General features: G+C 46.2%; 2 protein-coding genes across 2 annotated transcripts in view; both read left to right on the top strand.

Annotated features, from left to right (window-relative positions):
* The window catches only part of LOC130031087 (sodium/glucose cotransporter 4-like), an 18590-nt gene extending 6974 nt beyond the window's left edge, over positions 1-11616 (top strand). Inside the window, exons 10-14 of the mRNA XM_056122336.1 lie at positions 1071-1221; positions 3336-3504; positions 5299-5514; positions 7430-7589; positions 11411-11616. Of these exons, the coding sequence (XP_055978311.1) occupies positions 1071-1221; positions 3336-3504; positions 5299-5514; positions 7430-7589; positions 11411-11616 (902 nt within the window). The remainder of the gene's footprint in view (positions 1-1070; positions 1222-3335; positions 3505-5298; positions 5515-7429; positions 7590-11410) is intronic.
* A 40584-nt stretch (positions 11617-52200) lies between these two features.
* On the top strand, positions 52201-70796 carry LOC130031085 (sodium/glucose cotransporter 4-like). Its single transcript, XM_056122334.1, has 14 exons — positions 52201-52362; positions 53719-53790; positions 54858-54962; positions 55227-55391; positions 56380-56485; positions 57099-57179; positions 57714-57919; positions 58048-58183; positions 58636-58743; positions 59910-60060; positions 62598-62766; positions 64762-64977; positions 66857-67016; positions 70591-70796. Exons 1-14 carry the CDS (start codon positions 52201-52203, stop codon positions 70794-70796), a joined length of 2043 nt encoding a protein of 680 aa, XP_055978309.1.
* The last annotated feature ends 1123 nt before the right edge of the window (positions 70797-71919 follow it).

Below are 71919 nucleotides of genomic sequence, written 5' to 3'. Positions count from 1 at the left end.
AAGTTTTCAGTTTCCCACCACACACACACACACACACACACACACACACACACACACACCTAAGAATGAAGGCACACACACACAAACACACACACACATGCACACACACACTCAGCACAAGTGTCTGCTAGAGCCACTCTGTGCCCTGCTCTGTCCTGGACGTTCAGGGAACCACAACAGCTCCCACCCCACCCCTGCACTCAGCTCTATGCAGCCCAGGGCTCCCCAACAGGGGGCTCAATGATGGAGCATGGGATGAGTGACTGGGGGAGCCCTCAGAAGTTCTTGACCCAGCCAGGGGAGGGTCAGGACTTCTCAAAAGGAAAGGGAGGCATCTTGAGCTTATAAGAGGAGGGTCAGTCATGGGAAGTAGCACTCTGGGGGAGCTGAGCCATGTACAAAGTCCTGGGCTATACATCATGTATGCAGGATCTTTTTATTTTTCAACTGGAAGTTTGTGGAAACTAACTCCCTTTACCCATTCCCCCATGCCAGTACTGCACCCCCAAAGCAGGTGGCCATAAGTCTTCCCTCTAGACTCTACCTATGAACCCGGTTTCTGTGCTTTTGGTTTAGATTTCAAAGGTAAATGTGCTAATAGGGACACACACACACACACACACACACAACTTTGTCTACCTTATGTCCTATAACACAATGCCCTAGAGGTCCATGCATGGTGCAGATAGCAACACGGGCTTATTTTAGAGGCAAATTCATTTTCCACAGCGTCTCTAGGCGTCTTACTTCCTTTGTCCACTCGCAGATCATCTCTGACATTTCTTTCTGACCTGAGTGAGCTTTTGTGAATCAAGTTCTCCCGAATGTCGGGAATGTAGGTATCCAAAGGTGGACAGACATCATTCGTTCTTGAAAACCGCTTCCCCTCCCCTCCAGGGTCCCACGAACCGGGGGACTCCAAGCTTCGACACTCAGACCGAGGTGTCAAGGCTGCAGAGTGCCCGACAGACCGCCTTGCCGCAAGGCCCTGCCCGGTGGGCTTCTCTCTCCACGCCACGCCCTCCCGTGGCCCCTGGGAGCGGCCCCCGCAGCACCTCCTTTCTCCCCAGGTCTGCGGGGCCTGATGATCGCCGTCATCGTGGCTGCCCTCATGAGCTCGCTCACGTCCATCTTCAATAGCAGCAGCACCTTGTTCATCATCGACGTGTGGCAGCGCTTCCTCAAGAAGGCGACAGAGCGGGAGCTCATGGTGGTGGGCAGGTGCGCGGGTCCATCCTTCCTCCAACCTTTGAAGATAGTGGCCCCTGCCCTGGGTCCCTGCAGGCCAGTAGAGCCCCAGGGACCAAGGTCAGCAGTACACAGCTAAGCCCCTCCTCTGCTGAGTCCCTACTGCTCAGGTCCACTGCTCCCCAGGCGGGAAATGCCTCCCTTCCTGGCCAGGTGAACCTGCAGAGAAACTGAGGAGCTGACTTTCTTTTATTAAAACTGACTGTGAGGGGCCTGGAGAAAGGGAGGCTTTAAAAAAAGAAAGGCGGGAAGTCCAAGTGGGCCTGGCCATGCCAGGAAAAGCCCATTGGAACCACTTGGGTCACGCCCCTCTAGGAGCCCACAGACCAGGAGAGCTGGAAGGCTCCTTATTTTCTCCAGCACACCCTGAACACCCATCATACATGTGACCTTGGCGCCAGGACCAGGGACACCTGTTATGGTCCTTCCTGAGGATGCACGTAGTTTGAGATAGGCAGAGAAACGTGGATCTATTGGTGAGATCTGCCTCACTGAAACTCTTTCCAGCAAGAAGAATTGTTTGCAAAAGATGCAGAGCCTTGAACACGGAGCTAAAGGATTTGAACTTTATATCCTGGGCTTGTTTTATGCTTTTCTAAGTATTACTTGATGATTCTGGGAGATACCTGGTGTGACAGAACACCCGACTAGTGTGTACAGGATCTGAATTTGATTTCCAATGCCACATACCACTGCACCCCACACCCAACTCCAGCACCTCCAGGAAAAACATCTATTTCTTTTGTTTTGTTTTGTTTTAATTACAGCTTGGTCTGTAATTTTTGTTTTATTTTGGGGGAGCCACACCTGGCGGTAGTCAGGGCTTACTCCTAGCTCTGCACTCAATAATCAATCCTTGCAGTGCTCAGGGCTATCAGGCATCAAACCCAGGTTGACCACACGCAAGGGATGAACCCTACCCGCTGTAGGTATCTCTCCAGTCGTGGTCAGTGATTTGGCTTTTTCTACAGAGGCTGTGCATTTTGGAGTTTGGGTTAAGGTCCCTTTCCGGAATCTTCGCTTCATAATTCCAACTCTATTTTTCAGGCTTCTGGACCAGCATGTTTAGCCTCCTTTCCTCTGCCCCTGCACTCACTCTGCCTTCCACCAATGTGGGTGCATTCTTCCTGGGGCTGCTAACTGGATTCCTGCTGCCTGCTCATCAGTGCCGGCCTTAGGGCAGGGACTGACTGAAAAGGGAAGGAATGAGTGGCAGAGAAGCTCCATTGGGTAACTGCAGCTCCAGTGGGGGCTGAGAGATAAAATAGGACAGAGCACAGAAGAGAACAGGTTGTGCAGAGATACTTGATGGAAACTTCCTTTTAACTATTTATACACTTAACTGGCAAATTTTACTGCCCCTGATTTCATTAATTAGTGGTGTTTGGGTACTATCACCTGGTCATCAGTATTATTGCACCTAACACACCCAGGAAAAATTTTTTTCAATTGTGCATGACATCTGACAATGAAGAAAAGGAGCGACACACACACAGAGAAAGAGAGAAAGAGAGAGAGAGAGGAGAGAGAGAGAGAGAGAGAGAGAGAGAGAGAGAGAGAGAGAGAGAGAGAGAGATTCAGTGTGGATCTGGGGATCTGAGTATTTGTCCCTGATACAGGATCAGTTAAGGACTGTCAGGAACTTTGCCCTGCTCTGTGGAAATTCAGGAGAAAGGAGAAAGGGTTGAAGCTGGAACAACATATAAGGGAGAAGTTCCTAGAGGTTGGAGTTCAACTGGATAAGTGACTTCCTGCGCAGGCCAAGCTCAGACCAGAGGCCATATCCTGAGGAGGGTGGTGTGGGAAGAGGAACGGAATTTTCCCTGACAGCAGGTCTGTTCAGGCTACATGACCTGAAAGGCAAAAAGTCAAAAACCAAGTTTCTGAAATTCTAATTAGATTCTAGTATCTATTTAGGATCTAGTAGTTCTAATATTGAAACTTTAAGAGTCTGCATTTCTGGACCCTTAGCCTTTGAGGTCCTAGCCACTAGCATTCTCTCACTCAGCAACCATGCATTCCCACCTTTCGTCTCTTCCTGGTTCCTTTCCCCTGGCCCCTCACAGTGCCCTGTGCTCTCTTGGCAGAGTGTTTGTGGTCTTCCTCATGGTCATCAGCATCCTTTGGATCCCCATCATCCAGAGCTCCAACAGCGGCCAGCTCTTTGACTACATCCAGTCAATCACCAGCTACTTGGCCCCACCCATCACTGCCCTCTTCCTGCTGGCCATATTCTGCAAGAGAGTCACGGAGCCTGTGAGTAGAGCCTCACCGCTGCCTCCTCCTTGCCCCTGCATCCTCCACACACCAGAGGGGCAAGCCCATGACCGATTTCTGTGACCTTGGGAAAATCTGCCACCAACTCAGGTCCCCATCTGTAGCACCTGGACTAGATTCCTATGTTTTATGCCCTCATTGCTGATTCCCACCAGAGTGGCTATGAGCATGCTGTTTGAATTCCATGGTCTGCATGCCAGGGTTTACATGCTTCACTGTAATTAGCCACCCATAAATTAGTGGGGGTTGGGGAGGAGAGATGATTCAATATCAATCAGGGTGACATCTATTAGCAATTAGGGTAACAGCTGCACTGAGTAAGGACCAGGAGCACTTTTCCCTGAGGCAGCTGGGAGAAAATCAGGGCAGCTTTCCTGGACAAAAGAATATCTGAGCTGAGTCCAAAGCATCAGTGAGTATGAGATGAGCTTTCTCAGCAGGAGGAACAGGATGTGAAAACATAGGTGGCAATGAGAATTTCCTGGGGTCTGTCCATCTCTCACACTCTAAGTGGGCAGCAGTGATGAAAGTGAAACCAAGGGTGAACATTGAGGTCACCTACTCAGGGCTTACTCCTCACACTGCACTCCAGAATCACTCCTGGCAGTGTTCAATGGACCCTTATGAGCTACCAGGTACAGCACCGAAATCTGACGCCAGCCTGAGAAGACCCAGGGGACAGGAGTAGCAACCTGGTGCTTCCCAGAAAGCCAAGAAAAGACAAGTCCACATTGCTGGTTCTTGGTTGGGGAGGTAAGGGACAAACACTTCAGTGCAGGCTCCACAGGAGCCATGAAAATGTTATGGGCACAGCGGAGAAATCACTACAACCAATCCTGGGGGAGATAAACTGGGCAGAGGGTGGGGAATCAGTTCCCCACCCAGAACAGGATACTCAGCAGAACTAAATGCCAGATATTCCTACTTATGTCAGAAATTTTAACATCAAGGGCAGTCTATTTCCCCTCATGTTTTAAAAGAAAATTTGGTTTTTGAGCCCCACCCAGCAGTTGCTTGGGGGTTTCTCCTGGCTTGGTGCTTTGGGGACGATGCAGTCCTGGCAATCATAACTGGGCTCCAGCTGCAAAGCCTGAGCTCTAGCTTTTGTTTCACCTTCTCTCTCCTCTCTCTCTCTCTCTCTCTCTCTCTCTCTCTCTCTCTCTCTCTCTCATCTCTCTAGTTCCCCCTACTACTACCACCCCCACCAGCAGCTCATTTTCAAAAACTCAAGTCATCTACCCCTTATAGACTGGAAGGAAGAGACTAGAGTCAAATGATGCTCTGAAGAAGTGCTGGGGCGGAAGAGCTATTTTTTTGTTCCAAAGACAAAGAAAGATAGTGGAAGGTCAGGGATGGGGAAGAGAAGCAAAAGAGAAGCAACAGACAGTAAATGAGTGCTGTGATTTCTGACTTCACAGAAGACCGGGAGGGGGGACCAGAGTCCCCTGCTTCCTACACAAGCTCCTTCTGTTCTAGCGGAAGTGCCACGGGCATGCTCAGGGTCTCAACATCTCCACATTTCTCTGTTCCCTGTGAGGATACTCCAAGTCCATAAACTGAGTCTCTGCTCCTTCTTTCTGGAATGGGGTCCAGATCCCAGCCTAGTCCATGCTGTCTTGCAGTGAACCTCATCACTGCATCCTGCATTGCAGCTGCAGAGGGCACAGCCGCAGGCTCTGACCCTGGGAAGAACAGCCACTTCTGGCGGGGAGAGGGGTTGGAGGGAGTCTCACACCTGGTACCCAGCCCTGCATGTGTCCCCTCTCTCCACAGGGTGCCTTCTGGGGCCTCATCTTCGGTCTGGCCGTGGGGCTGGTGCGCCTCATCCTGGAGTTTGCATACCAGGTTCCCGCCTGCGGAGAGGCTGATGGGCGGCCAGTGCTGCTCAGGGACATCCACTACCTCTACTTCGAGTTGCTCCTCTGTGGGCTAATGGCTGCCGTCATAATGGCTGTCAGCTTCTGCACGCCCCCAATCCCCGAGGAAAAGGTAAGTGTCACATGGGAACTCAGTCCCACCCTACTGCAGGGTCCCCTGCCCCTTCCAGCTCTGAGTTCTCTCAGTGAGCGAGGGGCTCCTCTGGCCATCCAGATTGGTACAAATACCGGAGTCTTCAGTGACTCATTTGGCTGGAAAGGGACTCTGCAAAGAACTCTGCGTGACAGACTGTGGAGGTCGCAGGATGCTCGGGCCCCTAGAACTGAGGCAGAACCCAGCACATGGTGCCTGCACCCAGCGAAAGCAAAGAGAGTGAAGAGGGGGGAAAACCCAGAGGAGACAGTCGCTCCTAGGGAGCCAGGCAGCGCCACTGCAGGGTCCCTCTGGGCCCAACCTGGGAGGATAATGGTGTCCAGATGCATGGATCTAGCTCCAGCCCCAGGCCCAGGCCTATCCTTTAGAGTCTGGGGTCCTTGGTTTGAGTTGCCAAGGCCTGGCCAGAGAGATGGCAAGGGGGCTCCGTGACAAAGGCCCACAGACTGGGGGGGGGGCTGAATTACAGAAATGTATTTGCTCATGGCACAGTGGTTGAGAGAGAAGCTCAGGCACCAGTGGGCTTGGTTCTTGAGGCCTTTCTTCTGGGCTTGTGGGGCCCTGTGCTCTGTTTTCATGTGGTTCTACTCCACGCTCTCTGTACAGTCCTACTAGCCTATCTGTTGAGAAATAGGGGTAGTTCCCAAGCTGTGATCAGGGGACCGGGGATGTTGATTCTGGTGATAGATGACAAAACTGTGTAGATCTGAGGTTCAGTGATCTGACCCAGCAGAGCTCAGAGACCAGGTGGTGCCAGAGATCAAACTTGTAGCCTTATGTATGCAAAACCTGTGCTTCGGCTCTCAGAGTGAACTCTCCAGCCCTTGAGTACAGGTGACTCCTCAATTCTCCATCTCCAGCCAAAGTCTCTCTCCCAAAAACAAACCCCCCAAACCCTTAACACCCTGATTTCCCAGACCAGCCGACAGGCTCTGGTAACACAGAATTTACATAATGAAAAAGCAGCATGGTCTCCCCAGAACCATCACGCACCCCACAGAGTAAGGTGCATGGTGGGGGGGTATCCAAGAAGAAGGCCCTGCACTATCTGTATCAAGTGGGGAGGCAGGGTGGGGATCTGGTTTGACCCCTAAAAAGGAGCTCCCTGGAAGGGAAAGAGGGTGGAAGGAACGAGGGTCAGAGCTCAGGCATTACAGTTCCTCCATGTATAGGAACCAAGAACCTACCGTGTTGTTCTCTGTCAAACCATTTAAGGGGAGGTGAGAGGAAGTCATGGGGCTATCGAGGGACACCTACTCATTCCCCTCAACTATAAATCTCCGCTTATAGCCCTATGGACGCTTTAAGCTCCCCAACATGATGTGTGTGGATGACACCCCCTTACACTCCTCATTTTGTCATTTCCCAAACCCATGCCTGCTCCCACCCTTTCTCTACCCTTTACCACCTGATGGTCCAAGGCAGGCTCCTGAGGGTCCCAAGAGCTGCTTTTCTGCCTCAGCCTGACCTACTCCCTGTAGATCCCTGATCCTTTCCTCACCCATTTCCCCCATTTTCTTAGGTGCTTCCTGTGGCATGCCCCAGGCAGACGCCTTCTGGGAGATCTCTCACTCCCAGAACTGACAGCATCTTCCCAGGTTTGAAGTTCGCAGCCACTCTCCAGGGCCTGTAAGTTTTGTGGCATCATCCTAGCAGTGAATCCATGGAACATGGGGCCTGTGTGTGCCCAGCACAGGCCTGGTGTGGAGAAGGGCCCAGGGCCTAGGAGTGCTGGGGCTCCACCACAAACCCCTACCTGTGCTGTGTGTGCCCACACTCCTCTGGGAATGCAGGGTCCTCTTGCCCTAGAGCAACATTTCTCCCCAAAGGCAACGAAGTAGACAGGACAGGACATGATTTTCTTTCCCTCCAGCTTGCTCGCTTAACATGGTGGACCCGGAACTGGCCCTGCTCTGAGGGGGGAATGGAGACTCCAGAGCATAGCCCACAGGCCTCGGAAGTGCAACCTGGGGAGCTCCCTGCAGGGGGCAGAACAGCCAAGAGCTCCAATCAGGACCCTGAGCAACCCCAAGGTAGGCTGGGGGATTATCAGAGAGCTGTGGTAGCAGTAGACAGCCTGCTGTGGGGTCCCACAAACTCCCATGAGGTTACTGAAGTGAGGTCTCTGAAGGACGTATCACCTAGATATCTTCCTTCCTCCCTTCCCACAAGCCGATTAACCTATTGAGAAGGAAGACAAACAGGTAAGATCCGGGACCAAGACACCAGCCTAGGAGAGTGTGGGAGGACAGGCATCTCCATGGGGAGGTGAGTGCATTCATCCTGAACCCCAGGACTTGCACGAGGCAGAGACTATCCAGGTGTCACCTGCATTGGGTATCAGGGTTCTAAGCCAAGCCTGACCCCCTGGGTCTTCCGAGATCCACTAGCATGAAGCCTCTTCACCATGCACATATGTACACACACACACACACACACACACACACACACACACACACACACTATGGTCTCATGGACTAGGTATGGGCAGAAAATCAAATGATGTTCAGAGGCTTTCCTAAGGCTTAGTTCTGCCTCAGCCACACAGGAGCTTAGCCATACTTGGGCCAGCAGCCAGGACTGGCAGTGCCCACTATTCTTCCAGGCTTCCTACCAGCACTGCCCTGGGCTCCAGTGCTGGTTGGAAACATTACAGACACATTCAGTCACCTCAAGATCCACTGTGTCTAAAATTGAAAATTCATTATAGACAAACTGTAGCTTTAACCTTCCTCTGGTGTGACTAAATACATCAAATAATGTTGATATTCATGATATTTTATGAAGACATAAAAATTTCCCAAACTAATAAACTTCTCATGGAAAATTTTAATTCAAACAATTAAAATCTGGGGTTTTTGAGATAGTCCACCTTAAGTCACTTGGGTGCATGGGGTCAGCCCTAGCACCATATATGTTTTCTGAGGATCACCAGGAGTGATCCCTGAGCACAGAGACAGAAATAAGGCTCGAGCATCAACAATTGTTATCCCAAAACATAAACAAAACAATTAAAAGAGGTTTGAAAGTTCAAGTTCAAAATCAATTTAACTCACCCTTATGAGTAGAAATTCAATGGCATTTAAGTCCTACATTTACTGTTATGTCTTAGTGAGAGGGAGAATTAATGCTGGGTGGAGTTGAGAAGGAATGCAGTTGGAGCTAGAAAGAGTGACTTTCTGGCAGTTGCTCCCTGACACTGGACCGCATGCCAGAACTGGATCCAGGACCTCCTGCATCTTCCCTGCAACCTCTGTCTCTGGTGGCACACAATTGCTTGGAATTCCCACAAGAACCCAGTCAAGATTGTGAAAGCATGTCTGCTGGGCCAGCCTGGCTGGCAGCAGGACCTCACATGCTTAGGGCCTGAGAAATCCTTCTTTTGAGGTCCTGAGTTCTGGGAGAGACAGAGAGAGAGAGAGAGAGAGAGAGAGAGAGAGAGAGAGAGAGAGAAAGAGAGAAAGAAAAGAGAGACTTGTCTTGGATTAACATCATATGCTCCCAGACCCCAGGGTCCCAGACATAGTGTTTCTCGCTCCACTGGCAACAATTGAAAGCCAATGCTTGAATACAAGGCACCATCCATGGCGGGTTTTGCAACAGCACAAATTTCCAACATTAAAACTACATGGGCCCACTTCAGAAAGCACTACCAAAGTACCAAGTTCCTTCCATAGCCTCATCTGTGGCCCCAATTCATCACATTGTTTTGTAGTAAGTCTTGTCTCTGCTTCACATGTTGTGGTCCATTCACCCTATGTTAGAAGTCTCATAATTGCTTCTCTCCCTAGTGTATCAAGGACCAGATCAAAACACCTGGGGATACAGAAACAGCAATCTGAGAAAGCACAAGCTTTCTGTAAGTGAGGCAGCTGCTGATAGAGGATAGAACTGGGCAGGAGATCCCAAAGGGGAAGAGGGAAGGCCCAGCTTGTCCCAAGCCAGGGTGGGGCCCAAGATAAAGCCTAGTGACAAGGTGGCTGGCACGCAGCCCTCCCTGGTTGACTGTACATGCTGGGGACAGGGCTTGTCCCTCTAGAAGCAGAATAAAGCCTGCTTCCTGCAGGATTCCTGTTGCCAGAAGTCTAGTTTAATGGATCAACTGGGACCAGAAGCTCAGTGAGGGAAATCCTGCCTCAACTACAGGAGGAAGGGTGGGCAGAGGCAAGGAGAGGCCCAAACTCTTTCCTGCCGAGGGAGTAGGGTCTGTGGAAGAAGTCCCTCTCTCATAGGCCATCTCGGTTGCTTCCAGGTTGAAATGCAAAGTGGCCACACAATTTGAAGCTCTCAATATAGAAAGTTGAATAAATGTAAATAAAGTAAAATAGATACCTCCCCTAAAGTGTATACGGCCATATTCTATTACTCAAAACATGGGTGGATTCAGATTAAGCAATTAATCAGAGTACCATTGGCTTGTCAGGACAATATGGCTTCTCCAGCTTGGGCAAATCACATGCTTTGTATTCAAAAGATCCAGGTTCTATTCATGAAACCACACACTTTCCCCAGGCACCACTGGGTGTGACCTCCAAAACCTGGGAGTAACCCCTGAGTACTGCCTGCTTGGCTCTGGACACCCTACCCCAAAAAACTGCTCACTAGCTTGTTGAATGATCCAAGCAAGTGCAACGCTTAAAAAGCTGAATTACTGGTGTTGGTTTTGGTACAGCTCTGGGGCCTGTGACCAAAAGTCTCCCATCTCATCTCCATATTTGACACTCCATAGTGACATGGAACATACCAACCATTTAAACAGCAAAGCGTTTCCACTCCCAGTTAGAAGGATTTTTAACATTCATTTTATGTTAATATGTTGGGCTGGAGCAATAGCACAGCGGGTAGGGCGTTTGCCTTACAAGCGGCCAACATGGCCGACCCGAGTTCGATTCCTCTGCCCCTCTCGGAGAGCCCGGCAAGCTACCGAGAGTATTCGATATGCCAGACACAGTAACAACAAAGTCTCCAATGGAGACGTTACTGGGCCCGCTCGAGCAAATCGACGATCAACGGGAGGGCCTTTACTTTACTTACTTTACTCTGTTTAAGGGGTGGGGTGAGTCAAAACATCAATTTTTGTTTATATTTCATATTACTTGTCCATACTATCTACCACGGAGCCCCAGAATAGCCACCTTAACCCACTAATAAGCTTGTGCTCAACACAACCCTGGGCAGGGGGTGGGGGTGGGGGCAGAGGCTATACTTATGGCTGTCCCCCAGCTCTGGGTTTACGGATCACTCCTAGTCACATTAAGGGAACCATATGAAGTACCAGAGATCAAATCCTGGCCAGCAACATCCAAGGCAAGCACATACTCACTGTACTATTTCTCTGGCCCACCACTAATAACTTTAATGCTTTGTCAAATCTCTCTTCTCTAGAGAAGAGTTACATGACATTGACCGAGGCAGGTATGACCCATAGCTGGGAGTGGCAGAATGAGAGATTAGCACATGGCCTCAGTCAGATGAGGGAGGAAGGCCTAAGAACAAGGTGTATGCACGAGCTCTGGGCCTTCCCTGTAGGGCACCCTGGTCCATCTTCGCTCCCTCTGTAAAGTGAGTGGGGCAGTGCTCAGAATTGAGATGAGCAGCATTGTGTTTCTGAGCCCCCCAGAGATGCACCTTTAGAGGACAATGCCAGGGTGGGATGCAGGGTCAAGGCTCATGAAGACTGTCTTCACTCAGCATGACAAAAAGGTCATGGTTGCCAAAAAGGTCAGAGTCCTGCATCCCCTCCTATCCCGCATTTCGTTCCTTTCTGGGCCCCTTATGTTTCCCCCTGCTGCTTTCCTCTCACTGCCTTTTCTCCGCTGAGCCTGGGTTCTTCTTTCTACCCATCTGTCTCCAGCCCTGCACAGGTCCTGGACCCAGCGACTCTGGGGCTGGCTCTGTGGATTCTCAGGTGCTGAGCAGGTGCTGAGCCTGGCAGAGAAGGCAGCGCTGCAGCAGAAGCTGACGAGTATTGAGGAATCGCCATTCTGGAGAAGAGTCTGCAATCTGCAAGCTGTCCTCCTACTGGCCATCAATATCTTCCCCTGGGGCTACTTCGCATGACACCCCAACCTGGGAGCCCGCCCACAGGTTCGGTACAGCTCTGGCCTCCAGGGCCGCAGAGACAGACTTGCTCCTTGCTGGCTCTCCCAACTCACAGAGGTAAGACTGTTGGAGACCCCTGAGAAGTCCACACACTGGTCAAACAGGAATGCCATGGCAGAGGGAGAGGACAGCGGCTGCTCTATGCAGCGGGACTCACACTGACGCTCCTGACTCAGGCTGTTCCCTGACCTACAATTCCCCAGCTCTTCCCTTGTGGGTATGTCCAAGTTATGTGTGTGTTGAGGTCAGAAAATATTAGCTGTGGTTTCAAGAAGCAGCACAAAAATGCAAATTAAAGTGAAAGTGCGTCTTTGCTCTTAGCCTGCTACTACACTTCCCTTCGGCTCCATCTCCAAGTCCCAGTCCCATTCAGCAGGGACCCACCAGGAGGGTCTTCCACTTCCACTGGGGTGCCTATCAGAGTACATAGAATGTAACCCTGGTGACAGTATCATTTGGGAAATAGGTACTCTGGGTGAGAAAATGTCATTGGTGCTACTCAAATCCTGCCTCTTCATCCTCGCCCATGTAAACATGTGTGAAATCTTCCCAGTCTCCAAAAACTCAGGGACAAGAGGGAGAGACATGAAAACCAGAGAGGGGTTGCCTGAGCCGGGGCTAGCAGGTAGAGCAGCCGCACGGACAGCCCCAGAACCGCAGCAGCCGGCCCTGTCTCCCTCTTGCTTGGCTTACAAGGCACCAACCTGGCCTGGAAAGCAGAGAGCTGGCTTGGGGGGATCCTCTTCTAGGGAGCTTCACAAGGTGCTTCTCGCAGTCGAGATCTACTCCTAGCCCCCATTCTCTGGAGCTGCTTCTGTGACTTTATTCTAAGCTTTTTCTCCCCAAATAGGTGAATTTCCAGGGAGTAAGACTGAGGATTATGTCCCAAGTGACTCTGTACCCAGAAAGAGAAGGTGGACTCCAGACCTTCTCAAGGGCTCCGAGTTGTGGTTGGCAGGTAGTAAGGGGTAGGGGGCCAGCTGGTGGGAAGCAGCCCCCTAAACACGAAGTCTGCAGGGCAAGAAAGATAGTTCAGGAGTTAAGCTGCTTGTCTTGCATATCACCAACTCTGACTCCATCTCTTGTACCACACATGGTCCCCTGAACTCTTCTAGAAGTGATCTTTGAGCATAGCCACATGTGTTCCCCCCAATCCCGGCCTCCCCCAAAACAAATAATCACAGACCTTCCCACTGCCTAAGACAAAAGTAGAAAAGCCCCTTTGTTCATCTAACTGGAGCTCTCTTCAGTGTTGCTTTTGTCATCGTTTTTCACTGAACAACAAATCATAATTGACTTCAAGTAAATGTTGAGTACTGGGGGCATTGAATAGCTGATTCTGTGAATTATCCCTTTTGTAACTGCCTCCAAAGCTGAGTCCGCTGGTCTCTGACCTCGTGCTCTGCCCCCTCACAACGCTTTGCGCTCCCCATTGTTCCCCACTGACCCACTGACCCTTAGTGAGAACTCAGCTGTTTTCCCATTTTTTCCCAGAACCACTCACATAAGTCATTTTTGTGCAACTAATTATAGGAGGTTTGGCAAGGGCAAGAACTCTAAACCACAGAAGCACAATTTAAATTAATATTAGGGCCAGAGAGACTGCACAGGAATCAGGGGCATATACTTTGCATGTGTGGGGCCCTGGCTCGATCCTCTAGTGCCTCCAGCTGTGGTCCTAGTGGCCCACACACCACTGGACCAGAGCAGCCCTGCATGCCCAGGGCCTTGCACTGAACCATCCTGACTATCACTGGAAGTGGCCGCAGGTCCGCTAGAAACTATTTTGCAGTATCCCCATTCCTCAAAAGTATATATGTAAAATCAATGTATGTAAAAACGTAAAGGAAGATAGTTTTACCAGACAAAACATACCTTAAGCAAAAAATAGTAGGAAAAGAGAAATAAAATTATTATTATTCACAGATAAAAGGCTTAACTCCAATGAAGACATAAAAATTGTGGCTAATAGTACTGAATATCTGAACACATCATATAGTAATCAAGTGCTAACTGATCTAAAAGAAAAAATTGTACAGTCATTTAGTAGTAAAAGACATCATTAACCCACTTTTAGCATCAGATTGATTAGGGCTTCACAATGGAGGCAACACCTTCTTCAGGAGGTGCTGGAATGCTGATGAGTTGGGGGGAAGGAAAAGCTCCAGGTACAACTGGAATGCATTGAACAGAAATAGGAGAGTGGTGAAAGCATAAATAAAGAAAAGAAAAAACTTTTGAGAACTCATTCGTACATATTTGATCTTTTTATAACATAATTAAAGTTACACTGGCTAATTTATTTTTCAAATAAATGCACAAAATTTACTTTATAACCAATGAAGAGTCATGGTTGTGGGTGGGGTTTTGCTGGCAAGAGTTGGAAGAAGAGTCTGCTGTGCATCAGTAAGAAGATGCTCACGTAATGACTTACTTACAACATGGTTCTACAAATATGTGCCGTGCATGTAAATTAACTTAAATGGTCTCTGAATTGTATGACAAGAAGTTAACAATGGTGCAAAATTTTAAGGGGCTTGAGCAATAGTAGTTTGTAGGGCATTTTGCCTTACACAAGGCTGACAGAGTTCAATCCTTGGCATCCCCTATGGTCCCCAGAGCCCACCAGGAGTGATCTCCTGAGTGCAAAGCCAGGAGTAAGCCATGATCATCGCCAAGGTGTGAAAGCTCCCCCAATTTAATCCATATCTGGCACCTTCTACCTTCATGGATTAGATCATATAAAAACCAAATTGAATTATTGTTTTAAAAGAACAGTAATTTACATATGAGTATTTTTAGAATTTTTCTTACATAGATACCATACCGAGAACAGATGACTGGTTAAAGAAACTTTGGTACATTTACACAATGGAGTACTATGTAGCTGTTAGAAAAGATGAAGTCATGAAATTTACATATAAGTGATACTACATGGAAAGTATCATGTTAAGCTAAATGAGTCAGAAAGAGAGGGATAGACATAGAAAGATTGTATTCACCTGGGGAACATAAAATTACAAAATAGGAGACTAACACCCAAGAGTGGCCTAGATTAGTACCAGGAATTTTGCTCCATGGCTTGGAGGCCAGCCACACATGCTAGGGGAAAAGGCAGCTCAGACAGAGAAGGGAGCACCAAATAAAGGGTGTTGGGAGGATCCTCGCAGGATGGGAGAAGCATGCCAAAAGTAGACTATAGACCAAACATGATTGCCACTCAATGCCTCTTTTGCAAACCTCAACACCCAAAAGGAGAGAGAGAACAAAAGGGAATGCCCTGCCACAGAGGCAGGATGGGATGAGGGGATGGGGGGTGGGAGGGATACTGGGACCCGTGGTGGTGGAAAATGGGCACTGGTGGAGGGATGGGTACTTGATCATTGTATAACTGAAACCCAAGCACAAAAATTTGTAAGTCTACTCTTGTACCTCATGGTGTTTTACTAATAAAAATTGAAAAAATAATCACTGTAAATCTAATGGGGCTGGAGCAATAGCACAGCAGTAGGGTGTTTGCCTTGCATGCAGCCAGTCTGGCCAGCAGGGTTTGATTTCTATGCCCCTCTCGGAGAGCCCGGAAAGCTACCGAGAGTATCTCGCCTGCATGGCAAAGCCTGGCAAGCTACTCGTGACGTATTCAATATGCCAAACACAGTAACAACAAGTCTCAAAATGGAAACATTACTGGGCCCACTCGAGCAAATCGATGAACAACGAGAGGACAGTGTTTGTTTTTGTTTTGTTTGTAAACCTAATATTAAGACTACTATTTTAATAACACAAATACTGCAAGAATATGCCAACAAGTTGGACAATATAGAAAAGTAAATATTTATTCCTAGAAATATGCTACTTCAAAAACTAAATCAGAAAAAAATAGAAAATATTAACAAATCATTAATAGGCAAGAAAATTGGCCCAATTATCAAAAATCTCCCAAAAAAGGAAAGCCCAGGACCAGTTGGTTTTACTGTGAGTTCTACCAAATACTTATGGAATTAATCCTAATCTTTTTTAAACTCTTCCTCCCAAAATTGAAGATGGTAGCCAGGAAGATAGCTGAGTGGTTCGGAATGCATGTGTTGCATTCACAAAGACCCAGTTTTGAAACCCAACACTGCATGGGGAGATGTTAGTCAAAGGGTACAAATATCTAGTTATAAGATGAATAACAATCTGGAAAACTAAAGGACTAGGACATCATTATAAGAAAGATAATAAAATTGTACCACATACTTAAAATTTGTTAAGAGAATAGATCTCAAAATGTTCTCAGCAGAAACTAAATGCCTATTATTTATTGTGTTGAAGTTGTTACCGAGCTCGCAAAGCAGTGCAGAGATGCGATCAAGGAAGACCTCAAAGAGAGAAGAACAGAAGTACTGGTAGATGCGGCAGAAGCCAGGAAAAGTATTCGTAACGCCCGCCTGTCCATCGCCAACTATAAGACCAAGATGACTGCCCTCCGACGTCCTGATGGATCCATCACATCCTCCAGAACGGCAATGGAGAAGATTATCCATGACTTCTACTCAAATCTCTTCAATAGCCACGTCCACTTGCCGACATACCAAATTCCACAGGATGGATATGTCGTTCCCAATGTTCTCCCTTCCGAAATACGACACGCCATTTCGTCGGTAAAGAAACAAACAGCACCCAGCCCAGACAAGGTCAGACCTGAACACCTGAAGAACCTGCCATCAGTACTCATCAATACACTGGCTCGGCTCTTCACTCACTACCTGTCTGAATGCAAGGTTCCGTCCCAATGGAAAACCAGCAGGACCGTACTACTGTTCAAGAAAGGAGACATCCATGACATTGGCAACTATCACCCGATCTGCCTATTGTCTGTCATCTACAAGTTGTTCACTCGAGTCATCCTAAACAGGATTGGCAGAACACTAGATAAAGGACAACCATGCGAGCAAGCAGTGTTCCGCAAAGGATTCAGCACCATCGACCGTATCCACACAATAAACAAGCTCATTGAGGTTTCTTGGGAGTTCAAGATGCTGCTCTGTTTAACGTTCATTGATTTAAAGAAGGCCTTTGATTCTGTTGAGACGGAAGCGGTCATTGAAGCCCTAGCCAATCAGGGCATTCAAGCCCAATACATCAGGATCCTCCGTGAGCTGTATTGCGGATTCACTACCAGGATCTCACCATTCTACAAAGAAGTGATCATTGATGTCAAGAGAGGGGTGCGACAGGGTGATACCATTTCACCAAAACTCTTCAGTGCCACCCTCGAGAACATCATGCAACGACTGGAATGGGAAGGAATGGGAGTGAAGATAGATGGTCGGCAACTACACCACCTCCGCTTTGCTGATGACATTGTTTTAATAACACCAAACATCAGCCAAGAGGCACAAATGCTGGCCGACTTTGACTGTGAGTGTGGAAAGGTAGGACTACAGCTGAATCTTATGAAGACAATGTTTATGAGAAACAGCCTTGTTCCTGACGCCCCATTCGCTCTCAATGGAACGACCATCTCCGAATGCAACAACTATGTGTACCTAGGTCGAGAGGTCAACATGACAAATGACCTGGCACCCGAGCTGCGCAGGAGGAAGAGAGCGGCTTGGAACGCCTTCAAGAACGTCAAAGAAATAGCTAAGAGGACGAAGAACCTCCGGCTCTGGACACATCTCTTTGATTCCACTGTTCTTCCTGCATTAACATATGCCTCAGAGACCTGGGCCCTACGCAAACAAGATGAGAACGCCATTCAAGTCTCCCAAAGAAGAATAGAAAGAGCTATGCTTGGAATATCACGTCTCACTCAAATGAGAGAAAGAATCCGGAGTTCTGACATCTGTCGACGATCAAGAATTAGGGACGCTGTCTCATTTGCCAAGGTGTCGAAAATCAGATGGGCTGGTCACGTAATGAGATTTAAAGACGACCGCTGGACTAGAGCTGTTACCAACTGGATTCCACGGGATGTCAAAAGACCGCGTGGCCGCCCACCTTCCAGATGGTCAGACTTCTTCATCAAGATCATGAATGATTGGTTTGAGGCCCTTCATGTTCCTGGAGCGAACAGATGCCATTGGACTACACTAGCACGCGACGGGGACAAATGGAGACGTTACTGGCGCCCGCTCGAGCAAATCGACGACTAACGGGAAGTTAAGTGATTAAGTGATTAAGTGAAGTTGTTACCTAACTCAGGTGTAGTCATTATATTGCAATATCTAAGTATCATATCAACCATATTTTATACCTTTACCTTATACAATGACATCTGTCAATAATATACCAATAAAAGTAGAGAAAAGCTATCAACTGGATAATAAATAATAAATACAATTATGTTTAAATGTTCAAAAACATAAAAACAGCTCAAACAAAAAATACAAGACTTCACATGGCTTATATTAACTTATCCTCTTATCAGTGGTGTGAACTTTTATGGAATACTTAACTTCATATAATTTTTAACATATGAAAAATGGGTTAGTAATACTATTTATCTCAAACTTTATCATGTAGTTAACTACATTAAAAACTGTAAAGAACTTAGTATAGAATCTGTCATATAACATAAACTTAATAAATGCTAGTATCTTATGATGACCTAATATTTCTTATTATAAAATCAATTCTTCCTCCTTGCAAAGTATACATTCTCAATTACTCAAACACTGTTTAGGTGAAGATGAAAAGAATATTGGAGAATCCAGTGATATCCTTTGAAACTGAGGACAACCATCTCAGCGATGGTTATTCACCTAGAATGATCTTTACAACAATCTCTGAAGAGCTGTCTGGGAAAAGACAATTATTATACATGACCTTGGAACTTTTAACAATTTACAGGATGCACAAAAACAGGTCTGCAGCTAATAAAGGAAATGCATTAAGAATTTTAATGAAGTGATTGAATGATACAATATTTAAGTCATAGAAATTGTATAAAACAACTTTAAAAATTGTGAATTGCCAATAAGCATGTATAACATGAAAGAGAATTTACTTTTGCAACACAGCAATTAGAGATGTATAAGAAGTGGTGAATTTGTGGTGGGTCCTCCTCAAACTCTACATTTACGGGTGAAAAATGGTGCCTGTTAAAAAATCACATCAGATAAGAGTTCAGACCATAAAGAAGGATGGAAATGCTAGGGGAGATCTAGAACATGAGGGACATGTAGGAATTAAACCCAAGTCCTTTGCTGACAATTAATCTATGCTTGTTGAAACAAGGCCCTGGTGCAAAGGGACAGAGAGGCTGCAGAGTAATTCATTTTGAAAGACATGAAACAACAGTAAGGGAAGGGATTTGTGATTTGATGTTCTTGCATCTGAACACTACCCCAAATACACAGATATTTTTTGTGTCTCTATTCTAACTATTCACCATATCCATTTTTCTTAATACAGCATAGTTGAGGATAAATGAAAATATTTTCTTCTAGGAAACTCAAGCTACCTGGTGTCACAACTCTTCCTTCAAATACCGCTTTTCTGTGGCAAACTATTATGCAACCTCTTCTCATCCATTTATTCCTGTGCTGTTAGAGCTTTAATACCTATTTGATATAGTCGTTGAACTCTTAAGAAAGTAATTGTAAATATGTATAAATTGTATCAGTTGTTTATATATTCACGATCACGACGATCACGACCATCCTGTTGTTCGTCGATTGCCTCGAGGAGGCCCCAGTAATGTCTCCTTCGTCCTAGCCCTGAGATTTTTTTAAAAAGTGCTATATTCAAGGCTCTTTCAGGGTTATGAGAATGAGACCCATCATTGTTACTGGTATTTGGCACATTTGGTATGCCACGGGGAGTTCGTCAGACTCTGCTGTGTGGGCAGGTTACATTCGGTAGCCTGCCAGTTTGTCCAAAGTAAGAATGAGATAAAAAGATGTTGCGCGGCTGCAAATGCGGCTGCTTGCTTCCGGGAGCTGGGTTTTATAGTCTCTTGGTCTTGGCCATTGATGGGATTACACGGCACCAGAGGGCCAGTTGGTGGGTGTGACCCCTGCCTAATGGAATATGGAGGATCTGGGTGGAGGATGCTCAGCTCCGATCTGAGCAGGCTTGGAGATCTCAGCCCCGGGACCCGCATGCCTTTGTTCCTCTGCTGGTACCTTTAGAAATCCTTTGTTTGTTGTAAAAACAAATATACAAAAAGAATTTTAATTTTAAGGTAGAAGCAGTTCAGGTCTTCTGTGAGAAACTTACCACAGGGAGGAAGGGATGAGACAATGGTGGAGGAAGTGGACACCTGTGGAGGGTGTGGTGTAGAATAGTTCTTACATGAGACCCTACTAATAACAGTTTAAACCACAGTGCTCTCCCAGAACCCAAGAGAGGGTAAAGGACATATGTCTTGCATATAACCCATGAGATTAAACCTTCCTGAGGAGGATGGGTTTAGGGATGAGGGTCACGTAGCTTTAGCAACCCCACCACACTTTTCATCTCACCCATTAAACATACCTTTCCATGTGCAACCTCCTTCTGTATGGCATGGCTCTATGAAGACCAGTAGAAGAGCCACAATTAAACCCAGCATGAATATCCAAATATCAGACCATGAAGACAGTGCATCTTAATTAGAGAACCAGAGATGATTTATCAAAAATATGTTTCCACTTAGGGGCTGGAGCAATAGCGCAGCGGGTAGGGCGTTTGCTGTGTATGCAGCTGACCCGGGTTCAATTCCCAGCATCCCATATGGTCCCTTGAGCACTGCCGGGAGTAATTCCTTAGTGCAGAGCCAGGACTAACCCCTGTGCATAGCCGGGTGTGACTCAAAAAGCAATATATATATATATATATATATATATATATATATATATGTATATATAGGGCTGGAGCGATAGCACAGCGGTAGGGCGTTTGCCTTGCATGCAGCCAACATGGCCGACCTGAGTTCGATTCCTCTGCCCCTCTCGGAGAGCCCGGCAAGCTACCAAGAGTATCTCGCCCGCACGGCAGAGCCTGGCAAGCTACCCTGATGTATTCAATATGCCAAACACAGTAACAACAAAGTCTCCAATAGAGTCATTACTGGGCCCGCTCGAGCAAATCGATGATCAATGGGAGGGCCTTTACCTTTACCTTTAGGTAAAGAGCTTAGGTGGTATAATGCAGATCTATGAGGCAATTTTTATTGGATTGTGCTGGATCAACTTGAGAGGGGAGCAAAAATGATGAATCAAGACAGGCTCTCCTTTTTTTCCATCTATTTCCCCCTTATATTCTCCAGGAAAATCTTGATTCTCCTCTCAAAATCTCAGTCATAGTTCATGAGCTAAGCTCATTCCTAACTCACCTTTTGATTTTGCATTTAGCGTAAGAGCAGTTCTGGATTCTCCAACAGATTCACTGGGCTTAACACTATTATTAACTACCCTTGGAAACACACATGGGCTTGCAACTTTTCTTTCCTATTCATGTGAACAAGCCTTAGCTTTCTGATTTGTATGAACATGTGTCATTTTGTTTGGGAATCGAATGTTTTTCTATGCAGAGAAAAAGCCTGTCCTCTCTCACTAGAATATGCGGTTCTTATATACAAGGAATGTTTTTAAGAAGCTGCTAGAGAGCTAGTCAAGAGTTCTGTGCTTTTCAATGGCCATTCAAAGCCTCTGGTGCAAACTACAACACCCAAAAGGAAAGAGAGAACAAAAGGGAATGCCCTGCCTCAGAGGCGGGGCGGGGAGGGGGGGGGAGCAGGGCCGGGATGGGGGGGATGGGGGGAGGGATACTGGGATCATTAGTGGTGGAGCATGGGCACTGGTAGAGGTATGGGTACTCAATCATTGTATGACTGAAATGAAAGCACGAAAGTTTGTAAGTCTGTAACTGTACCCCGCAGTGATTCACTAATAAAAAAAATTTTTTTTTTAATGAGTTCCATGCTTTCCAGCCTTCGACTTTGAGTCTGCATTTGCAATTCACAATGGCCAGGATTTGGAAACAACTCAAGTGCTCGAGAACAACTAGATAAAAAAATTATGGTACATCTACATTATAGAATGCCACACAACTGCTGGGGAAAATGAAGTCATGCAATTTTTTTTATACATGAATGAACATGGAGAGTATCCTGCTGAGAGAAAGAGTCAGAGGGAGAGGGACAGACATAGAATTACTACACTCATTCTGTGTAAAAAACTATGCACGCAGAAGGTTGTGTGTTCACAGGCTCTCTGGACAGCTCTATCTCACCGCCCTTGTTCGGTGCCCTAGAGCCGCTGTGTGTGGCCTGGATTGGGATGGCTGTTGGCTAAGGACAGAAGAAGGAAGAGATGAGGGCCATGCCGGTTGATCTTTGTAGCAGTTTATTACGAAGAAGTTTATCCCATAGAAGAAATTTATGTTATGGAGGGCCCAGGTTCTCTCAAGCACAAGTTCTCCTTGCTAGTTTCCGGTGATTCATCTTTCAGCCTCGCTCTCTCATCCTCCAGCTCCCTTCTAGTCTGGTCTGACACTCCACCCAGTCAGGTAGTCGAATCAACATAAGAAAGCCCTTCCTGAGGACCCATCTAAAAGGTAATTCTAAAGCCCTTCCTGACTGCCCAAGGGCAAAATACCTCTTAAGATATTTTTCTTTTTTCCTCAGTCCAATAAACTATCAAATATCAACTATTCCTGAGGTTATGCAGGAAGGACAGAACAGTGTTATCCTACAATTCTGGTATATTTTATTTTTCTGGTTTCTTCCGATTTCATCCAAACTTTATTATTGACTTTTCTACGCTTTAGAGGAATGTACTCTGAATTTGAATTGGGATTACATTGAATCTATATAATAGTTCAGGCACTGTAGCACTGTAGTACTGTCCTCCCATTGTTCATAAATTTGCTTGAATGGGCACCAGTAACGTCTCCATTGTGAGACTTGTTGTTACTGCTTTTGGCATATCAAACACACCACAGGGAGCTTGCCAGGTTCTGCCACGTGGGTGGGATACACTCAGTAGCTTGCCAGGCTCTCTGAGATAGACAGAGGAATCCAACCCAGGTCCGCCACGTGCAAGGCAAATGTCCCACCTGCTGTGCTATTGCTCCAGCCCAATAGCTTAGAAAGCTCTAATTTTAAGAATTAGACTTCCCCTGGGTTCGATTCCCAGTATCCCATATGGTCCCCTGAGCACCGCCAGGAGTAACTCCTGAGTGCAGAGCCAGGAGTAATCCCTGTGCATCGCCGGGTATGACCCAAAAAGCAAAAAAAAAAAAAAAAAGAATTAGACTTCCAACCCATGAGCATTATAGCACAGTGGGTAGAGCATTTGCCTTGCACGAGGCCAACCAGGGTTTGATTCCTCCGCCGACCCTCTCGGAGAACCTGGCAAGCTACCATGGTATATTCAATATGTCAAAAACAGTAACAACAAGTCTCACAATGGAAACATTACTGGGGCCCGATTGAGGAAATCAATGAACAACTGGAGGACAATGCTACAGTGCTTCTTAAGGTCTTCTAACTCTTTCTTTTTTTCTGTATCTTTATTGAGTGATATCTTTTTCTCCTGTGTCTTTAGTTAAGTTGAATCCTGGATATTTGATGTATTTGAATAGCATTTTTTCATTTCGAGTTTTGGATATTTATTATTTTTAACTTTTTTATTGCATCACTGTGAGATATACCATTACAAAGCTGTTCATAATTGGATTTCAGCCATACAGTATACTAACACCCATCCCTCCACCAGTGTATATTTCCCACCACCAGTGTCCCCAGGTTCCCTCTTATCACCTCCCATCCCCCATGCCTTTTGTGGGATATTTTTTTAAAAAGTGTGACAATAATGCCCAAAGACAATAGAAATGAGATCCAGATGGACATGTTCATGCTAAGAAGCTTGCCATAAGTTGTGAAGGTGTGCAGTTAAGATAGAAAAGGGACCACTATGACAATGATAATTGTAAATTATCACTCTGAACAAGAACAGAGTGCTGAAAGGAGGTAAAGTGATATACATGATAACCTTTAAGCAACACTATAGCAAAACCACAAGGCATAAAATGCGAGTGGGAGGAGGGAGAGAAAGAGAGACAGAGATACAGAGAGACAGTGACATAGAGATAGAGACAGAGAGAGAAAGAGAGAAAGTGTCTGCCGGAGACGAAGGTTGGTGGCAGGGGTGAGGAGGACATGGGGGGCATTTTACTCTAAAAAATGAGCAACTATTTTTGGGATTTAAGCAAAAGGTGACCTTGTATATAATATTGGAATTTGGAGAAAATTACCCAGTGGACAGGAATAAAAACAGGTTTTTGGGATGTTATGCTTTGCCAATATTCAGACTTGAGTGATGGTGTCTTGTATTTGGATGGCAGCAATAAGATGTTGAGAAATTATTAGATGAGATTATATTTTAAAGGGTGAACTAACATTATCTCAATAGATATGATATAGCTTGAGAGAAAGGTGGAAGTCAGAGGTTTCAAGGATTTTTTCCCTGAAAATATAAAGTGTAATAATTATGGCAGTGAATTAAGCAAGTCGGAAGGTGATTAGTAGTTTAGTTTTTTATTTATTTTGTTTGTATTCTTAGAATTCAACATTGGAATTTTGAATTTAGAGATGATACTAGGATTGGAAAAGACATTTGTACAGAACTTATTTAATAATCCATTGTCATGTAAATAATAATGAAACGAAATTAGTTCCAAGAGAGAAAAAACTCAAGAAACTCTTATTTGGAGTAGGAAGATTGAAAAAGATAAAAGACCAAAGAGGATAAGGTGGACCATAAGCAACAAAAGGATATTGGTAGAAGGTGGATGGCCCTTAGTGGTGATAACTACATAAAGACTGTAAATGTTAACAGTACTAACCATATTTGTGGGATAACACGGGTTGTCCTTTGTCCCTTGCCACAGTGAACTTCGGTTTATTGGGTTACACCCATCACAGTGCTCCCGAGTCACTGCCATTCGTTTGCTTATCTGTAACCTCTTTCTTTGTGCTCTGCTTCCCCAAGTGATCTGTCACCTTTTTCCCCTAATCAGATTCTGTTAACTTGTAAGGTCAGATTGTTCTAAGGACACTAGACTTGGATTCATAAGTGAAACATTGCCTTTCTCCTTCTCTTATGTCCTTTTGCATAGTTTACTTTAAAGCAATGTCCTTTTTGAATAGACACAAGAAGACAGTTAATATTACGCTTTTGTAACTCGGGGGTTAATTGACTCCAAATAATATTCACTCCTGGGCATCTGCTTTCTTGACTTAAGCTTCAGTTGCCCTTAGTTCCTAGCACCCCAGAAGCAGGGTCTGGACAAAGGACTGGATGGAACCAGGGAAAGTTGTGGCAGGGTGGTGGTAGGAATAGGCTGACTGAGCCCCTGTGGATTTGCAGCAGAGTTATGGGTGTATGAGGTGGGTGGAATATCTGCCATGAATTTTAGAGTGTCCAGGATGGATGGAGAATCTGAAATGGTGCAGGTGTCAAAGTTGTCTCACTCACACAGAGATGGGGAACTGGAAGGACAGGCTATTGGACAGGCTATCTACATTTTTTCTAGGATGTAATATTCAGTGAAGAAAGCAGACACACAGTAGGAGTTTTTTCAAAAATACATATATTAAAGTTTTGGTAAGATTATTAATTAGAGCCAAAACATATGGCTTTCATGTACAAAGCCATTGCACCTCACCACCATCAAAGTGGTTATGACTATCACCATTCCTATGTCACCTCAGTCATCATTCTTCCCCACTACTTCCCCTGGCGTTTTGTAATCAGTATTATAATCCAAGGAAGGGTTTGTTATTTAATATTGTCTTTCCCCTTGTTTTATCTCTAAATTCTACAGATGACTGAGTTAATCCTGTTTGTCTTTCTTCCCCTGACTTATTTGTTTAACAGTTTCATCCACATTACAGTAAAACACTTGATTTTATTAGAGTTGCATAGTATTCAATTGTATTTATATATACTAGAAACTCCTTATCCATGGACATTGTCTCCATTTCCTGGCTGTTGTACTAAGCTTCATGATGAAAACAGGAGTGCATATATCTTTTAAACTAATGTTCTCATAAAGCCACCAGTGTTTATGTGAATGTAGGAAAAAGAGGACTCAGGGTGCATGACATCGAACAATTATGTAACAAATTTGAGAATTTCAGGGCTGATCAAGGAAAAGGTAGATCTAGACATGTCAGTAGCATGCCACTTTTATTTGCAAAACACTCTCAGAATATTCTGTAGACAGAAGTCACCTCATAACATACTCTAGAAGCATAGGAAATCACCATCTATAAGTGGAGTGATCAAGGAAACCTTAGGAGAGAGTAGTGTTACAGAGAAAGCTTGTGATTCTAAATAACATCACAGCGTAGCATGGATTGTTGACGGTTCTGGAGGGTAGCAATGATTCAAGGGTCTTAGCAGCTACACGATAAATCTTTGACTAGCAAATGTTGGGTACCATTCCATCCAATAACAAGCAGATTCATATTCAAGAGCTGAAAAGTGCTTATTTGGAACACTTTTTTAAACAATTGGATGTGTAATAACAATTTATTTTTTATTTTATTTTCATAAAAGGTTTTCACGATAGTTCATTACAGGTAATATTCAAACACCAGTCAAACCACTGAGCACCTTCCCGCCACAATAAGAGGGAAGTGTGTGAAGGTTGTTGTATTTCATTCTGGAGCCATTTAAGCGGAATATAAGAGAATACAAGCAAGTATGTTAAAATTTAACAAATGTGTGCTACTTTTGATGACTAAGTGAGACAGAGTGGAAGAAGTTCACTTCAGTAAAGTCTGAGGCACTCTCTTCCAGGAGCTTTAGTTTATAGTCTATGGGTCTTGGCCATTGATAAAATTACAAGGCACCACGGGCATTTTGTGGGTGTGACTACCAGGCTACTAGATAAGTGAGGAGCTGGGAGGAGGAGGCCCAGTTCCAATTTGAAGGGGCTTGGAGATCTCAGTCACAGGTGTCCACATATCTGGGTTTTTCTGCCTGTCCACTCTTGAGTGAGGTTCATCCTGTCTTGGGTGAGGCTCATCCTCTCTTGGGTGTGACTCATCCGAGCATGTGGAGAGTGGTTTTAAGCATGGTGGCAGTTGGGTTCTGGAGGTTTTCGGCTGCTGGGGTTCTGCTTGGGGCGGGGAGAGAAACTCAACCCACACCCCTCTGAGGTGGCCCCGTGAAGACAGCATGGCATAGGGTTAAGAAATTCTGCTTAGATTGCTTTAAAGAAGGCCATTGAATTTACTTATATAACATTTGTTCAAAACCAAAGAACTATACAATACAAAGAATTAACCCTAAATGAAGCTTGAAATGTATTTAATAATAATCTATCCAATCATAGAGATAGATCATGAAGATACCTCCCCCAAAATGGTTCTTTGTTGTAATAATTCTACCATCCAAATGCAACATATTAATAAGAAATGACCAGTGGACAGGGTAGGAAGAGATAATGAGGTTATATGGAATTCTACATACTTTGTGAATAACTTTTCTTTAAACCTATAACTGTTCTATAAAACAGAGTGAAGTAAAACTTAAAAGTCGATTATGAGGACAAAAATGTAATTAGAGTAATATTTTATTATTTGTGAAAATATATAAAATTAATCTTTAAAACAAAATGAATAGAATATAATAAGCAAGTAAATGGATTTAATTATTATAAATAAGTAAGAATTATGTGAGGTAAGTACAACAGATAAAAATTTAATTCCTGGGAGTATGGTGCCGCCAGCAGGTCAATCTGTACCTGTGAGGTGAGTGAGTGCATCAGCAGCCTGATGGCGCCTTTAGACTTCCAGATACCCCAAAATTGTTGCTGTGCCTTTGGCCAGACCCCAAAAACTTGGGGCAAAGTTTACCAAGAAAGTAAACGGCCAAAAGTTAGGTATGTGGGAGACACACCCACAAACCACCTCCGGCTCAGCTATATAATTGGAGGCATGGTCTCTCTGGTTCCTGATCAACCTGCTTAATGGCCATGATCCCTGAGACTCAGAAGCGAATCTCGGAACCCAAAGGCTTTTGGCAGAAATGTGTCCTGTTCCTGCAGTAGGTTACTGGCTCTGGGCCACTTCAGGTGGGAATAGGTTTTGTGCCTTGGCCTGTTCCCCCTGGCGGCCTGGTGACCACCATCCTCCAGAGGCCACTGGACAGTCAGGTTTGGGCCTGCAGTGACTAGACACACGGGGCCTCACCACATGGGGGTTGGAGTCAACTCTTTCTCCCCATCCCAATGAGACCCCGAGTCACCGCCTACAAACGGCCTCTCTGGCTCCTGATCAAGCTGATTAATGGCCATGATACCGGAGACTCAGAAACAAATCTTGAAACCCAGAGGCTTTTGAGTACTGGTGAAGGTGTTTGATCATTGTATGACTGAGACTTAAACCTGAAAGCTTAGTAACTTTTCCCACAGTGACTCAATATATAAATATAAAAAGAAAAAATATAAAATTAAAAAAATTTAGGTGGAGTTCATGCCCAATTCAATAGCTAATCAGTGGCTAAATAAACAGCAGTACTCCTACAAAAAAAATTTAATTCCTAATATTTAAGTGTTCTTACAAAACAATGAGGGATGAAGCCAGAGCGATAGAACAGATGGTAGGATGTTTGCCTGGCATGAGACCAACTCAGATTCAATCCCCAGCATGCCAGCATTCCAAAAACCATCGTGAGTAATTCCTGAGTGCACAGTCAGGAACTCCCGAGCATCAGTGGATAGGCACCCTACTAAAGAAAACCAAAACAAATAGATTAAAAGCAATGAGGGAAAGACAAACAGTGCAAAGGAGCCATAGACTAAATACAAGCAAACACAGAGGTGGAGGAGCACTGACACTGGAGATGGAGTGGTAAAGTAGCATTGCAAGTATTAAACAATATGGAAGCTGTTCAAAACCTTGTTATCAAAACAATCCAGGCACTTAAAAATCAAAATATCAAAGGGAAGTTGACACTGGTGGCAGGACTGGTGCTGGAACATTGTCTGTCTAAATGAACTTATGAATAACTTTGAAATTCACGGAGATTTACATAGAAAATTTTAAAAATCAAAATATTAAAAGATTTAAAGCATTTAATAAGAAAAATGCACGTTAAAACCTCACTCATTAATAAAAGTTAAGATGTAACAGCAGATTAAATTTCATAATTTGTAACATTTGAAGAGATAACTGTGATACCTGCAAGCCTGTGATAATCAACAAAAATGAATCACCTAACAATCACGTGTACCTTTGGTGGAGGTGTAGACTGGAAACTATCTTCACAAGATATTGTTTTTCAACATTGTCATGAAACAGCACATAACCCTTGGGTTCCACTGGTAGCGGCACTTTCCATTTATGTACTCCTGTTCACATCCTATTGACAAGGATGTTGATGGAGCCTGAGCTAAAGATTGTGTACCACTTGAGATTTCTACTATTTAAGAAATATTTAAGAACCTTTTGCTAGAAATTTTGTAATCTAATGTGCCATTTGTCATCTCTCACTTTTCATTTTTGTTTATAAATAAGCCATATTTATTTATGTTTTCATAGATCCTCTTCTAAGTGCAAATTCTCATCACTTATCTAAACCCCACCCTTCTATTCCATCCTTTTAATCTCATGCCTTCATAAACATAAATTTCAAAAGAAGTCCTGGATTACTTTCTCACCTGATTTATAAATTAAATTATGACTCACTCATATAAATATTGGGATCTCAAGGGGCAAAGAGTATGTCTTTTCTTTATTAGTTACTTTTCCCTTGAGAATAAGAGAAATGTTGGTACATAATAAAAAATTAAAATTTGCTTATTAAAGATAATTAATTTACCATTCTCAATATGTATTCTACATGTGATTTCCCAATCATAAGATATACATTGTATCCTCACTATATGACTGCTTATTAAACCTAGGAGAAAATCATCAGGAAGCTTATTCGTTTTGTTTATCATTCCCTATTTTTTCATCATTGATATTACCATGGAATAAGATAGAGTCATATCTGAACTTGGAAATATCAACTAAAGAATAATCAGGATGTAAAAGAAGATGATGAAAGGTACTTCTCTCATTTTCATTATGCCTGTGATAAGAAGTAAAATAAGTTAGAAAAAAGTGATAACATACTTAAGAAGTTGCAGAAATCACAGTTTCTGCAGTTTCATATATCAGTTATGCAGTTTCATATATCCTTACTGTGTACTGTACTCTGGAATAATTTTACTTTTTTAAAAAATATTTATTAGTGAAACACCATGAGGTACAAGTGTAGACTTACAAATTTTTGTGCTTGGGTTTCAGTTATACAATGATCAAGTACGCATGCCTCCACCAGTGCCCACTTTCCACCACCATGGATCCCAGTATCCCTCCCACCCCCATCCCCCCAACCCACCCTGCCTCTGTGACAGGGCATTCCCTTTTGTTCTCTCTCTCCTTTTAGGTGCTGTGGTCTGCAAAAGAGGCATTGAGTGGCAATCATGTTCGGTCCATAGTCTACTTTCAACATGCATCTCCCATCCTGGGAGGATCTTCCAGACACCCTTTATTTGGTGCTCCCTTCCCTTCTCTATCTGAGCTGCCCTTTCCCCTAGAATGCCCAGCTGGCCTCTTAGCCATGGAGTAATCCTCCTGCTACTGATCTATACTATTCTTGGGTATTAATCTCTTATTTTGTTACTTTATGTCCCCCAGATGAATGCAATCTTTTTATGTCTATCCCTCTCTTTCTGACTCATTTCGTTTAGCATACTTTCCATGTATATAGTACCACTTGTATGTAAATTTTGTGACTTCATCTTTTCTAACGGCTGCATAGTAATCCGTTGTGTAGATGTACCAAAGTTTCTTTAACCAGTCATCTGTTATCGGGCACTCAGGTTTTTTCCAGATTCTGGCTATTGTAAAGAGTGCTGCAATGAACAAACAAGTGCAGATGTCACTTCGACTATACATTTTTGCCTCTCTGGGATATATTCCCAGGAGTTGTATTGCTGGGTCAAATGGGAGCTCAATTTCTAATTTTTGGAGAATCGTCCATATTGTTTTCCAAAAGGGCTGAACCAGTTGGCATTCTCACCAACAGTGAAGGAGTGTCCCTTTCTCACCACATTCATGCCAGCATTGGTTGCTTTTGTTCTTTTGGATGTGGGCCAGTCTCTGAGGTATGAGATGATATCTCATTGTGGTTTTGATCTGCATCTCCCTGATGATTAATGATGTAGAGCATTTTCTCATGTTCCTTTTTGCCATTCAGATATCTTCTTTGAGAAACTTTCTGTTCATTTCATTGCCCCATTTTTTGATGGGGTTGGATGTTTTCTTCTTGTGGAGTTCAACCAGTACTTTATATATCCTTGATATCAATCCCTTGTCAGATGTGTATTCGGCGAATATCCTTTCCCATTCTGAAGACTGTCTTTGTATTTTGCTCACTGTTTCTTTTGAGGTGCAGAAGCTTCTTAGTTTAAGATAGTCCCATTTATCTATCTCTGTTTTCACTTGCTCAGCCATGGCATGACATCTTTGAAGATACCATTAGCTTCAATGACATGGAAGGTTTTGCCAACTTTGTCTTCAATGTACCTTATGGTTTCCAGTCTGATGTTGAGGTCTTTAATCCATTTTGATCTTACTTTTTTACATGGTGTTAGGCAGAGTTCTGAGCCCATTTTTTTGCATGTAGCCATCCAGTTTTGCCAGCACAATTTGTTAATGAGGCTTTCCTTACACCATTTCACATTTCTTGCTTCTTTATCAAAGATTAGATGATCATATGATTGAGGGGAGATGTCAGTATATTCAACCCTGTTCTGTAATAATTTTAAACTATTACCAATTATATTTTAATATAAGAAAAACACAACGGTAGGGCGTTTGCCTTGCACACCACCAACCCAACCGACCTGGGTTCAATTCCTCCACCCTTCTCGGAGAGCCCGGCAAGCTACCAAGAGTATCTCACCCACATGGCAAAGCCTGGCAAGCTACCCGTGACGTATTCGATATGCCAAACACAGTAACAACAGGTTTCACAATGGAGACGTTACTGGGCTCTCTCGAGCAAATTGATGAACAACGGGAGGACAGTGACAGTGATAAGAAAAACAATGGATAATTTTAGCATTCACATTTCCCATGTAACATTTGGAAAACTGTAATATTTACTAGCAAATATGGCAATCTTACTCCACAGACTGACTCATAAAATGTCCAAGAGCCAACATTGAATGATCACTTCCTTCCTAGTTAAACGTCACTTGTGTTCTCGTTTTGAAATGTTATCAGCTGTGCCTTTTCCCTAAGTGCCACTCATGTCATCTAGGGAATAGGTTCCATTCACCAAAGCCCCCAATGTCTACACTCATCCAGTTTGTTACAAAGCAAGGAAGGAAGGAAGGAAGGGAGGGAGGGAGGGAGGGAGGGAGGAAGGAAGGAAGGAAGGAAGGAAGGAAGGAAGGAAGGAAGGAAGGAAGAAAGAAAGAAAGGAAGGAAGGAAGGAAGGAAGGAAGGAGGGAGGGAGGGTATAACAAGTGCTCAAGAAATATTGTAGCACTGTTCTCCAGTTGTTAATCAATTTGCTTGAGCAGGCACCAGTAACATCTCCATTGTGAGACTTGTTGCTACTGTTTTGGCATATCAAATACACCATGGAGAGCTTGCCAGGCTCTGCCCTGCAGGTGGGATACTCTCAGTAGTTTGTCAGGCTCTCAGAGAGGGATGCGGGAATCGAACCTGGATCGGCCGCATGCAAGTCAAACACCCTACCTGCTGTGCTATCGATCCTGCTCCAAGAAATATTATCTCTGGATATTAAAGAGAATTTTAATAGTGTTATGTGTATTTGAAATATGATTCTTCAAATCATGGATGAGATAGAAATATGAAAATCAGTAACAAAAACGTTAGACCAGGCGTGTTCTACTGTGTAAGGACTGAATCATCAGAATAAAAAAAAAGAGTATAGCAATTATACTACTGCAAGGATTCAATGAATGAAGAAAATAAGCGATTCATTGTCTTCCTAGATTTCCATAATGTGTATTATGAAGCTAAATTGTGAAACTAATCACAATGGTAATTGGATTATTTTGCTTGTTTGTTTCATTATGTGGGGGATCAAATCCAGAGCCTTACAAGTGCAATGCAAGGGCTCTCTTGTAGAGTTACCTTTCCAACCAATGCTAAGAATATGAAGAAAGAAATAACTCAATATTGAATAGATGTCATTTCAGGTTTTTATGACTTTTATATATACCCCGAGCCACAGCACAGTGGTAGGGCATTTGCCTTGCGCACAGCCAGCCCAGCTGAGCCGGGTTTGATTCCTTCGCCCCTCTCGGAGAGCCCAGCAAGCCACCAAGAGTATCTTTCCCGCACAGCAAAGCCTGTCAAGCTACCCATGACATATTCAATATGCCAAACACAGTAACAACAAGTCTCAAAATGGAGACATTACTGGGCCCGCTTGAGCAAATCGGTGAACAACACAAGGACAGTGTTGTTTGACAGTGTTATATATACCCCATATTGTTTTAGTCTCCACCAGGATTGACTTTTTTTGTCTTTATGTACAAGAGTATCTTCTCGGGGCTGAAGAGAGTACAGCAGATAAGGCACTTGCCTTGCACACAGCCAATCCAGGTTGAGTCCCTGGCATCCCCAGTGGTTCCCTGAGCACCATCAGGAGTGATTTTTGAGTGCAGAACAAGGAATAACTCCTGATCATTGACAGATGTGCCCTCAACACAAACACACACGTACCACACACACACACACACACACACACACACCACAGGAGAGAGAGAGAGAGAAAGAGAGAGGATATCATATCTTCTTGTTCCATAATATGATATGGAGTCCAGTAGTATCTAACAAGGACTAGATGAATCAGATCTCCATTCTGCTCTGCCCTATTGTGGTTCCCAGGAAGCTGACCTAGAAATACTCCCTTTCTTCTGTCTTATTTTCAGATTTATCAGCATGAATAATAAGCAGGAGAGAGCAGGCACGAAAGAAGCAAGGTTGAACTATTTCTTGTCTCATGTGCTATCTCTCTCTATCATTGTAGTGGGTGTTATGCATGCTTGACCAGAACTATCTATCCTTATATTTCAAGCATTCATTTCTCCACCTCCAGACCTTCAGGTGGTCACAATTCTTTGACTTTTCTTCAGGGACTTCTTTGTACATGTATGTACCATTATGACACATTAATCAATACCTATTTGCTGCTCTTCAAATTTGAGTCTGTTTCTTGTTAGAATCTGGCTACATAGAAACCAGTATTAAAATTAGATGCCAGAATGAAGCCATCAAGTTATGATTCTAAAATTGACTTACTTGGTGATTACTGAAAAGTAACTGAGTAATATTTTGTAATTTCATTTTATTTGGGAAAGGCACACCTGGCAGGTGTGCTCAGGAGTCCCTCCCCTGCTATTCAGAGAACCATAAATGGTACTAGGAATTTGAACCAGGGTGATCGAGATCCAAAGCAAGCAGCCTTCATAATGTGTTTTTGTTTTGGCATGTGGGAGGCAGCAGTGGTGGCTGATTTACAGGCTCTGAACTCAGAGATCACTCCTGATGGTACTGAGTGGCACTGAACCCTGGTTGGGCACATGGAGGAAAACCACCTGCTCTTCTGTATTTCTCGCTGGCCCCTTAAATATTAAATCCTGTGCACTTGTAAGAGGTTTTTGCTTGTTTGCTTTTGTTTGTTTATTTTTGCATCTTATGAAGAATTGACCTATAGTTTTTTTTTGTCTAGTCTTGGAAAGAGGATAATCACGATCACAATCACCCTGTTGTTCGTAGGTTGCCTCGAGCAGGTCCCAGTAATGTCCCCTTTGTCCTAGCCCTGAGATTTTTAAAAGTGCCATATTCAAGGCTCTTTCAGGGTTAGAATGAGACCCATCATTGTTACTGGTAGTTGGCATATTGGGTATGCCATGGGGAGTTTGCCAGACTCTGCCATGTGGGCAGGTAACATTCGGTAACCTGCCAGGTTGTCCAAAGTAAGAATGAGATAATAAGATGTTGTGCAGCCACAAATGCGGCCACGTACTTCTGGGAGCTGGGTTTTATAGTCTCTGGGTCTTGGCCGTTGATGGAATTACACGGCGCTGGGGGTCAGAAGGTGGGTGTGACCCCTGCCTACTGGAAGATGGAGGATCTGGGTGGAGGATGCTCAGCCTGATCCGAGCAGGCTTGGAGATCTCAGTCCCGGGACCCACATGCCTTTGTTCCTCTGCCGGTACCTTCATGCATGTGGAGAGTGGTCTCAGCATGGTGGTGGCTGGTTCTGGAGGTCTTTGGGTGACGGAGCTCTGTTCGGGGCGGGGAAGGAAATTCAACCCGCCCCCCTCCAAGGGGCCCCAGTGAGGACAGCCAGGTGTAGGGGCAAGAAAAAGGATAATACTACCCTCAAAAATTAGTATGCTTCCTTTATTCAGGAAGATATTTTAGATTTTGCATTAATTCATATAAAAGTATTTGATAAAATTCACCCATAAAACTGATATCATATCCTTACTAGTTACAGATATATTCAGAGTTTCTATTCATGATTTTGTAATCCCTGAGCACTGCCAATGTGGCCTAAAACCAAAACAAAAAAAAAATTAAGAATTGAGATTTCATATGATCCACTGATTCCACTTCTTGGCATCTGCCCTGAGGTTCCCAAGACAATATTTCAAAACGATATTTGCACGCTTATATTCACTGCAGTGCCATCCAATTAATTAGTTAAGTTTTGGAAACAACCCAAGTGCCTGAGAACAGGTGAGTGGTTAATAAACTGTGCTTTCTTGTATGATTGAAACTCAGCCTCAACAGCTTTGTAACACTGTATCTCACTGTGATTCAATTAAAAAAAATTTAATCGCGATGTAAAAATGTAAAAACAAACCAAAAAACACTCCAAAGAATATATTCTAATCATTTGAATATAAATATGCATGTATTTTCCCCCCTTGGAAGGTTATACGTGTTTTAAAGGGATAAAATATAATTTAATACATATAAATGATCAACAATAGTCAGAATTTTATAGCTTCTCCATATTTTAAATATAAGTCAAGGGATTTAATATAATTTTCTAGTTAAATATATATTGAAAAATTAATTATAAAGCTTTGTATCTTATATTCTGTTCTTTGGTTTGGTTTCTTAATAGATTTTAATATAGTATTTTTTAAAACTGCAGAAACAAAGAATACAATAAAATAAGCAATGAATAGTCTTCCTGAAATTTCAGCAATACTAAGTTAATTTATCCGTTCTCTTATATTTCTAAATATATATTTGGATACAGATTTGGATATAGATTTGTTTAATTGGATTGAGTAAATAATATAATGTTGGGAAGTCAACCCAAGTTTAATTTGCCATATGATGCAATTAAAAAGTGTCTTCTCCTAAAAATAAAAAAATAAATAAAAATAAATTATGGTTTTATACAATGAAATATTACTCATATATAACATTTGCCTTGCCCGCAGCCGACCCAGCCGACCTGAGTTTGATTCCTCCGCCCCTCTCAGAGAGCCCGGCAAGCTACCGAGAGTATCTCGCCCACACGCCAAAGCCTGGCAAGCTACCCGTGATACATTCCATATGCCAATCTCAGTAACAACAAGTCTCACAATGTTACTGGGCCCACTCAAGCAAATCGATGAACAATGGGAGAACAGTGACAGTGATAACAAAAGATGAAATCATGTAATTTACCACTATAAATATGGAAATTGTTAAAACTTGTTTTGTTGTAATTCCATTTGTTTTGCATCTGTTTTCTCTTTTTTTCCTTATTTTTATTGTTTTTTTTTATTTTTTAATGAATCACTGTGACATAGTCACAGACTTACAAACTTTCGTAGTCATGCAATGATAGAGTACCCATCCCTCCACCATTGCCCATTCTCCACCACCAATATTCCATCAATATTCACCAATATTCTACCAATATTCCACCAATATTTCCAGTATTCCTCCAATCACCCCCCCAACCCTCAATCCCCACCCCGTGCCTCTATGGCAGGCACATTTCCTTTTACTCTCTTCTTTTGGGTGTTATGGTTTGCAATACAGGTACAAAGTGGTCTGTAGTCTACTTTCAGCACACATTTCCCATTCCAAGAGAGCCCTCCAAGCATCATTTATTTGGTCGCCCCTTCTCTATCCCAGCTGCCTTTTCCCCCAGCATGTTGAGGCCAGCTTTCAAGTCATGGAGCAATCCTCCTGGCCCTTATCTCTATTATCCTTGGGTGTTAGTCTTTCATTATGTTACTTTATGTTCCACAAATGAGTGCAGTCACTGAAAATGCCTCTAGGGTTCTGAGGGTATCACGCTGGATGAAATCAATCAGAGAAAGGGGCACAAAATCAGATTGATCTCTCTCATATTGATCTCTCTCATAATGAAAAAAAAACAGTAAAATATTTTAAATAATCAATAGAATATAGAGTGGAAGTCAACCTAGAGAACTGGGTTTGCTAAGAGGGGTGGGTTGAGGTAGTGGATGTTGTAGTGATCCTGCAACTATTGGTACCCCAGATGATTATTCCTTGTGTGTGCGTGTGTGTGTGTGTGTGTGTGTGTGTCAGATCCAGCAATGCACAGGGGTTTCTCCTGGATCATGCACTCAGGAATTACTCCTGGCGGTGCTCAGGGGACTACATGGAATGCTGGGAATCAAACCAGGGTTGGCCACATGCAAAACAAACACCCTACCCACTGTGCTATCACTCCAGCCTCCCAGAAGACGATCCTAGGGCAAGGAATGCTCCAAGATTCGAGGGTACAGCATCACCAGAACAGAGCCATCCATACTCATAGTCATATGACTTTGAGATATTGGTGAACACTGGCATTGTGATGGGGGATGTGGTGTTAAAGCATTTTATGCCTGAAACTCAATTACTAATAATATTGTAAAGCACAGTGTTTACATTTTAATTGTTAAAAACAGTATTGTAAATCATGTCATCTCAATATATAAATGAATTAACTAAAAAAGTAAAAATAAATGCTTTTTTTAAAATCTAATTGCAATCTAACTTGGAGGTAGTTCTGTGTGTGTTTGGGAAGATTGTGTTTTCCTGGTCATTATGGATCGTCTTTGTACAGGGGAAGACATTGATAGATCAGCCTGGATTGAGATTATGGAGACCTCTTAAAACTTTCCAATGAATATGTAGTCTCTGAACTGGTATATATAAATTTCCAATTAAAGGTGTATTCTGACTTCTAGTGTCAGGAAGCTCATGATCTCTGCAACCTCAGTGTTTGTTATATTGTAGCTTCTCTGGAACAACACATCTCCTGACTCTTATGTTATTACTGTTCTCATTGTTTCCAGGTTTCTATAATAAGCCTTACCATTGGCTCAGAAGGGGAGAAACAGAATTTTCAGTCCACTCTCTCCATAAAAGTCTAAACAGTAAATGTGTGTTTCAATCTTCTTCCTTCAATATGTAAGAAGGGACTGTGAATTTTCCTATTGGTATCATGCTGAGGTTGGGTCAGAACTCTGACAACAAATGCATACTCCAAACAGTGTTTTTATTCATATAATTTCCCATATTGAAGTCTTTCTGATAGTTCTCAGATTCACCAAGACAATAAGTAGTCCTTTAGTAGATACAAATTCCACTAATCTGTGATGTATTTGTATTTGAGCTTAATCTCCCTCTCTCCCTCTCTGCCACTGTAAAACCCCACTGCAATAGTCCTATTCTTATCCCAATCCTCTTCAATAAAATCTGCCTTGCCCATCTTTAATGAGTGTTATTGAATTCTTGTGCTCACCTATATTTTTCTTATGTATCCTCAGAAAAGATTTGAGAAACTCTATTCTATCTTACATAGTTATATGGATATTGAAATTTTCATACACATTAAAACAGCTCCAAAAGGTATAATTGAAATCCTTTTAAGTTACATTAAAATAAAGCTTTCTAGAAGTTGTTATATTAATGTCTATAATAAGCTTAAGAATGTTTTGTTGATAATGCTATTGTTGTTTTCTGAAATAAAATTATAAATTAGCTTTATACTTGTCTACGCAAGATTAAATATTCTCTGTCTCTTGTGACCTTCTTCAGTCTGAAATCAATATGATCTGATACCAGAATACCACCCCAGCTTTTTTATTGGAGTTGTTTTCCAGCCTTTGACTCTGAGTCTGTGTTTGCTCTGACTGTTCAGATGTGTTTCTTGCAGGCAGTAAGTAAAATGTTGGGTTCAATTTTCTGATTCATCCTGCCACTCTGTGTCTTTTAATCGGTGCGTTTAGCCCATTGATGTTGAGAGAGATAATTGTTCTGGGGTTTTGTCCCATCTTTCTGCCAAAGTTTGGTATATTTTAGGGACTTGTCTCGTCTTAAAGTAGCCCGTTTAGTTGTTCTTGTAACCATGATTTGGAGTCTATGAAGTCCCTGAGCTTTTGTTTGTCTATGAAACTGTGTGTTGTTCCTTCTGATATGAAGAGTCTAGTTGGGTAAAGTATTTTTGGTGAGACGTTTATTTTGTTGAGTTTTTTCACTATATCCCACACTGTTTTTTGGGCCTGAGGGTTTCATCAGACAAGTTGGCTGTGAATCTTAAGGATGCTTCTTTATAGGCAATTTTTTTCTTTGATCTTGCTGCTTTCAGAATTTTGTCTCTGTCTAAGGTTTTCGTAATTTGGATCAGGATGTGTCTTGGGGTATTGTTATTTAAGTTTCTTCTAGCTGGTACCCTTCAGGCCTCCTAAATGTGGTCTCATGTCTTCTTCAGCTCAAGGAATGTCATAGCAATGATGTCTTTGACAGTTTCTTCTTCATCAGGATTTTCTTCTTGTTTTTCTGGGACTCCAATAAAGAAGATAGTGAAACAAACATGATGACCTCTCAGTGTCTGTATTGCAAACCATAATGCCCAAAAGTAGAGAGAGAGTATGGGGAATATTGTTTGCCATGGATGCAAAGAGAAGGTGGGGAAGGGGGATATACTGGGGAAATTGGTGGTGGGGAATGTGCACTGGTGGAGGGATGGGTGTTTGATCATTGTGTGATTGTAACCCAAACATGAAAGCTTGTAACTTTCTAACGGTGATTAAATAAAATTTTAAAGAAATATTAAATATTCTCCTTTATTTATTTGCCATTATAATCTTATCAGAACATAGTTGATAAACTTTGTGTATAGTATCAATTTTGATAAGTAATGTCAAACATACAGAGCAATATTTAATTATAGAAAAGCATCTTAATACTATGCTCAGACTGTTTTGAAATAGAAATTTATCTTGCAGTAATATTATTTATGAATAGAATGAATCAATTAATCATGAATTAGCAGCATTTCTGTACTTGAGATGGTATTTAGTATAAGCAAAGTTGATTAGGCAATATACCAAGTTGTTTGATCAAACATCATTTTGAATATTGCTATAAAAACATTTTTCAATGTGATAATTACTTACATGTAGTCTTTTAGTAAAGCATAATATACCTCCACTATACGGGTGAATATTACACAATCAGTTGAAGGTAAAAAATGAGAGTGTTTCTGCATCAATCCTATAACATAGAAACCCTGCTTGTGCTTCTTGCCTGTGCTTTTAGTTTACTGATTTGACTAAATATGGTCCCCTGAGCCCCACAAGGAGCAGTCTCTGAGAGCAGAGCAAGAAATAAACCCTGAACACAGCCGGATATAGCCCAAAATCCAAAAAAAAAAAAAGTTAAAAGAATTTAGAGAATATCTCACAATATTAAATCTTACCTGAATCTCTAGTCTGCTGAATAAAATATGTGGTCTGCTCCACATATCTTAAACTTGCCTGTATCCACACAAAAAAGGAGACTGTCACTGTCTTCCAGTTGTCCATCAATTTGCTCGAGCGGGCCCAGTAACATCTCCATTGTGACAATTGTTACTGTGCTTGGCATATCAAATACATCACAGGTAGCTTGTCAGGCTTTGCCATGCCGGTGAGACACTCTCGGTAGCTTGCCAGGCTCTCCGAGAGGGGCGGAGGAATCGAACTCGGGCCGGCCATGTTGGCCGCTTGCAAGGCAAACGCCCTAACTGCTGTGCTATCGCTCCAGCCCTCAAAGAGGAAACAAATTCTTAGATTAAAGACTTAAAGATCACTACTTAAAGAAGGAAAGAAAAGTCAGGGCTGGAACAATAGCACAGCGGGTAGGGCATTTACCTTGCAGGCGGCAGACCCGGATTCCATTCCCAGCATCCCATATGGTCCCCTGAGCACCACCAGGGGTAATTCCTGAGCACAGAGCCAGGAGTAACCCCTGTGCATCGCCAGGTGTGACCCAAAAAGCAAAAAAAAAAAAGTCACAAGGAAATATTCTATTTTATGGATTGGAAGAATCACCATTGTTAAAAATAACCACTATAACCAAAGTATTATACAAATATAACATAATAAAATCCATATCAAAATTTCAATGGCAATTTTCAAGGACATAGAACAAATTATTAAAATTTGTAATGGAATCACAAATACCCTTGAGTTGCCAAAGTAATGCTGAGAGAAAAGAAGATATAAGATATCTTGTTCCCTAACTTTAAACTGTACTTTGAAGCCATAGTAATCAAAACAGTGTTACAGGGCTGGAGAGACAGCACAGAGACTAGGGCACTTTACCTTGCACGGGGCCAACCTGGGTTTAATCCCCAGCATCACATATAGGCTCCTGAGCACAGTCAGGCTTGATCCCTGAGTACAGTCAGGTGTGACCCTCCCCCCAAGCTGAAAAAGTTAATGACATCAAAGTCTTTTAAAGTGTAAATAGAATATAGAGCCCCAAAATGATGCTTCAACTATATCATCACTTAATTTATGATAAAAATCTCAAAGCATAAAAATGGAGAATATAGTATTCAACCATTGGTTAAGAAAATCGGACAATCACAAGCAAAGGGATAAAATTGAACTGCTATCTCATACCAGGCACAAAAGTTAACTCAAAAAAGTTTAAAGGTGGAGATAGAGAGATAGGCACTTAGGGTAGGGTACAAGCCTTGCATGTGGCCAACCCAGACTCAGTCCCCAGCACCCGATGTGGCCCCCAAAGACCCGCTAAGAGTGATCCCTGAGGTCAGAGTCAGGAGTAATACCTGAATACTGCTGAGTGTGGCCCCCAACTTTTAAAAACTTTGTTTATTCATCGACTTATTTTATTTCACTGTAGTTCCAGGAACAGTATTCAGGGCCTCACACATGTGGGAAGCAAATGCTTTGCTACTGAGCCATATCCCAGTTGTATGTACCTTTTTACACTCCATAATACACTGTGAGAATTTTTTATTATTTTTCAAAAACTTAGTCACTAGGAAACATATACTACATAACACCACAGATGTCCTCCATGAGATATGACCCAAACCAAGTGAGAGCCATATTCTTTGTAACGTGAGTTATACCCATGAGAGAAACATATGGCTTTCTTCATCAAAGATAGAAAAAAACAGATTACTGAATATTATATTCCCACATTCATCAGACTATTCCAGAGAACCAAATTTCAGAACTCTTCCTTTGACTCTCCATCGAATACAACTCTAGTACATCTTTGCTCCCAAAGAACTCTTCTTAAACCCACAACCAAATAATAACATAATTTTTATTGCCTAAATTTTAAACTAACTGAGAAATATAACAAAAATTTTATAGATGTATAGAATTAAATGGAATCTTTATAAATCATTGTTATAAGATAAAGTTATATTAAGTATTTCAGTAAATTGACAATTCAATCATGAATTCCTTTGTTGGGTTGATTTATCTGCCCAGATATAAGACATAATAATATATTTGCCTGCTCCCATAGAAACGCTCAACTACAAAACTTACTCCATGACTGAATGCTGTTGGGAACACATTTTCTGAGTTATGTGTTCCTTAAATAGATGGGTAAAGGTTTTAGGAATAAACAAACTCCATTTATGATCTTTATATACCACAAAGCCTGTTGAGGACTGCTAAGGAGGTAGAGAGTGTTCAGTGATATTATTATTGAAGACCTAAGCAAAAGAAATTAATTTATTACAGTTAAATTACTGGAACCAGGGAAGACTGACATGAAAGAACATCGTATACTTGCTGTGCTTAAGATAGCCTATTAAAACTTCTCTCTCCTTCAATCTCATCACAGTACAATAACATTCCCAACTCTCCCACCAACACATCGGCCATTTGCCAGTGAAAACTCTTCTTAGTCATGATTCACATCCATCCTATTAAAAAAAATCCAAAGGAAATTCATGTAAGGACAACATTGCATACTTTCCTAGGAGCAAAAACTGGCATGAAGCATTGAGTTGATGTTTCAGTCATTGGGTAGTCATTATGCTGGTGGTAATTTAATGTGGTAAATCAAGCTGATCCCTGCTCTGTGGAGCTCATGAGAAAAGCACGAAACCATTAGAGCAGAGAAAAAGTGGGTGGGTGCCAGAAAGTTCACAGAAGTGTGAAAGGCAGCACCTACAAAGGCCTTGCAGCTGGGCAGTATAGGCATTGCCAGGAAATTCAAGATCCAAGTGTAACAAGCAGAAGAAAGGAACTTTGAGGTAAAATAAAACACAAGGGCAGACCCTGCAAGGGTGCAGGGACTACCATGCTACATTAAGGAGTACTAGATTCACTTTAATGTCATGGAGAAACCAGAAGAAAATTTTAATAAAGTATGGAATTTGAGAGTAACATGACCCAGATTTACATTTGAAAAGTTCTCTCTAGTTCAAGAGTGCAGAAGAAATTCCAGGGATGACCTATCAATAAACCAGCAAGCAAGGAAACCAGTTACTAAAGGATCCCTTTGTCCTGCTTCAAACTAAGTCAGGACAGATTCCAAGTGGACACTTGATGCCCACTGTCAGATCACTCTATTCCTCCAGCCGTGTTCTGTTTTGCAGAGATATCCTCTACTCACTTCAAATCCCAGAGGATAAAACATGATCACTAAACCCTGCTTTTTGCAGGGCTTTATATGTCCTTAGAGGTAAAAATTAACACATGGTAACACTCCCTTCCTCGGATCTTTTCCTATCTACCAAATTTACTATTTAAGTTTAAAAAAATATGAATCTTTCTTTTAAAGTAATGTTCTTTTCCATCACCAAGCCAGGCTATCACCGGGTTTATTTACATCTACTCTTCACACTATGTAAGGAATCTTTCTAGATCCTATTAAATAGCAAGCTTAAAAGTTATTCTATCCAGTGCTAAAGTTATTTTGACATGAAGAATGTAACACCATAAGAAAAGTGATTTATTTACCATCAGATCTCCACAACAAAACTATGAGCCTAGCATTATTGCATCAGATATACATCCCTTTTCAATTTGATTTTTCTAGGGCTAAGCTTTATACTTTCATAATTAAATATAATCTTAAAGGATCAACTCAATTACAGCAGGTTATAATACCTCCCTGTTTCTGAGTCTCAGAATAACAATTAGCTTTCTTAAATAAAGAAATAATCCTTTACGAAAAGTCTTTATTTCATGAAATGTACTTGTTGAACATGGCCTAGAAATAGAAATAAATGGTTAAGTCTATAAAATGTCTTCATTTGTTATGACAATCATAACATAAGCCATTAGAAATCACTAACATACTTTTATTTATTATGTTCTGGTTTGAAAAAAAAGATTTTTTTGAAATCCCAGTATGACAAAGTTTGTCTGCTGAGTCAAAGACGCAATTGGTGTCCCATGACTGTCTCATCAATAGGATCTCTTGGATCTGCCTGTCAATAAATACTGAAAATATTCACAATGTATTACATCTAGCATGAGTTACATTTCATGACTCCATCAGTCTGTACATCTTCCTCCCAATACTCACAGTGTGGGAGATGTTAAATTAGAGATGGGACTATATTTGCACTCCATTTATTTTTCTGTCTTTGGAGGAACAGCTGTTTCTCATGCCTCTCTTCCTGGACCCCAGAGCCTTCCTTTGCATATGGGTGCCCTTTGGTCTCTCTCTCAGTGATTTTGAGTGGGGTTCTAAGGAGCAAACCTCTACATTTTCCAGCAAACCCAGATTTCCTCTAGTTGAGGACATATCTCCTCTTCTGGACATCATACCCCCCCAAATCTGTTTGAAACCAGAGCAGTACTGTTACCCAAATGTTAGTTGCCATGTGACAGTGCTGAATATTCTCTAAATGTGAACTGTGATGGAAATGCTGAAATGTGCTCTGTTGCCCCCTTGTGGCCACTGCTTGATCTTGTACAAAGTAACCAATTTCTAGTGATAAACTCTTAAATTAAGAAAAAAATAAAGTGTCAAATAAATCTACATTTTAACCTGAAGGAAATAAAACAGATTGGTCCCAATGTAAACCAAAGGAAGTAATTAACAATAAAATAATTAACAGAGCAAAGACATGCAAAGGTAAAGTGAAACAGAATAAAAAGAACAGAAAAGGTCAATGGGTCAGATTTTTGGTTGATTTGACTTTCAGTTTTTGGGCCATAACTAGTGACTCTCAGGGGGTACTCTCAGCTCTGTGCTTAAGGGTTACTCTGGGAAGTGCTTGGCGAAATGATGTAGGGACAGAACTCAAACTGCCTTCCCACCTGTAAAGTATGTACTCAGACCATTGAACTATCTATCTAGTCACAGACTTGCTTTTTGTTAATATAAAATATTTGACAAAGCTTTAGCTAGACAAATTGATAAAAAGAAAGAACATTTTGATTCAAAATTTCAAGAAGTAACATCATAGTTGATGCTCATAAACACCAGCTATCAGAAGAGATTACTATTAGTAATCATTACACCAATAACTTGGGTCATCTCCAAGAAATGGAAACACTAGAGAGAAAAAAAATAATGAAACATTGCATTGCTCATATAACCCTCAAACAAGCACACAAAACATTGGTGAAGTAAATTGAAGTGGATTTAAGTAAGTGAAAAAGCGTCCTATGGTCATGAGTAAGAATTGTAGCATTGTAGCACTGTCCTCCTGTTGTTCATTGATTTACTCGAGTGGCCCAGTAACGTCTCCATTGTGAGACTTGTTACTGTGTGTGGCTTATCAAATATGTCACAGGTAGCTTGACAGGCTTTGCCTTTCGGGAGAGATACTCTTGGTAGCTTGCAGGGCTCTCTGAAAGGGGTGGAGAAAACAAACTCAGGTGGGCCAAGTCAGCTGTGTGCAAGACAAATGCCCTACCCGCTGTGCTATTGCTCCAGCCCTAGTAAGAATTAATCCTGAAAATACTTACGCCTTAGATTTAATGTAATTACACCAAAAGTTCTGATGACATTTTTCACACAAATAAAACACAATCTTAAATCACAAATATATGAGCTACAAAAAAATTCAAAGAGCTGAAGGAATTTTGAGAAATAACCAAGCCAAAGTTATTATATGCCTTGGTTTTAAACTATAGCACAAAGCAATCACAACAATATGGTATTGGCATTTTAAAAATAGAAAAGCTAACACATAAGTCATTAGGAAAGATTCGTGAGATCATAAGTAAATCCATATATGCTTACTCAAATTAAATTTTCACAAGAGACCATGAATCTATTATCGGGAAAGATGGTGTCTTCAACAAAGAGTGTGAGGAAATTGTTATTCACGTGCAAAAGAGTAGCACTGGAAACTTATCTTACACCACACACATAAGTGAATTCCTCAAAGTTGAATATTTAAAATAGTATCTTATATGAAGCCATGTATTTTTAGAAGAAAATAGGAGGAAATTTTGATTTGTCTTAGTGGTAAGACATTTTCTTAGTACTTTCTTGAGTCGGACATGCAAAAAAATTTCTTTAAAAACCACAAAAATTAGCAATTTGCACTGCACAAAACTAGGTTTCTTTATATCAAATGAAACAACTGAATGTATAGTCTCATGAATGGGGACGTATTTGCAAATTGTGCAGTAGGGTGAGTGCCTACACGTTTCTCTGTCCAGATGGACTGTGGAATACAGGTGCTAAAAGTTGTCCTATTCTTCCCCCTTGTGGCCATCTTAAACAGCACATTCTGAAACTAAAGTGGAGAATGAAAGACAGGGGTATTCTAATACTCTTTTCTGTTAATGGGTGAAAAACAGATTCTTTCCAGTAAGACATACCACCAACAATTTTTTTAAAAGTTTCCCTTTTCCTTCTTGCAGCTATATATGTGAGCTGGAGCGATAGCACAGTGGGTAGAGCATTTGCCTTGCACACTGCCGACTCAGGTTAGATTCTTCCGCCCCTCTCGGAGAGCCCGGCAAGCTACCGGGAGTATCCCGCCAGTACAGCAGAGCCTGGCAAGCTCCCCGTGGTGTATTCGATATGCCAAAAACAGTGAAAACAAGTCTCACAATTTGTTGTGAGACGTTACTGGTTCCCACTCGAGCAAATCAATGAACAACTGGAGGACAGTGCTACAGTGATACAACTATATGTGAACGCAAGACTAAATTCTAAGCCACAGGAAATAGAAGTGATGGGCAGAGCAGTTTTCAGCAGTGAGGCAGATGACACAACACAGCAAGGTAAAAGAAGTTGAGGTCCCAAACTATTATGAAGCACCACACCAGTTTTGTTATGCCTGCTCTAAACTTTTACATAGAATTCTTTTTCTCCTGCTTAAATGACTTTAGATGTGAGAGCCCATTATAGCCAAACTTAATCTTAGTTGGTCGCACTGAACTATTCCGCCATGGGGTGACTGAGCAGGAGAGCCAGAACCAGCCCAGTCTGTGTGACCACTCCATGTCCAGGGCAGCCCGTCCATCCTAGGATCCTACGAGGACCTTTGGAGAGTGTTTTGCCTCCTGGTGGAACATGCCTGTGGTCATGTTCTGATCTCATCCTCCAAACACCTGGGAGATGCTTCTCTCCCGCATGTAGGAGAGGAAAGAGGGGTGGGGCAATGGAAAAGGCCTTGCTGCCTGGGGCCCTGTGATGAGTGGAGACCCCTAAAGGAATCAGGGTATATGCAAGAGATCTTGTTCTATCAACCCTGCAGAGCATTTCCCAGCAGCTCTGAGCACAGCCCAGCACCAACTCCTTTCTGAGCTCCAAACAGTGGCCATTTTCACATGCCAATCCCGCCCCTGTCTTGAGAACCTGTTTGCCCTGTCCTGGGAGTCCAAGGGATGTTACAGCTGAAGGAGTCTGAGAAATGATCTTCCTCATCTGAGACAGGGTGTCCTGGAGAACCCTGAGCCCAGAGGGGTCCTCCTTCTCCGGGACCACATTCTCAGCAAAGCCAGGCACTGTCCTCACAGCCCAGCACAGTGGGCTGGAGCTAGGTTTCAGCCTCACCACCTGGGAAAGACCAGGAAGAGCTGGTGAAGGCCCCAGGACACTCAGGAGCCACTGCCAAGAGGAGAAGCCTAGATAGGAGGGGGTGGGGACTGGCAGCAGTGTCTTCTGCTGGTCAGCCTCACTTCCGCTTCTGTCCTTACCGCCCATGTCTTGGTTTCTGTCCTCAATTCTCTCTACCTTAACCTCCTACATAATGGCTCCTTCCTGAGGGGACAGACCACTAAAATGCTGGGGTGGGGAGCAAAGCAGGGATCCCAGGGGAAAGGAAGCTCCAGACAGAAACTAGCAAAGCGCCCACCTCAACCATACCCTTCAGCGGCTCCCTCGTTCTATTCCTGATGCTGTTGTGTTCAGCCTGCTCTTCCCGGAGCCCCCCCCCATACCCATCCCACATGACGTGAGTGACCAGCTGTCCACAATCTCCAGTGACCTTCTTGTCCCTGGCCACCTTCTGTCCTGGTTGTGGACAGAAGGTGGCCAGGGTGGTTTTGTCTGACCGCCCATTCGGGGTGGTCAAAAGACAAGTCCAGGAGGCTGGGATATTAGCTCGGGATTCTGAGCATATCTCTGGCTTCCAGAATCTTCCATGAGGATACAGCCTAAAACTTAAGGGAGACCATAGCCTTCCAGTGTCCAAAGGGAGGAGTTCAGTCTTCCTTTGTTGTAAGGTGCATGTAAGGCAAAGTGGGTGTAGGATCCTAATAGCCAGTTTCCCAATGACTGACTGGAGTCACTTTTGCTCATGGGCTCCATTGGTGTACCTTTGCCTATAAACTGGACTTATGAGGGGCAAGTTCATGGACTTCCTGGGCACTGATGAGCCCAGAACATTCCCTGACCCTTCTGACTCTGCAAACAGTCTCAGTCCAGATGTCATAGTGACACTGCTGCCAGAGCCAGAACATTCTATCTGCATCGAGGGTGCAGGGGAGACACGGTTGCCTCAGGAACACAGGCGTGCCCACCTTATTTCCCTCTACTCTACTTGATCCCTACACCTGGATGTGGGACAAAACACAGGAGGGAAAGTTCCCAATTAATAAGTCTGCTGCTGAGTGTTTCATGGGTCTGACAGGATCTTGGGATCTTCTCATGGGACACTTGGAATTCTCTCAGCTGGAGAGCAGCATCCCTGATCCTTCTATAGCCTCTGAGCTGGTGGTTCTCCTCCAGGATATGTCAGCCAATGTCCCAGGACCCACTGGTTAGGTAGTAACTTACACAGGATCATATCCCTTAATTCAGGCATGTCTAACACACACACACACACACACACTCACATACATGCTCACAGACTTACTCACACATTCTCACACACATGCTCACAGACTTACACTCACACATTGTCACACACATACTCATATATCTCACAGACCTGCTCACAGACACATACTGACACATACAAAAAGGCTCACAGAATCACACACACATATTCTCACACAGAGACTTACATACTCACACACACATATGCTCTCAGACTCACACACTCAATCTCACACTCACTCACACATTCATACACACCCACATACACACTCTTTCTCCAACCCCTGCATACAGCCAACCTCATACCAGCTGCTCTCTCTACCACCGTGTCCCAACACTCACCCATGCCCTCATAGTTTCCCACCTCCACAAGTCACACATGAGGCAGAGCCTGTTCTCAGGAACCTCAAATTCCTCTGCTAGAAAACACCATGACACCAAGGAGAAGCAGGCCCCACCCCTTGCTCCTTGCTGCAAAAAGCAACAGGCTTTACCCAGAGAGATGGTTCCACGAATCCTTTGGACCCTCTTCAAAGCACCTTCAGAGATTCCCCTCAAACTCTCACTATTCCCTCAGATATGACCCTCATTCCGCATGCAAGTGGGCCTGTATCATCAAGCCCCGGTAGATACTTTCATATTATGAGCCAGTCACATGGCTGTTATACGTCTCTTCTTTTGTCTGCCCTCTTCCCTGTCTGCAGGAAATGGGGTGGAATCCAGGTGTAGGGGGAGTCCCAAGCAGTGCTCAGTTTATCTGTGGCCCCTACCAGTAATTCTAGGCCCACTGGGCCAGCTGTTCAATGCAACAGCTGCCACATGTGGTGTTGCTTAGGCCCTGCAGTGCCAGAGATTATCTGGGCATTCCCGTGTGGTTCTGAAGGTCTCCAGGGTGACAACTGGCAGTGCTTGGGGGACCTCAGGGCTGTGCCTTGGGGTATGGGTGCATGCCAGCCACAGGCCATTGCTGCTGTGCAGTCTCCCAACCCCTAACCCCTCCAAGGTGGCTTTAGGGCCAAACTCAGACCTGCCCCGTCCACCTCTCCAGTGGCCTTTGTGGACTGTGGACAGGCCAGCAGCATGTGCGCTGCACTGTTCTGCTTCAGCTGTCTCCCTGACCTTTGCCTAGTTTTAAAGACCTGGGCACCAAATGCCTGTCCACTCTCTAGGCTGGCCCTGCACAGCCACACCCCCTCACAGCCTCTCCTCCGTGGCAGGTGTAGTTTCTAATTCAAGTGATCAGGAGTATGAATCGCAAAGTTCTGGTACTAGATGATGCAGACAGGCCATGTGTGGGAGCCCAGGGGCTGGCATCAGTGTCTGAGGCCTTATGAGGGGCCTCGCAGAGTTGTCTGATGGGGGACTCTGACCGCAGTTGCCTTCTTGGCTGCCTGAAGGACCCCAGGTGGCTCTGAGGAGGGGCTGCTGTGAGCCCAACTCTGCTGGAGTAGGGTTAACTGAGATGCACAGGACTGGGGTTCAGGGGAGGGACACAGCTATGAGGTGGACCCAGGGGCCAGGGGCCCGGGCACATGGCCAGAACCTGAGGGCCAAGAAGGGCCCATTGGGGGATCCTAGGAGTAAGTGCACTGGGCACTTGGACTAGGCCACAGGGGAGGTGAGAGGACAACCACACAGAGCCTGATTTAGGGAGCCTGAACCAGAGGAGGCTGTCAGGGTCCAGGCATGTGCCCTCTCTGCACCCCCAGCCTCTGTCCTGCTAGGACCACATGTCCCCACAACCAGGAAGGAGGACAGGGTTCTGGGGACAGAGGAATCTCAGAGCAGCGGAATCCCCTGTCTCTTCCTGGTCCTCTCCACACTGTGCAGGAGACTCGGCCTAGGGAGGCTGCAGCAGGAGCACACGGGACATGGTGCTCTGCCAGGGGATCAGCCAGCTGCCCTTCCCACTCTTCCCTGCCTCCCTCCACTGCGCTGACACTGGCCATTAAGAAACTAGGACTCTAGGCCACGCTGCTCCTTTACTCCCTCAGTGGCCATTTCTGCCCAGACCTGTTTCTCTCCAACAAGCACAAGCTTGAGCACCACAACTGATGACTTGAGATTCCGGATTTCTTCCTCCCCTTCTTTCTCCTCCTTCCCTCTCTTCTTCCTCCCCTCTCCTCCTCCCGTTCTTCCTCCTCCCCTGCTTCTCTAAGGGTTGGAGTGTTTGGGAGTTGACATGTGTGCATGTGTATGTGCATGCATGTGTACTTGTATGCTTATTTATACACGAGTCCATACATATATGTGAACAAGCACACACACCACATGAGCACTGGATGCATAACATGGGGGATGGAGGCATGATCGTGTCATATCTACATGTACACTTTTTGTCTAGGTGTGGGTTGTTAGTGTACACATATGTTGATGTCTTTTTATGCATTGTGTATGCACATATGTGTGTAAGTGTGTGTGTGAACATGTGTGGGTGGCTCTGTGTGTGCACTGTGCATATTCATATGTGTGAGTGTACACAGTGTGGGTGTGTCTGTGTGTGCACTGTGTATACCCATATGTGTGCATATGCATGTGTGGGTGTGTCCGTGTGTGCTGTGTACACCCATATGTGTGTATGCATGTGTGTGTGACTGTGTATGCCATGAGTGTGTGAGTATACACATGTGCAAGTCTTTGTGTGCACTACGTATGCCCATATGTGTAAAGTGTATGTATACATGTCTGGGTGTGTCTGTGTGCATTGTGTCTGCCCATGTGTGAGGATACATGTGTGGATGTGGATGTGTGCACTCTATATGCCGATGTATGTGTGTGAATGTGTGCACATGGTGTGGTGTGTGTGCTTGCAGTGTGACAGGGAGCATGTGTGTAGAAGGGAGCGAGTGTGGGAAGGGAGTGTCAGTCTCCGTGGGGCTATGGGGCTCAGGTCTCCTCAGTAGCTCCTGGCACTTGGGCTGTTAATCATTAAAGGAGAAGCACAGAGCCAGCGTGCCTCAAAGTCCACCCAGCATGACAGGCTCTGGCAGATGAGTGCGGAGCCATCGGCAATGGGGCTGGGAACCTCAGGAGATGGCATGGGGACTGTGGAACCGTCACCCTCAGCGCTGGCCTCTGGAGCCAGCCTGCATGCCTATGACATTGTGGTTCTGGTCGTCTACTTTGTCTTCGTCATTGCCGTGGGGGTCTGGGTGAGTGTGGCCGCAGTTGGGGCTGGCACGGGAGGCAGAATGTGAAGATGGGATGGCGTGCCAGGGCCCAGTCAGGGGTGACAGGGGCTTTGGGCACCTTCCTTTCTAGTTCTCCTTTCACAGCTGAGGCCCAGGGAGGACTGTGGCTCACCTGAGGTCACAGCAAGGCAGGCATAGGCAGGGGTGCCTGATGCCTCATTTCTGCTGCTCTCCCCAGCCAAGATACTCAAGTCCATGGGAGCGCAGCTGGCCTTTCTCGAGCTAGTCTCCCAGAGGAGGGGCAGAGCTTCCCAGAGTTGCTGGAGCTCTAGACTGGCAGGGAGGAGACAGGTGCACCCAAAGCTCTGCCTTCTCTGTTGTTCTGGGAGCTGGTGTCATGGAACCATGGAACGGGGTTACGTTGTGAAGTCAGGGAGGCCTGAGCTCAGATCCTGACCCCAGCGATAGAACCTCATGGCCTCTCTGCGTATCCCATGTCTGACCCACCCTGAACAGACAGGGACAGCACCGCAGTGGTCCTGATAGAGCCACAACATGACTCACCCAGGCACCTGGTGTGGCGCCAGCTCTTATCACAGCTGCGTTCCACTGCCCACCAGCACTTTAGACTCTGCTGTGGGCTGGGCCGGCTGCTGACTCCAGGGCCACCAGGAACTTACCAGGCTGGAGCAAACCTGGAAAGCATCTTGGCCTCAGTTTCCTCATCTGTAAAGTGGGGTGAACAGTTCTGCCTTCCAGCACTGGCTTGAGGAGGATATGGGTGGTGAGCAATCAGAACTCAGCTTCCTGGAGACAGGACAAGCTGCTCCTCACCCTCCGGCCAGGTTCCTCACCTGCAACCTAATTCCTCTCAGCTGGCCTCTCTGACAAGATCAGGGACAGTGCACAGGCACTGTTTGATATGTCGATATGTCATACTGTTCACTGCTGCTCCCCCACCAGCTGCACCCCCTGGCCCCAAAGCTTCCACCTGCCTGGCCTAGCTCTCTCGTGGTCACCACTGTCTGCAGAGCCCATCAGAGGCCTCTACCTTTAATCAGGGCCTCTGGCTCCTCACACACTGCCCGGCCCTCTCTTTCCCTAGAGAAAGGTTGTGGGGGGAAACTCTCACTCTCGGAAGGCTTGGAGGGCCAGGAAGGATGAGGGACTGAGCGTGTGATGGTAGCTTCTCCTCGCAGTCACAGCTCTTTCCGGGAGGCTGGGGCCAGAGTGGTGGGCTTGTTAGTCAGACTAACCCACGTACCCAGGCTTATTGGCCCGGCTGTGACTGTGCTGTGTCCAAGAACTGGGGGTCTGTGTGGGGGCCAGAGCCTGGGAGAGTCTGGAAACCCCCATCCTTTGTCATTTCCTTTCCAGTCTTCCTTTCGTGCAAGCCAAGGGACCATCGGTGGCTACTTCCTTGCGGGAAAATCCATGAGCTGGTGGCCGGTGAGTCCACCTTCCCCCTCTCTCCTCCCACTGTCTGTATCTCGCAGGGACAAGCATTTTTGTGGGTTTCCTGTCACTGGACGCACCCCAAAAGCCAGATGTACCCCATCTCCTGAGAGTTCCTCTTCATGTACACCTTGGTCAAGTGTTCACTGGGCATGCCCATATGCAGACACTGAGGGACACTGGACTTGAGGAAGTCGAGATGTCCCTCTAGAGCAACCCAGACTTGAGCTGGGCAGACATGTCAAGGGGAAAGAGAGCCTTGGGCTCTGGAGCACTGAGGGGAAAAGGAGCTTTATGGTTTCTCAGGAGGTGGCCCAGACTCTTAGCTCTGAAGAGCAACAGAAGAAGTGAAATCATCTGAACAAAATCCCCAACAATATCAAGAAGCCCATCCTCTCTCTCATCTCTTCCTCACTTGGATCTCAAAACCAACTCCCTCCTCCTCAACTGGGGTGGAGGGAAGGAGCTGGCCAGGCTCTGACTAGGGCCCTGGTGAGGAGTCAGCTAAAGACGGTCCCATAATTGCTGGGTATTGCCTGGGAGGAATAGATTGGGCTCCTGGAGAAAAATTAACTTAGCTGGGAATCGTTCAGTTCTTCAGTCCTCTCTCTGCTGCCTTGTTCTGGGCCTGTGCGAATCAGAGGGTCCAGAGCCTCCCCCACTCCCTCTTTGAGGACCTCTGCTGAGCCCAGCTCCCTTCTCTCTGGAGGCCCTTGGGCAGATGGTGCCTGCAGAGCTTCCTCCTGCAGGCATGACTTATTCATGCTCCCCCACTTTGCCTTCACTCACATCACCAGAGACTTTGCTTCACTGATCACCAAGATCGCCTCTCCATCGCCCATGGCATGTGCAAGAGCTTGTGAAATGCCTCTCACAGTGTCCAGCACACAGCCAGTGTCAAGCTTGTCCCTTTCTCATTGTCCCTCCCTGCCTCTGTTGGCACATTTCCAAAATCCAGTTCCTGCTCTCTGCCTCCTTCCGAGCATCTAAAGTTCATGATCATGACTCCTGATGGATAAAGATCAAAGTGACCTGACCATTGACCCCACTGTGCCTCGCAGATCGGAGCATCTCTGATGTCCAGCAATGTGGGCAGTGGCTTGTTCATGGGCCTGGCTGGGACCGGCGCTGCCGGAGGTCTTGCCGTGGGAGGCTTCGAGTGGAACGTAAGGACTCTCAGGGAATGGGTGGGGGGTTCTGGGCCCTCTCTACCACACCCCTCCATGGTTTCAGCACTGGAGGGTTAGGGTGCTGGGGAGGCTGCAGGGTGCGTGGAGGAGCCACTTCACAGATGGGAAGATCAAGACCTTGGAGCAGAGGGACTCAGCAGGGCCTAGGAGGAGTTCAGGGTGTGCCGCTCCCTGCCCAGGCTCTCCCTCAGCACAGAGCAGTGACACCAAGGGCTCATCTTTCTTCTCCCCACTCACCAGGCAACCTGGATGCTTCTGGCCCTCGGCTGGGTGTTTGTCCCTGTGTACATCGCAGCGGGAGTGGTCACAATGCCGCAGTACCTAAAGAAGAGGTTTGGGGGCCAAAGGATCCAGGTGTACATGTCTGTCCTCTCTCTCATCCTCTACATCTTCACCAAGATCTCTGTGAGTGCCCACGCCAGCATGGCTGTCTCTTGGAAGGGAGGGAGGAGGAATAGACAAAGGAGAAAAGGAGGATGAACCCACATTCTCACCTTTGATGTCTGCTGCCCCTCCACAGTGGGGTAATCAGAACAGAATGATAAGTGATGGTGAGGTGAATGACAGTGTCTCCATGCCTATAGTCTAGAGTTCATTCACCCATTCATTTATTTCTCCATCAGCCCCATGCATGAGTGACCTAGAATGTCACCATTCCAAGTCCTTTTTTTTCATCATCCTAACCTGATTGGACCAAGGATCTGCATCCCTGCAGGGGGTTCTCTCTGGGACAGGGAAGAGGTTCGGGTCCCCTATAGTCAGGCCTCCTGTTGGTCACAGGTTCCCCCATAAAGTGTCCTCTGAGAAGTGGCAGAAAGTGTCCTCTGACAAGTGGCAGAGGGAGTCACAAGCATAGTCAAAAGAAACAAAGTCTGTGAGTGCCCAGCCTCCTGTCCCACCAGTGCCCAGAAACAGTGCCAGGAATTGGGTGAGGGCTGTGTCCCCCTCTTCTCAGACACTTAGCCCGAAGATTTTCTCGAGACTGCTTCTGCCCCAGAGATGCAGCCCATCAACTCCACTGCAGGCCAGGGGCTTCTCCCCTCGCCCAGCTTCATCCACCTGTCACTTTACTCCCTCCACATTGCCTCAAGGCTGCAGGCGGCTCAGTGCTACCAGCCCCATAATCCACGCAGAACTCCAGGGGGCTGCAGGAATGGTTGGTTTTGGGGGTCTGAAAGAGTGATTCCTGAGATCTATAGGAATAGGCGACTGCTAAAATCTGCAGGGGTGAATAACTCTGGGGGTCCCCACAAGTGAACCCATCCACATCCCATCAGCAGGGCCCCCAGGTTTCTCCATGCAGAATGAGAGCTGACAGTGCATGGCCCTGCTGGCTCAGTGGCCATCCCCAAGACCTTTGGGTCACTGGAACTCCTGGCCTGGTTCTCTGCAGACAGATATCTTCTCGGGAGCCATCTTCATCCAGATGGCCTTGGGCTGGAACCTCTACTTGTCCACCGTGGTTCTGCTGGTGGTGACGGCCGTCTACACCATTGCAGGTAGAGGAGCAGGCCACATGGGAAGCAGAGTTGGAGCAGGCAGGGGGGGACCAGAGGAGGGGCTAGGGAACATAGATGTCCATTGAGAAAGCTGACCGTGGGGCTAAGAAGAGTAGGGAGGACAATGCCTAGAGAGGTTGAGGAGGTCAGACTGCAAGAACAGGGAAAAGTGATGGAATTACTGAGAGGGAAGAGAGGCATGAGATGGGAACAGCAGCGCACTGGCACGTTCCAGAGCACTGTCCTGGGCTTCTGTGGTCACTGCATCTGTCCTGACAAAAGTCACAGGCCCCTGCATTGCCTGGGCCCCTGAGGGAGAAGCCAGGGCTTGTGTCCACATAGAGGGACAGGAAGTCGCAATGTGGGGTGCCCAGAGGAGGGACTGGGGGCCACAGCAATGAAAAAAATCCCACTCTGCCCACCCTCATCTCCTGCACGTGTCCATGCCATGGGACAAAGTTGGCACAGAGTTGGCACAGGGGACAGGCAGTAGCTGGAACTCAGGGGCTAAGAGGCTCCCTGGTCTGGTCTGGTCTATCTGTGTGGCCGGGGCAGCACCCAGACCAGAGATGCTTCCATGCTGTTGACTGATGAGCCTTCTCTTCGGTGCCAGGGGGCCTCACAGCCGTGATCTACACAGATGCTCTGCAGACGGTGATCATGGTGGGGGGAGCCCTGGTGCTCATGTTTCTGGGTAAGGAGGCCTGGGGACACCTGCCCACACCCCTACGTTCCTCTCCAGTCTGTCTTTGGTTGTCACCTCTGTGGTTTGATAGAACTTTCCAGAACATGTAGCCATGTCCCTGACCTCCACCCCCACCTACATACACACATACATGCATATACCCTTTCCAGGACATGCACACACGCTCTCCAAGCTCTTCTCTGCATATCCCCTCCACATACCTACTCCCCTCCAGACTTTACACACACATACGCACACACACACATACACATACACACACACACACACACGCACACACACATACCTTCTAGGCTCAGGCTTCCAAAGAGCTGAGGCTATATCCTCTCAATAACATAATTGTTCCAAGCTCTGTGACCTGAGACTCTCTCCCTCTTGCATCTCTCTCTCTCTCTCTCTCTCTCTCTCTCTCTCTCTCTCTCCCTCTCTCTCTTCTCTCTCTCTTTCTCTTCTCTGTGTATGTGTGTGTTTGTTGGGGTGCATATGACAGGCCCTTGGGTCTTCTCTGTGCTCTCTCACCTGCAGGCTTTCAGGAGGTGGGTTGGTATCCAGGTCTGGAGCAACGGTATAGTCAGGCCATCCCCAACGTCACCGTCCCCAACACTACCTGCCACCTCCCTCGTCCTGATGCCTTCCACCTATTCCGGGACCCCGTGAGCGGGGACATCCCTTGGCCAGGCCTCATTTTTGGGCTCTCAGTGCTGGCCACCTGGTGCTGGTGCACAGACCAGGTAATGTCCTCACAGGACTAGCTGGGCATAGTAGGAATGGGGGTGCCCATGAAAAATGGGCCTCTGGAGGTTCAGCAGTGGGACTGGTTGGGACTGCTCCAGCACCTGCTCCTCTGCCACTTTTGCAGGTCATTGTGCAGAGGTCTCTCTCGGCCAAGAATCTGTCCCACGCCAAGGGGGGCTCTGTGCTGGGGGGCTACCTGAAGATGCTGCCCATGTTCTTCATTGTCATGCCCGGCATGATCAGCCGTGCCCTGTACCCTGGTAAGATTCTTGCTCACTCCCAGTGATGTGGGGCTGGGGCTAGCACAATTTCCGTTAAAACTATTGTGTGAAATGGCTTCAGTACAATTGAGGTCCCCAGAATTTCCAAAGGGACCACAGGTGGAAACTACATCCATGGGGGTCATTGCACAAGGTAGGAGGAAGCCTGTGGGAAAGGGGGACACAGGAGGAAGGAAGGAAGGAAGGAAGGAAGAAAGAAAGAAAAATGTGTGAAGTATAGCTCTAACCCCTCCGTGCTTCCCAGTAGTTTCCTTCGATCAAAGCAACCTGGCAGGCTTCAAAGCTTATAAAGACAATAAATAACTTGGGAGTTAACTCTTGTACTGGGACTCACAGATCCCCTGGATGCTACCTCTGTCAGAGTGACCTGTTTCTGTGGGAAGCAGGGCTAAGCACCCACTCACCCTGTCCTGCTGTTGCTCTTCCTGCAGATGAGGTGGGCTGCGTGCACCCGGACATCTGCCAGAGAACCTGCGGGGTCCGTGTGGGGTGCTCCAACATCGCTTACCCCAAGTTGGTCATGGCGCTCATGCCCGTGGGTGAGACCCCTTGCCTTTGGGTTGACCTTCATGCCCACTTCACATCCTCACTGCCTGCAGGGTTTGAACACACATTCACAGGGGGACTAGAAGCCTTCAGTTTCCCACCACACACACACACACACACACACACACACACACACACACCTAAGCATGAACGCACATGCACACACAGACATGCACACACATGCACACACACACCCAGCACAAGTGTCTGCCACAGCCACTCTGTGCCTTTCTCTGTCCTAGAGACTCAGGGAACCACAGCAGCTCCCACCTCACCCCTGCATTCAGCTCTATGCATCCCAGGGCTCCCCAACAGTGAGCTCAGTGATGGAGCATGGGATGAGTGACTGGGGGAGCCTTCAGAGGTTCTTGACCCAGCCAGGGGAGGGTCAGGACTTCTCCAGAAAAAATGAAGACATCCTCGGCTTACAAGAGGAGGGTCAGTCATGGGAAGTAGCACTCTGGGGGAGCTGAGCCCATGTACAAAAGCCTGGGCTATACATCCTACATCCAGAATTTCTTTATCTTTCAACTGGAGGTTTGTGGAAATTAACCCCCTTCACCTGTTACCCGATGCCAGTACTGCATCCCCAAAGCAAGTGGCCACCATTCTGCCCTCTAGGCTCTCTACCTATGAACTAGGTTCCTGTGCTATTGGTTTAGATTCTACATGTAAATGTGCTAATAGGATACACACACACACACAAACACAAAACTTTCTTTGTCTACCTTATGTCCTATAACACAATGCCCTAGAGGTCCATGCATGGTGCAGATAGCAACACGGGCTTATTTTAGAGGCAAATTCATTTTCCATAGCGTCTCTAGGCGTCTTATTTCCTTTGTCCACTCGCAGATCATCTCTGACATTTCTTTCTGACCTGAGTGAGCTTCTGTGAATCAAGTTCTCCCGAATGTTGGGAATGTAGGTATCCAAAGGTGGACAGACATCATTCGTTCTTAAAAACCGCTTCCCCTCCCCTCCAGGGTCCCACGAACCGGGGGACTCCAAGCTTCGACACCCAGACCGAGGTGTCAAGGCTGCAGAGTGCCCGACAGACCGCCTTGCCGCAAGGCCCTGCCCGGTGGGCTTCTCTCTCCACGCCACGCCCTCCCGTGGCCCCTGGGAGCGGCCCCCGCAGCACCGCCTTTCTCCCCAGGTCTGCGGGGCCTGATGATCGCCGTCATCGTGGCTGCCCTCATGAGCTCGCTCACGTCCATCTTCAACAGCAGCAGCACCTTGTTCACCATCGACGTGTGGCAGCGCTTCCGCGGGAGGGCGACAGAGCGGGAGCTCATGGTGGTGGGCAGGTGCGCGGGCCATCCTTCCCCTGCCCTCTCCCAAGAGAGTGGCCCCTGCCCTGGGTCCCTGCAGGGCAGCAGAGCCCGGGGCCCATAGGCAACTGTCCACGGCTAAGTCCCTTCTCCGCTGAACCCCTCTGCTCCCCCGGGTGGAAAGTGCTTCCCTTCCTGGCCAGGTGAACCTTCAGAGGAACTGAGGAGCTGACCAAAGGTTTCATAAAAGAAAGGTGGGAAGTCCAAGTAGGCGTGGCGACGTCAGGGAAAGCCACGCCCATTGGAACCGCTTGGGCCACGCCCCTCTAGGAGCCCAGGGACCAGGAGAGCTGCAAGGCTCCTTATTCCTCCAGCCTACCCTGAGCGCCCATTATACAGCGACCTTGGTGCCAGGACTCGGGGACGCCTGCCATGGCTTCCAGACGATGCATGTAGTTTGAGACAGGCAGAGAAGCGTGGATCAGTTGGTAAGATCTGCCTCACTGAAGCCCTTCCTAGGAAGAAGAAATGTTTCTAAAAGACGCAGAGCCTTGAACACGGAGCTGAAGGATTTGAACCTTATATCCTGGGCTTGTTTTATGCTTTTCAAAGTATAATTTGATAATGCTGGGAGATACCTGATGTGGCAGAACACCCGTCTATGTGTGCAGGTTCTGAATTTGATTTCCAGCACCGTATACCACCCCACCCACCCCCAACTCCAGTGTTTCCAGGAAAGACACCTGTTTCATTTTTTTTTTAAGTTGTAGCTTGGCCTTGCACTTTTTGTTTGTTTTTGAGGAGCCGCACCCGGCGAAGGTCAGGGTTTTCTCCTGGCTCTGCACTCAAGAATCACTCCTGGCAGTGCACAGGAGACCATACGGGCTACCAGGCCACCCAGGTTGGCCGCATGCAAGGCAAGCACCCTACTCATTGTAGCATCTCTCCAGCCCTTCGCCAGTGGTTTGGCTCTTTCTACAGAGGCTGTGCATTTTGGAGTTTAGGTTAAGGTCTCTTTCTGGAATCTTCGCTTCATAATTCCAACTCTGTTTTTCAGGCTTCTGGACCAGCATGTTTAGCCTCCTTTTCTCTGCCTCTGCACTCACTGTGCCTTCCATCAATATGGGTGCATTCTACCTGGGGCTGCTGACTGGATTCCTGCTGCTCATCTGTGCCAGCCTTAGGAGAGGGACTGAGAGGGGAGGGATTAGTGGCAGAGAGGCCCCATTGGGTAACTGCTGCTCTAGTGGGGGCTGAGAGATAAAATAGGACAGAGCACAGAGGAGAGGACGGTTGTGCAAAGATACTTGATAGAAAGTTCCTTTTAACTGCTTATGCACTTTGAACTGCCAAGTTTTACTGCCCTGATTTCATCAATTAGTGGTGTTTGGGTGCCATCTCCTGGTCATCAGGAGATGATGCGCCTAAGTTTTGCACCTAATACTATCCTGTCACTGTCCTCCCATTGTTCATCGATTGGCTTGAGCGGGCCCAGTAACATCTCCATTGTGAGACTTCTTGTTACTGTGTTTGGCATATTGAATACTCTCGGTAGCTTGCCAGGCTCTCCGAGAGGGACGGAGGAATCGAACCTGGCTCGGTCAGGCTGGCTGCGTGCAAAGCAAACGCCCTGCCGCTGTGTTATCACTCGAGCTCCGCACCATGCATGCTTCGCACCTAATACATCCAGGAAAAAAATTGTTTTCAACTGTGCATGACACCTAACAATGAAAAGGAGAGAGAGAGAGAGAGAGAGAGAGAGAGAGAGAGAGAGAGAGAGAGAGATTGAGAGAGAGAATATGGGTCTGGGGATTTGAGTACTTGTCCCCAATTCAGGATCAGTTAGGGACTGTCAGGAACTTTGCCCTGCTCTGTGAAAATTCAGGATAAAGGAGAGAGGGTTAAAGTTGGAGCAACATAGAAGGTAGAAATTTCTGAAAGTTGAAGCTGTCCTGGATAAGGGGCCTCCCTGCACAGACCAAGCTCAGACTAGAGGCCATTTCCTGAGGAGGGTGGTGTGGGAAGAAGAACGAAATTTTCCCTGACAGCAGGCCTGTTCAGACTAATGCCCTGAAAGGCAAAAGGTCAAAAGCCAAATTTCTGGAATTCTAACATCTAATTATATTCTAGTATCTAATTATCACTGTCACTGTCCTCCCGTTGTTCATCGATTTGCTTGAGCGGGCCCAGTAACGTCTCCATTGGAGACTTTGTTGTTACTGTGTTTGGCATATCGAATACATTACAGGGAGCTTGCCAGGCTCTGCCGTGCGGGTGAGATACTCTCAGTAGCTTGCCAGGCTCTCCAAGAGGGGCAGAGGAATCGAACTCGGGTCGGCCATGTTGGCTGCGTGCAAGGCAAATGCCCTACCACTGTGCTATCTCTCCAGCCATCTAATTAGAATCTTAGAATTCTAATATCTGGGACTTTACGAGTCTGCATTTCTGGACCCTTAGCCTTTGAGGTCCTAGTGAGTAGCATTCTCTCACTCAGCAACCATGCATTCCCACCTTTCGTCTCTTCCTGGTTCCTTTCTCCTGGCCCCTCACAGTGCCCTGTGCTCTCCTGGCAGAGTGTTTGTGATCTTCCTGGTGGTCATCAGCATCCTTTGGATTCCCATCATCCAGAGCTCCAACAGCGGCCAGCTCTTTGACTACATCCAGTCAGTCACCAGCTACTTGGCCCCACCCATCACTGCCCTCTTCCTGCTGGCCATATTCTGCAAGAGAGTCACGGAGCCTGTGAGTAGAGCCTCACCCCTGCCTCTTTCTTGACCCTGCATCCTCCACACACCAGAGGGGCAAGCCCATGACCTGCTTTCTGTGACCTTGGGAAAATCCGCTACCAACTCAGGTCCCCATCTGTAGCACCTGGACTAGATTCCTATGTTTTATGCCCTCATTGCTGATTCCCACCAGAGTGACTGTGAGCATGCTATTTGAATTCCATGGTTTGCATGCCAGGTTTTATATGCTTCACTTTAATTAGCCATCTATAAACTAGTGAAGGGTAGGGGGAGAGATGATTCAATAGCAATTAGTGTAATGTCTAACAGCTGCTCTGAGTAAGGACCAGGAGCACTTTACCCTGAGGGAGCTGGGAGAAAATCAGGGAAGCCTTCCTGGACAGAAGAACATCTGAGCTGAGCCCAAAGCATCAGGGATCATGGAACAAGTTTTCTTGGCAGGAAGAACAGGGTATGAAAACATAAGTGCGAATGAGAGTTTCCTGGGGTGTGTCCATCGCTCACACTCTAAGTGGGCAGCAGTGATGAGAGTGAAACCAAGAGTGAACATTGAGGTCACCTGCTCAGTGTTTACTCCTTGTTCTTCATTCAAGAATCACTCCTGGGAGCTGGAGAGATAGCACAGAGCGTAGGGTGTTTGCCTTGCACGTGGCTGACCCTGGTTTGATTCCCAGCATCCCATATGGTCCCCTGAGAACCACCAGGAGTAACTCCTGAGTGCAGAGCCAGAAGTAACCCCTGTGGATCACCAGGTGTGACCCAAAAAGCAAAAAAATAAAGAATCACTCTTGGCAGTGCTCAGTGAACCATATGGGCTACCAGGCACAGCACTGAAATCTGACACCTGCCTGAGAGGACCCAGGGGCCAGGACTAGCAACCTGGTACTCCCCAGAGAGCCCAGAAAAGACAAGTCCACAGTGCTGGCTCTGGGTTGAGGAGTAAAGGGACAAACACCTCGATGCAGGCTCCACAGGAGCCATGCTAATGTCACAGGCACAGCAGAGAGATCACTACCACCAATCCTGAGGAAACTAAACTGGGTGGGGGCTGGGGTGTCAGCTCCCCACACAGAACAGGATGCTCAGCAGAGCGCAGCTAAATGCCAGATAATCCTGCTTACTTCAGATATTTTAACATCAAGTGCAGCCTACCTCCCCTCATGCTTTAAAAAGAAAATTTGGCTTTTGAGCCCCACCCAGCTGTTGTTTGGGGATTTCTATTGGCTCGGGGCTTTGTGGACCAGGCAGACCTGGCAAAGATATCTGGGCTCCAGCTACAAAGCCTGAGCTCTAGCTTTTGTTTTAGCGTCTCTTCTCTGTCTCTCTCTCTCTGTCTGTCTCTGTCTCTCCTCTCTCTCTCTCTCTCTCTCTCTCTCTCTCTCTCTCTCTTTCCCTCTCCATCCCACCTCCCCTGCACCAGCAGCTCATTTTCAAAAATGCAAGTCATCTAACCCTTATAGACTAGAAGCAATAGACTCTAGAGTCAAATAATGCTCTAAGGAAGCTCTGGGGTGGGAGAGCTATTCTTTTGTTTCAAAGGAAAATAAAGATAGTGGAAGGTCAGGGACGGGAAGAGAAGCAAAAGAGAAGCAAGAGACAGCAGATGAGTGCTGTGATTTTTGACTTCACAGATGGCCGGAAAGGGGGCCCAGAACCCCCTGCTTCCTACACAAGCTCCTGTTCTAGCTGAAGAGCCACGGGCCATGCTCGGGGCCTCCACATTTCTCTGTTGCCTGTGAGGATATTCCAAGCCCATAAGCTGAGTCTCCGCTCCTGTCTGGAATAGGGTCTAGGTCCCAGCCTAATCCCCGCGGCCTTGCATTGCGCTCCACCGCCGCGTCCTGCACTGCAACTGCAGAGGGCGGGCGCAGCCTCAGACACTGGACCAGAAGAGCAGCCCCCTCTGGGTGTGGAGGGGTGGGGGGTGGGGGGTGTAGGGGGGCGTGTCCCAGCAGGTGCTCAGCCGTGCATGTGTCCCCTCTCTCCACAGGGTGCCTTCTGGGGCCTCATCTTCGGCCTGGCCGTGGGGCTGGTGCGCCTCATCCTGGAGTTCGCGTACCAAGCCCCGGCCTGCGGGGAGGCTGATGGGCGGCCAGCGCTGCTCAGGGACATCCACTACCTCTACTTTGCGCTGCTCCTTTGCGGGCTCACGGCTGCCGTCATCATGGCTGTCAGCCTCTGCACGCCCCCCATCCCCGAGGAAAAGGCAAGTGACACATGGGGACTCAGACCCACCCTTCCCCAGGGTCCCCAGGACTGTGGACTTCCAGGTCTGAGTTCTCTCAGGTGAGTGAGGGGCTCCTCCACGGCCACCAGCTTGGAACAAATCCCGGAGTCTGTGGTGAGTCATTTGGCTGGAAAAGGACTCTGCAACGGACTCTGCGTGCCAGACTGTGGGGGTCGCAGGACACTCGGGACCCTAGCACTGAGGCAGATCCCAGCACATGGTGCCTGCACCCAGAGAAAGCAAAGAGAGTGAAGAGGGGGGCAAAGCCAGAGGAGACAGTCGCTTCTAGGGAGCCAGGCAGCGCCACTGCAGGGTCCCTCTGGGCCCAACCTGGGAGGATAATGGTGTCCAGATTGCATGGATCCAGCTCCAGCCCCAGGCCCAGGCCTTTCCTTTAGAGTCTGGGGACCTTGGTTTGAGTTGCCAAGGCCTGGCCAGAGAGATGGCAAGGGGGCTCCGTGACAAAGACCCACAGACTGGGGCGGGCTGAATTACAGAAATGTGTTTGCTCATGGCACAGTAGTTGAGGGATAAGCTCAGGCACCAGTGGGCTTGGTTCTTGAGGCCTCTCTTCTGGGCTTGTGGGGCCCTGTGCTCCGTTTCCGCGTGGTTTTACTCCATGCTCTCTGTGTCCTACTAGCCTATCTGTTGAGAAAAGGGGTGGCTCCCAAGCAGTGATCAGGGGCTCGGGCAGGATGACTCAGCTGTGCCGGTCTGATTTTCAGTTGTCTGACCCAGCAGACCTCAGAGACCAGGCAGTGCCAGGGATCAAATTCGGAGTCTTGTGTATGCAAAGCCTGTGCTTTGGCTATTAGAGCAAACTCTCCAGCCCTTGCGTACAGGTGACCCCTCAATTCTTCATCTCCCGCCAAGCCTCTCTCCTAAAATACAAACCCCCCAAGTCCCCAGCACCCTGGTTTTCCAGACCATTCCACAGGCTCTGGGTGACACAGAGTTTGCAGAATGACTAAGCAGCAGGATCTTCCCAGACCCCCCCTCCCAGAGAGTCAGTTGCATGGTGGGGGGTATCCCAGGAGAGGACCCTGCACTATCTGTAGCAAGTGGGGAGGCAGGGGAGGCAGGGCAGGGGATCTGGGTCAACCCGTAACAAGGAGCTCCCTGGAAGGGAAAGAGGGCAGAAGGAAGAAGGTCAGAGTTCAGGAACCACAGTGCCTCTGTGTATAGAAACCAAGAACTTGCTGTGTTGTTCTCTGTCAGACCATTTAAGGGGAGGCGAGAGGAAGTCATGGGGCTATCGGGGGACGCCTGCTCATTCCCCCCACCTGAGGGTCTCCACTCGTAGCCCTATAGATGCTTCAAGCTCCCCAACATAATGTGTGTGGATGACACCCCTTAACTCCTCACTCTGCCATTTCCCAAACCCATGCTTCCTCCTACCCTCTCCCTGCTCTTTACCACCTAATGGTCCAAGGCAGGCTCCTGAGGGCCCCAAGGAACCTGACCCACTCCCTGTAGCTCCCTGCTCCCTTCCTCACCCATTTCCCCCATTTCTGCAGGGGCTTCCTGCAGCATGCCCCAGGCATATGCCTTCTGGAAGATCTCTCACTCCCAGAACTAACAGCCTCTTCCCAGGTTTGAAGTTTGCAGCCTCCCTCCAGGGTCTGTAAGGTTTGAGTGTCAGCCCAGAAGTGAATCCTTTGAACATGGGGTCTGTGTGTGCCCAGCACAAGTTCTGGTGTGGCGTAGGACCCAGAGCCCAGGAGTTCTGGGCCTCTATTCCTACCCTCTTCTTGTGCTGTTTGTGTCCACACTCCTCTGGGAATGCAGGGACCTAGAGCAGCATTTCTCCCTAAAGGGAACAAGTAGACAGACAGGACATGATTTTCTTTCCCTCCAGCTCGCTCGCTTAACATGGTGGACCCGGAACTGGCCCTGCTCTGAGGGGGAAATGGAGACACCAGAGCATAGTCCAGGGGCCTCGGAGCTGCCACCTGGAGAGCTCCCTGCAGAGGGCAGAACAGCCAAGAGCTCCAATCAGGACCCTGAGCAGCCCCAAGGTAGGCTGGGGCATTATCAGAGAGCTGTAGGAGCAGCAGACAACCTGCGTGGGGTCCCGCAAAATCCCATGGGGTTACTGGAGTGAGGTCTTTGAAGGACACATCACCCAGATATCTCCCCTCCTCCCTTCCCACAAGCCAATTAACCTATTGAGAAGGAAGACAAACAGGTAAGATCCAGGAACAAGCATCACCCTGGCGGAGTGTGGGTGGGAGGACAGGCACCTCCATGGGAAGGTAAGGGCATTCATCCTGAACCCCAGAACTTGCATGAGGCAGAGACTACCCAGGTGTCACCTGCATTGGGGATCAGGGTTCTGAGCCAAGCCTAACTCCCTCGGTCTTCCAAAATCCACTAGCATAAAGCCTTTTCACCATGCACACATGTACACACACACAACACACACACAACACACACACACACACACACACACACACTCACCGTGATCTCGTTGACTAGATCTGGGCAGAAAATAAAGTTGTGTTCAGAGGCTTTCCTCGGGCTTAGTTCTGCCTCAGCCACACAGGAGCTTAGCCATCCTTGGGGCGAGCAACCAGGATGGCAGTACCCACTATTCCTCTAGGCTTCCTACCAGCACTGACCTGGGCTCCAGAGCTAGCTGGGAACATTACAGACAAATTGAGTCATCCCAAGACCACACTGAATCTAAAGTTGAAAATTCATTATAGACAAACTACAGCTTTAACCTTCTTCTTGTGTGACTAAATACATCAAATAATGTTGATATTCCACTTAAAGATATAATAATTTCCCAAATTATAAATTTCTCAAGAAAAATTCTAAGTCAAACAATTAAAATCTGGGCTTTTGAGATAGTCCAGCTAAGCTTAAGGTACCTGGGTTGCATGGAGTCAGCCCTAGCACCATGAATGTTCTCTGAGAATCACCAGGAGTGATTACAGAGCACAGAGACAGAAGTAAGGCCCAAGCAACTCCAAGTGTAACTCCAAAACATAAACAAAATGATTAAAAGAAGTTTGAAAGTTCAAGCCCAAATTCAATTTAACTGACCCTTATGAGTAGAAATTCAATGACATTTAAGTCCTACATTTACTGTTCTGTCTTAGAGGGAGAGTTAGCGCTGGGTGGAGTTGAGAAGGAGTGGAGTTGGAGCTAGAAAGAGTCACCTTCTGGAAATTGCTCCGTGACATTGGACTGCATCCCAGAACTGAATCCAGGGCCTCCTGCATTTTCCCTGCAACCTCTGTCTCGGGTGGTGCACAGCTGCTTGGAATTCCCACAAGAACCCAGTCAAGATTGTGAAAGCATGTCTGCTGGGCCAGCCTGGCTGGCAGCAGGACCTCACATGATTACTGATTTTGACAAGTGCCATAGGCCCTCCCTAGGGCCTGAGAAATCCTTCTTTTGGGATACTGAGTCTGGAGAGTCCAAGACAGACATACAGACAGACAGACAGACAGACACGCACTTGCCTCAGGTTAATATCATCTCTATCCAGACACCAGGATCCCAGACATCGTGTTTCTTGCTCCACTGGCAGCAGTTAAAAGCCAATGCCTGATTACAAGGCACCACCCTTGATGGGGTTTGCAACATCACAAATTTCCAAGGTCAAAAGTAACATGGGCCCACTTCAGAAAGTACCACCAAAGCACCAATTTCCTTCCATAGCCTCATATGTGGTCTTAGTTCATCACATTGTTTTGTAGTAAGTCCTGTTTCTGCTTCAAGTGTTGTGGTCCATTCACCGGATGTTGGAGGTCTCATAATTGCTTCTCTCCCCACTGTATCAAGCACCAGATCTAAACACTTGGGGATACAGAAACAGCAATCTAGAAAGCACAAGCTTTCTGTAGGCGAGGCAGCTACTGAGAGAGGAAACATCAAGGATAGAACTGGGCCAGAGACCCCAAAGGGGAAGAGGAAAGACCCAGCTTATGAGAAGTGGCAGCCCTTCCTGGTTGACCCTACATGCTGGGGGCAGGGCTTGTTACTCTAGAAGCAGAATAAATACTGCTCCCTGCAAAACTCCCTGCTGCCAGGAGTCTAGTTCAATGGATCAACTGGGTCCAGAAGCTCAAGAGGGAAATCCACCTCAACCACAGGAGGAGGGGTGAGGAGAGGCAGGGAGAGGCCCAAACGCTTTCTGCCAAGGGAGTAGAGTCTGTGAAAGAAGTCCCTCCCTCATAGATCATCTCCATTGATCAAAATGCAAAAGTTAAAATGCAAAGGTTAAAGGCCACATAACTTGAAGCTCTCAACATAGAAAGCCGGATAAATTTAGATATAGTAAAATAGATACCCTGCAAAGTGTATATAGTCATATTTTATTACTCAAAACATGGGTGGATTTATATTGTCATTAATCAGAGTACCACTGGCTTGTCAGGACCATATGGCTTCTCCAGCTTGGGAAAATCACATGCTTTGCATTCAGAAGATCCAGATTCTATGCATGGAACTACAAAGCTTCCCCCAAACACCACTGGGAGTGATCTCTAAAACCTGGAAATAGCCCCTGAGCACAGCCTGCTTGACTCCAGACACCCTGCCCCAAAGAACTACCCACTGACTTGTTGAATGATCTAAGCTAGTGCAATGCTTAAAAAGCTGACTTGGTGGTGTTGTTTTTGGTGCCGCTCTGGGGGCTGTGACAAAGAGCCTCACATCTCACCTCCATATTTGACACTCCATAGTGACATGTAACTTACCAACCATTAAAACAGCAAAGCATTTCCACGCCCAACTAGAGGGATTTTTAATATTCATTTTATTTTAATATGTTCTCTGTTTAAGGGATGGGAAGAGGTGGGAGAGTCAAAACATCAACTTTTGTTTATGTTTCATATTACTTGGCCATGCTATCTACCATAGAGCTCCAGAATAGCCACCTTAGCCCACTCACAAGCTTGAGCTCAATACAACTGGGGCAGGGGGGGTCAGGGGCAGTGCTCATGGCTAACCCCAGCTCTGTGCCTAGGGATCACTCGTGGCCACATTCAGGAAATCTTGAGGTACCAGGGATCAAATCCTGGCCAGCAGCATGCAAAGCAAGCACCCTACCCACTGTACCCACCACCAATAACTTCAATGCATTGTCAAATCTCTCTTCTCTGGAGAAGAGCTACACGACATTGATCTAGGCAGGCATGACCCACAGCTGGGAGAGGCAGAATGAGAGATTAGCACATGGCCTCAGTCAGATGAGGGAGGAAGGCCTAAGAACAAGATGCATGTCACCAGCTCTGGGCCTTCCCTGTAGGGCACCCTGGGCCAGCTGCAGACCCCTGTGAGGTGAGCTGGGCACGTGTTCAGAGTTGAGATGAGCAGCACTGTGTTTCTGAGCCCCCCAGAGATACACCTCTAGAGGATAGATTCGGGGTGGGGTCTAGGGTGAGGGCTCATGAAGACTGTCATTGCTCAGCATGAGGCTCCTGTTGGTACAAAAGGGCCGAGTCCTGCATCCCCTCCCACTCCCCTTTCTGAGCATCTTGTTCCTTTCTGGGCCCCTTATGGGTCCCCCTGCTGCTTTCTTCTCGCCGCTCTTTCTCCAGTCAGCCTGGGTTCTTCTTTCTGCCCATCTGTTTCCAGCCCTGCACAGGTCCTGGACCGAGCGGCTCTGGGGCTGGCTCTGTGGATTCTCAAGTGCTGAGCAGGTGCTGAGCCCGGCAGAGAAGGCAGCGCTGCAGCAGAAGCTGACGAGCATCGAGGAACCACCACTCTGGAGAAGAGTCTGCAACCTGCAAGCTGTCCTCCTACTGGCCATCAACATCTTCCTCTGGGGCTACTTCGCATGATACTTCAGACTGGGAGCCTGCCCACAGGTTCAGGACAGCTCTGGCCTCTAGGGCTGCAGAGGGCTTCCCTCCCTGCTGGCTCTCGAGGCCCACAGAGGTGAGACTGGGGACTCCCTGGGGAAGTCCCCACACTGGCCAAACAGGAACCCCATGCCAGAGGAAGAGGACAACAGCTGCTCTATGCAGCAGGACTCATGCTGGTGCTTCTGATTCGGGATTTTCCCTGACATATAGTCCCCGAGCTCTGTCCTTTGTGGGTCTGTCCAGGGACTTTATGTGTGTGTTGAGGTCAGAAAATATTAGCAGTGGTTGCAAGAAGCAGAACAAAAATTCAAATTAAAGTGAAAGTGCGTCTTTGCTCTTAGCCTACTACACCTCTTCCCTTCTGCTCCCTCTCCAAGTCCCAGTTCTGTTCAGTGGGAACCCACCAGGAGGGCCTTTCACTCCCACTGGGGTGCCCATCAGAGTACATAGAATGTAACCCTGGTGACAGTGCCATTTGGCAGATAGGGACTCTTGGTGCTACTCAAATCCTGCCTCTTCCTTGCCTGTGTAAACATGTGTGGTCTTCCCAGTCTCCAGAAACTCAGGGACAAGAGGGAGAGACATGAAAGCCAGAAAGGGATTGCCTGAGCCCGGGCTAGCAGGTAGAATGGCTGCTCGGACAGCCCCAGAGCCTCAGCAGCCAGCCCTGTCTCCCTCTTGCTTGACTTACAAGGCACCAACCCTGCCTGGAAAGCACAGAGAACTGGCTTAGGGGGTCCTTTTCTAGGGAGCTTCACAAGGTGCTCCTCTCAGTCAAGTTCTACTTTGCTCCCAGCCTCCAGTCTCTGGAGATGCTTCTGTGACAGCCACTTTATTCTAAGCTTTTTCTCTCCAAATAGGGTGAATTTCCCAAGGGGCAAGACTGAGGATTATGTCCTAAGTGACTCTGTACCCAGAAAGAGCGGGTGTTCACAAACTGTGGACTCCAGATCTTCTTAAGGGCATTGTGTTGTGGTTGGTGGGTAGTAAGAGGTAGGGGGCCAGCTTGTGGGAGGCAGCCCCCTAAACACAGAGTCTGCAGGACAAGAAAGATAATTCGGGAGTTAAGCTGCTTGTTTTGCACACCACCATCCCTGAT

Source organism: Sorex fumeus, unplaced genomic scaffold (genome assembly GCF_029834395.1).
Source record: "Sorex fumeus unplaced genomic scaffold, SorFum_2.1 ptg000045l, whole genome shotgun sequence".
NCBI lineage: Eukaryota > Metazoa > Chordata > Mammalia > Eulipotyphla > Soricidae > Sorex > Sorex fumeus.
Note: the sequence above shows the minus strand (reverse complement) of the source record. Positions and strands in the feature narration are given on the sequence as shown.

Excerpts from the sequence above, each read along its gene's own strand:
- LOC130031085 (XM_056122334.1), top strand. The coding sequence starts at position 52,201 with ATGAGTGCGGAGCCATCGGCAATGGGGCTGGGAACCTCAGGAGATGGC. Across the intron at positions 52,363-53,718 it reads TCATTGCCGTGGGGGTCTGG|TCTTCCTTTCGTGCAAGCCA; the intron begins GTGAGTGTGGCC and ends TTTCCTTTCCAG. Across the intron at positions 64,978-66,856 it reads CCCCCATCCCCGAGGAAAAG|CTCGCTCGCTTAACATGGTG; the intron begins GCAAGTGACACA and ends CTTTCCCTCCAG.